The 72,089-nt window shown below is 34.9% G+C and overlaps 1 protein-coding gene across 1 annotated transcript; it reads left to right on the top strand.

Moving 5' to 3' along the window:
* The first annotated feature begins 50,609 nt into the window (after nucleotides 1-50,609).
* On the top strand, nucleotides 50,610-52,464 carry LOC131161765 (WUSCHEL-related homeobox 4). Its single transcript, XM_058117723.1, has 3 exons — nucleotides 50,610-51,129; nucleotides 51,443-51,730; nucleotides 51,852-52,464. The coding sequence occupies exons 1-3, from the start codon at nucleotides 50,878-50,880 to the stop codon at nucleotides 52,092-52,094; spliced, it is 783 nt and encodes a 260-aa protein (XP_057973706.1). The 5' UTR covers nucleotides 50,610-50,877; the 3' UTR covers nucleotides 52,095-52,464.
* Nucleotides 52,465-72,089: the final 19,625 nt, after the last annotated feature.

Below are 72,089 nucleotides of genomic sequence, written 5' to 3'. Positions count from 1 at the left end.
GCCATATTATATATATATATATTATATAAATCAACTTTTCGATTTTTTTTGGTTCGATTTCAACATAAAACCGAAACCGAAACCGAAACCGATTTTTTTATTTTTGAAAACCACAACCAAAACCGAAAATCAAAAAAGCAAACCGTTTATGGTTTCAATTCGGTTTCGGTCCGATTTTGGGTTTTTCGGTAATTTTTGTACACCCCTAATACCTAGGATGAATAGCTAGCTAGTGTTATGTATTACCTCCCATGAAGGGCTGTGTAGCCAAAAGCCGGGACCCAACAGTGGCTGGCCGACCATTGCCGAGTCAAAATGTCTGTAAATACGATGGGCTCGCCACTCCCTGGTCCGGACTACCAGGTGGATGTCTACAACTCTACACTGAAAGCCACATCGACTATCCATCTCCCACCCCCTTTACTGGTAAGGGTGGTTAGCACAAGTTTGGACTGAACTGAACTGAACTGTATAGCTAAGGTACCGTGCTCCTGAAAAACTAATCTGAACTATCATCTGGGTTCTAATAACATAAAGTACATAACCATATACTGTTTTAACATAAATAGATTGATAGCATTTTATAAATTCTGTCATAACATAAATAATCATGGCCTTGCGTTGGATAACATATATAACTTCGGGCTCGCACCGACTATCAATCATGGCCTTGCGTCGAACATATCGTAGATACTAGACTAAGCATATGGACTCTTTATCATATATTCTGAAACCACAATTTCCTGCATTATCCATGTTATTACTGAAAATAGCTGTAAACATGTCTTTTCTGTAAATCTGACTTAACATAATACAATATACGTGAAATAATATTCATGCCACACAAACTGAATAAAAACATAAAATCTGTTCTAGAATTACATTTTCTGACATTTTACAATATATATATATATATATATATATTTCCAAATATACTCATACATAATACCTACTTTCTGAAAATCAATCTGCTATTAATTAATAATAATTTTTATGGAAAATTATTGCTTTAGTTTACTCCCTTACCTCACTATTGGAAAGCCCCTAAAATGACTAGTCCTGCACCCGTAGGGCTCCCCGCTCAATACCCTGAAAACAACATTGCCCCAAACAAAACTTCAGTATTTCTTTAAATGCTACCTTTTCTACAATTGTAGGAATGCCAAGTACTCAATAAAAAGTCTTACCCTGAACTTGGGATGGAGTCAAAGTTAGCCCCACCAACAATCTACTCTAGCAGACTTGAAGAGACCTTCCCCAGAAGTAGCGTGGCGGCTTCAAATCGTCAATCCAGCAAAGAATAGACCCAAAATCTTAGAGTGAAGGAACAGGAATCGGAGAGGAGAGAGAGAGAGGTTCTTCGCGTGAATTCTGCGGTGAAAATCGAGTTTAGGCTATTTATACACTTGCACTCATCGACGAGACACGTCACCTCATTGATGAGGCAACAAAGGGAGTTCGTCGATGAATGCTTATTCCTTGTTGACGAAATTCAGAACTGAAAATAGCCCCTCAAAAACTTCTCACTGACGAGACACGTGTCCACGTCGACGATCCCATCAAGCGTGTTCATCGACGAGACCCTGTTGAATTCCAAATTTACAATTTCTTTTTCTCTTCTCCTCCCATTATTTAATTAATATAATTCACTGGGTCTCTACATTTAAGATACATATGGTTGCTTTTTCTAGTCATTTTATAAGCCACTCTTAAATGCTAAACTAAAAAAACTTGCTTCCTTGAGTTTTGTATTAAAGTTTCTTTTTCAGCAAGCATTGTCCCCAATACTCTTTAATGATATCGAAAGGGGGAATATTTTTTATTTGTTTTATGGCAATAAGTATTTTTAAACTAAAATTCTGTTTCTTTTGCCTCAAGTTTAAAGGATTCATGACATGTAGTATTTTATGAAAATTTTTGTCATGAAATTTGAATTTTTTTTTCTTTTTCCTTTTAAAGGGGGGCATAGCATGACAAGTTCATTCACATATGAAAATACATGCGAACTAATTAGACTTATTTTATGCTCAAACCTAAACTTGCTATCATATGTCGTATGCTTTGAACTCAAATCCTTTACGAGTCTTATGAAATGGTTATACTGCAATGGTTTTTGTATATCTCTGGTCTGACCATGTTTAACATGTCATTTTAATCTTAAATGGCTAATTACATCATTGTTGTGCGTTATGCCCAAGTTTTATACAAAAAAGGGGGGATATTCTCTTCTAAGCTAACTTTTTGATGCTTAAATTGTTTTTATACTTAGCTTAACTCTTTTGCTGAGGCCAAAAAGGAGAGAATTTTATGAGCAAAATGTTAAATGACTTTATGCCAAAAAGGGAGAATTTTTTATAGGGTAATTTTTTTTTTTTTTTTATAAAAAAAATGGGGTAAACATTTGAGCTGCAAGCATCTGTGTTTCAAATGCCATAACTAAATGCATGATTATTTGAAATGTCTTCTTTAGTAAATATGCCTGAGCGACAATGTCTATGTTTTAAGATTATGCATATTGTAAAGGGGGGGGGGGCTTTTCAGGCTGAACCCATTTTGTTCGTGTGTGTTCGTCATCATAAAACATGGGGAGATTGTTAACTTTTTTAAGTCTAATCCTTGTTTTGATGCTGACAAAATACTAGTATCTTATATGTGTACTTAGCATGTGAACGTGTTTATATTTCAACACACACATAAGGAGACTGAAAATGGAAGCCTATAAGGGCTCAAAGCTTATACTCCTGGCATATTTCATGGGAAAATTAAGAGCAAAAGAAGAAAAAGACATGTATTTTATTTATAATTGCATTTAGATCTATCTGTAATAAAGCATGTCTTGCATGCTGTGATCGAAAGCTTAAATGACTATAGACATACCTTAGGGACCAACACTTTCATCAAAAACCTTTTTCATAAAAATTAAAATCATATAAAGGTTTTTGGAATAACTTTAGGGTCAAAATTGGGCTAAAACTCATTCCTAGAAAGAGCTTAATCAATCGGCCCCTGACTACTTTATTTGGCTTAGTCGAATGACCATGCCTTGGGCCAGAAGTCAAAGTTTTACAAAGCTCAGTCAACCAGACATTTCTTCAATTAAGTTTCCTTAGTTGACTGAACCGTGTGAAATTTGAATTATGCTATAAAGCAAGTCGACTGACACATTCACTAATAGACCGGACCTCATTTTTTGGCCATATTTAAAAGCTCAATCGACCGGCCATGGAAGAACAAAACATGCTCAGTTGACCGGCCTTCAAGGCTCAGCTAACTGAACCTTTAGGCCAGTCGAATGAACCTACGAAGGTTTGGAAAATCACCTGAGGTCAATCGATCGACACCTAGCTTAGTCGACTGAACTTCTCGATTTTGACTATTTCTCAGCTCTAAAATATGTTTAATTTTTCAATTAAACAATTTTAAAATACCCTTCGTGTTCCTAACATTCTTTTATCTTGGGAACTCTATACATACTCATTTCATAACCATAATTAGCAACAAGATTAGCCCAAAAATTCTCTCAAATATTTTGTACCTTATTTTTCATACCCTCTTTGTTTTTCCTTTGAAAAAACATTTCTAGGAGAGCTTTACTATTTTCCTTCACTTCTTTCATTTGCACATTGATTGCATTTAAGGGTTGATTGAAAGTAATATTCATATGGGCTTTCATTTATTGATTTTAAAGTGTTTACTCTCACTTATGCTTATATTTTTGAAAATCATTTTGAGAGTAATCTTTGAGTTTCTCCCATATTATCTTCTTGATAAATATTTTTGGGGAAACTCTTTATTGCTTGTAGATCTTTTGCACATTCATTGCAAGACTCCAAAAGCTCACTTGTGTTTATTTGCAAAAATCTTTTTGAGCTAAAACCCCAACTTCCCTTAACCTATATTTTTTTAACTATCATTATTTGGGAAATTTCTTGAGGGTTTAAGATCTTTGAAGTATCTATTGCATACTCCATTTTAAATCAAAGATCATTTATTTTCATTTGTGCAAAAATCCATTTGAAAGCAAACCCTAGGTTCTTTGCACGTTTGTTTAAAAATATTTTTGGAGAAATATTTGTTTGGGTTTAAATCTTTGAAGAGCTTATTATATATATTTTATTCAAAGATTGCAAAAATTATTTTGAGAAAAACACCCATACTCTACTGAGCATAAATCATATCATTTGAGAGTGCATTTTAGAGTTTCAATTTGTACATCATCTGCTTTTGTAGAAGCATTCATATTTGTATGCAAAATTTCATATCTTTGTATTCCAGGTGTGGCCTGAAGAGGAATACACCATCTGGTAAGGTGTACTCATTTGGTTCTAACCCAGTTAGGTGAGCTGAGGAGACTCCGTCTCGCAAGAAGAATTGGTTTGGTTCCACCCTATAAGTGAAATGAGGAGACTCCGCCTCGTAAGGAGAACCTGTTTGGCTCAGCCTAGTGAATTGAGCTGAGGAGTCTCTGCCTTGTAAGGAGAACTGGTTTGTCTTTGCCTGTAAGTGAGCCGAGGAGGCTCCACCTCATAAGGAGTATTGTAAATTGTGTCGCTCTGCCGGGTTAAGTAAGCAATTAGTGGAATCCTTCGGTTGTTAGCCTATGGCGAGGATGTAGGCAGGATTGACTGAACCTTAATAAAAATTACCGTGTCATTATCTTTCCTTATTCTCTTTAATTTCTGCACTTGTATCCTTATTCTTAAATTGTTATGAATGATTTATTTGTTTTAAATATATGCATACATTAATTTTTGTGGAAACTGAGATTGCTTAGAAATACCCTAGGTTGTGTTATACTGATTGTGGTTTTAAAAAATTGAATACACTTAACCTAGGAAGAAAATTTTTAAATATCCAATTCATCTCCCCCTCCTCCCCCTCTTGGGAATACACCATTCACATCATATTTGTTAGTTGGCACATTTCCCTCACATTCACTTTGGACAAAAACTTGAGGCAAAAAGCAATCAAAAGATCTTGCACGTGAATTCAAGAGGGTAGAACATAGAAGATGGTTGCAAGTCGGAAATTCCTCAGTGAAATAAAGAAAAATAACTAGAACCAGGGAGGATTTTTTTTTTTCCATCACAGCAAGAGGACGTGGATTCGCAAGATTTTTTACTATTCCACCTTGAAATCCTTTACTGGCTTCTCTCAAGCCTTGAATCAATTGCCCGCCAAAAAAAAAAAAAAAGATGGGGGCAATGAAGTAGCCCAAGTAAGCTGGAGAAACTTAGAATACCAATGCCATTTCATAAGGAAAGACGGAATACCTTTCATAAGACTCACAAAAAGGGTGATCAACAAAGGGGATTTTTAAATAGACTTCAAGATGGACTGTCACATGGATGAATGTACAAGACTCAAGGATGAAATTAAGAGGATGAAAAACCACAACACACCTCTTCATCTATCCATAGGCTTCAAATTTAACAGGGGTCAAGGTAGCTGCAAGATTATAGTAGCCAATGGAAAAACCTATGTGCAAGTTACATTTTAATTTCCCAATTGCAATATTTATATTGCAGATTTTACATTGCAATATTCTCATTTTTAATATTCACATTTCAAAATTCATTTCATAATAATACATATATATATATATATATATATATATATATATATATATATCTCATTTCACGTGAGTCAACATTTCCTAGTAAAAAATTTCTATACTACATATTTAATCATTTTTTAGAAAATACTCTTCAATATATATATATATCCTCGTTTCAATGTTTCTTAATAAAACATATCTTCATTTCATTCACATACTACCATATATCATAATTCACGTGTTTCAATATTTCTTAATAAAACATATCTTCATTTCATAATCATTTTCCCAAAAACATATCAATGTTTCACATATCAGTATTTCTCAAAAAATACTCATTAATATTTATCACTTTTCATCACCTCTTGTATTTCTAAAAAACAAAAACACCATAATTCAATATAAATCATATGCCACACAACTTTATTTGATATTCATATCATAATAATTTCAGGCAAAATATCACATATTCATTTTCACGTATTAACTAAATCAGTAGTTCTCAAAATAACTGTAATAATTCATTTCTCTTACCTGGTTTCCTGAACTATGCCAGCAGGGATCCTGAAACATACCCGCGGTGTTAACCCAAACCCTGAATTCAATAACCTTAGTGCAATCCCAAAATGCCCAATATTTTAACATTTCCAAATTTACAATAATTAAATAAAAATTAATCTCTAAATAACCCCCTTATCCTAATTTTGGGGCCATGCCTACGACGACCCCACGAGAAATCGGCTCTGCTAGACTTGTAGAGAATCATTCATAGATTCTCGTGGTGGTGTCTAATCGTCCATTTGACTTAAGTTTTAAGAAAAATTGAGGTAAAAGTGAAAATTTACCTTACCCCAGGAGATATGCCTACGTCACTCATACGACAAATCCGTTCTTGTGGAAATGTCGGTGGCGGAGAATGAAGCTCAGTGGTATCTTTCGATTTCCGATCCGTGCTCGTTAGGCCGACGAAATCGTGGAGAGTGAGATAGAGAACGAGGAGAGAGAGAGAGACCTCATGGGAAAACACATTTCCTTTCTGAAATTCAGATGCTTCCTGAAGGAAAGATCTTTCAGGAAGATTAATGTAACTATAATATATTATATTATAATAATATTATATTATATATGTGTATATATATATATATATATATATATATATATATATAAAACCACCATATTACTTAATTTAATTAATTCAATTTAATAATAATAATTAATTAATAATTAATCCTAAATATTTATTTGTTTGTTTGTTTATTTATTTATTTATTTTTAAATCACTACATCCTCCTATAATAATTATTTTTGGGGCATTACATTCTCTTCTCCTCATAGAAATTTTGTCCTCGAAATTTGCTAACCACCCCAAGTAAAATCCATTGTTAACCTAATAAGCTTTAAGTTAATCTTTATAAACAACCCTATTAGAACTAGTAACTAACATAAATCAATGGATTATACATTTTGTTCTAAGACACCTTACTTCAGCACCAACATACAACAACTTCAATTTTTATCTCAAGTCTTCCAAAAATTTAACACTCACATTACCTTAGAAGAATCAATAGATAACTATCCTTTGATTATGACATGAACCAAAGATTTCAGATTAGTTGTCTAGAACTCACATTTCCTGTTTAGCATATAAATGATGCTCTCATAGTGTTTAAAAAATTAATCACCAATATTGTTCATGCTCTTCTTGAGTCTTCGAATACCCCAAAAGTCATCTATAAAAATTATAATGAATTGATCCAAGTATGGTTGAATAAATTGATCCATTATATCCATGAAAATGCAATGTGCGTAGGTAACCCCAATCGGTAACACCAGAAACTTATAGTGATCTTACTGTGTACTCAATTCTATTTTTGGGACGTGTAATTCCCAAATCTTAATTAGTGGTAATTTAGTTGCAAATCATTCTTCAAAAATTTTGGGATTTTACCAATTAATCAAATAATTCACCAATCCCTGGAAGTCGATACCAGTTCTTAATGTAACGTGATTCAAATTCCAATGATTAATGCATAACCTCAAGATCCCATTATATTTCTTAGTGAATAACACAGGTGCAATCTATAATAATATACTAGGTCAAACAAATTTCTTGTTGAGAAAATTTTCTAGTTACACCCTAACTGCCTTAGTTTAGTTAATGTCATTCCATATGAGGCAGTCAACATAGGCTATGTTCCTAGCACCAAATCAATATTAAATTCAATCTCCTCTTGGAGGTAGCCCTGATAAATCATCTGGGAAAAATATCTAAAAATTCATCACCTATTGGTAAAGAAGTTTGGATTCGTTAACGCGTATATTTCTTTCATTGCTACTACAAACCCCAAACATGTGCCCAAATTCTATCCTTTCACAAGCACTCAAGATGTCAAATATGAGAGCTTGTTAGTTGGAAAGAAAACTCTCACTCCATTTAGATCTCTGAGTACTATTTTCTTTTAAAAATAAACAACTAGGTATATGAATAGATAACCACCAATGGTTAGCCTCATCGTTAAACAAAGAACTTACAATAGTGACTCATACTCATCAAGAACCATACCTGCTGGGACATCTTAGACCAGAATGTGTAATCATTTACTTGTTAAATCAATTGTATAGAAGGGACTTCAAAACTCTTACTATAACTTTATAATTCTTTTGAGTAAAAATTATATGAACTCCCAAACATTCCCTGGAATTCTAATAAGCCAATTGCTTTTCAATGCCAAATTAATGCACATGCTTACTTTAAATCAAGGCAAGGAATCATTTTCCTACCAAATTGGTTCCTAGATTTTTTTTTTCTTGCTTCAAATAGTTTTTAAGACTCAACTTCTAACCTATGGTGGCACACATTGAATATCAAAAAATAGTCAAAAAATATCCTCAATGAAAAAGATGGACTGCGATTATGGCAAGTCTTAGTTCTGCTATATTCACTTAAGCTAACCTTGATCTTGCTTCAATGGCTCGAAAAATATGCAATGCACAAGTGTCTTGGTTTTTAGGTATAAAATACAATACAGATGAAGTTGTTTAGTCAGCTGTGATGAGTAATTGGACATTATCTGGCGGCATAAATCTTGTGTAAAATGGACCAAGAAGGAAAGGGTGACATTTATTTGTACTAGAGAGTTGCTAATGGTAGAAGAATTAGATTCTTAAAATAGCTTCAAAAGCCACAATCAGCTGCAGATAACCATAGAAGATTTCACATTAAACTGTATACGAATCAAATTCCAACTGAGCCAATGCCTAAGCAGTTACATTGGTATTCCATTACCAAGTAGGATTCGCATAGGATAGAGCGAAAAGATAAAGCTCCAGGTCCTAGCATGTATGGTTTTCCTTCTAGATAGCAGATTGCTAAAGGTCCGAGTATCATTATGATTTTTCTTCTAGGTAAGTTGATAAAGATGATTCTGTTAGGTGTTATTTAGTTCACAGGATCTTTTAGAAGACTTGGCAATGTGATGCCCATGACATCTTATTCTTATGTTTTTTTCAGGCTATGATGATAACATCACTTCCCAGGGAATAAAGAATTTCCACAGAACATAGGAGTCCAATTGTTGCCCATTTAGTATCTTACATTCTTATGGGCATCCTAACTTTAAGATTACACTGTCCCCACTATTTTGCTGACTTATGGAAACATGGAAATATTTAATCGATGTACATTCTCATCGACCCATCATCCTTCCGCACAAACAATACCAGTGATCCCTAGGTGACACGCTGGCCGAATAAACTCCTTATCCAATAGTTCCTGCAGCTGTTCCTTCAACTCTTTTAGTGCTTTCGGTGCCATTCTATACGATGCTTTAGAAATTGGTGCTATCCCCGGAACTAGATCAATAACAAATTCTACCTCAAGATCAGGGGGTAGTCCCAACAAACCTTCGGGAAATACATTTGAAAAACTCATCACTACTAGGATATCCTTAATCCTCAACTCCCCTTCTAATACCTCCTTCACACAATCCAAATATCCCTAGTAACCCTCTAGCAACAACCCCCTCACTTGAATGATGAGTAATAACAGTTGTGGGGTGTGCACACATGACTTCATCAATCTATACTTCTGTCCTCCTAGAGGTCTGAATACTACCTCTCTTTGATAACAGTCTATATTGGCGTAGTTCGTAGCTAGCCAGTCCGTCACCAAGATTACCTCAAACTCATGCATCTCTAAAATCCCCATATTAGCTGACAAAGACCTCCCCTGAATACACTGGACAGTCTTTGAGTACTTTTCTGCATATCCCTATAGCCCTTGTCAGCGTAGCGACAAACAAGCTAACATCTAAGTACTGAGGTTCAAACCCACACCACGAAACATATTCCCAGGCAATAAAAGAATGAGTTGTCCTAGCATCAAACAAAGTGGTAGCTTTAAATGACAGTATTGAAATAGTACCTATCACCACATCTCCTATTACCTCAGCATCTCCCGACGTCAGTGCATAAAATTGCGCCAAAGCAATATTCCTCTGATGTCCATCTCGAGGTGCTTGATAGCCTCCTCTTTATGGTCATGGAGCAACCGCTATTGCTGTCGATGCTTGGCAGTTTCTTGCTATATGTCCAGGATGATGGCACCGATCACAGACCACCTTCCTCACCTAACACCCTCCCGGGTGTCTCTTATAGCGTCTAGAACAAAGAGGGGGCTTTGGCCTACCCTGTACCACTTGGTCTCCCATTCCCTGGCTCTGACCTACACTACCACCATGTCTACTCCAAGTCCCCTGACTAGTACTTGCCTGAAATTTATGAGGCGTAAATCTCTTCATTTGGTTCAGATTCATAAACTCGTGCGCTTGGGCATCTCTAGTAGAAGAGTGAATGTATTGATCATATAAAATTTCCTTAAAATGGTTCCATGTCAAGGTTGCTGGTTCTAACCTTTGTTCGTCAAGTAGTTTTACCAACATCCACCAACACTTGGCCTCCTCAGTCATTTTCAAAAAAGCATACATAACTTTCTGCTCGTCTGCACAGCGGAGACTTACTAATATATCTTCTATCTCTTAGATTCATTCCTTCAGAACGATTTGATTGGCTCTCCCTATAAAAATCGGGGGATTCATGCGGATAAATTGCTCGATAGTGCATCCTAGGTCAGCTGGTGGGCAATTCTATCCCCCATAGTTCCGCACAATCCTTGCCATGACCTACTAGCCTGCACTACACAAAACCTATTCAAGGTCACTGCCACCTATGCTGGAAGTCCCCTTGTTACCATTACTTTCAGTATTTTCGTTGTTATTCTTGGGGTCTATCCGGAAAAGGGAACAACCAGTCTCAGAACTCAATTACTATCACGCAACCAATACACTTATCAAACTAGAACTCATGAAACATTCTTCTATTACCATTCATCATAACATGCTCAATCCCCATTTAAGATCCAGTCCTACCACTCACACTACAAAAAAACAGGTTTTTAGTGACACAATTATTAGTGACTGATTCAATTTCATCACTAAAAGCGGGTATTAGTGATGGTTTTAGTAACCATTCCTAATACGACACTATTAGTGACGAAATTGAATCTGTCACTAATAGTTTCGTCACTAAAATTTGAAAAATATCACGCGAAAACATTTTTCGTGCACAAATTATCCAAGGAAAATATTAGCGATGATTTCTGTGGTATTAGTGACGAATTAAATCTGTCACTAAAAGATAAACATTAGTGATGATTAAATGACCGTCACTACTGTTATTTTAAAAAAATAAAAAAATTTAAGTTCAGAATATTAGTGACAAATTTACAAATTTGTCACTATTGATCCATTATTAATGATGGATTTGAGAACTGTTACTAATACTTCTCTTTAAAAAAAAAAATTAGTTCAGAGTATTAATGATGATTTTACAAATTCGTCACTATTGAGTCATTATTAGTGACGAATCTGAGAATCTTCACTAATACTTCCTTTTGTAAAAAATAAAATAAAATTTTAGTTCAGAATTTTAGTGACGAACTTTCAAATTCATCACTATTGACCCATTATTAGTGAGGAATTTTAGAACTCTCAGTAGTACATCCCTTTTAAAAAAAAAAAATTGTTTCAGAGTATTAGTGACGAGTTTAGAAATTCGTCGCTATTGACTCATTATTAGTGAGGGATTTGAGAACTGTCACTAATACTTTCCTTTTTAAAATAAAAACAAAAATTTTTAGTTCACAGTATTAGTGACGAATTTACAAATTCGTTACTATTGGCTCATTATTAGTGACGGATTTGAGAACTGTCACTAATACTTCACTTTTAAAAATAAAAAATAAAAAATTTTAGTTCAGAGTATTAGTGACGAATTTACAAATTCGTCACTATTGGACCAGTATTAGTGACGGATTTAAGAATTGTCACTAATACTAGCCTTTTTAAAAATAAAAAATAAAAAAAATTTTAGTTCAGAGTATTAGTAACGAATTTACAAATTCGTTATTATTGGCTCATTATTAGTGACGGATCTAAGAATCGTCACTAATACTTCCTTTTTAAAAAAAAAATAAAAATATTTAGTTAAGAGTATTGGTGACGAACTTACAAATTCGTCACTATTGGCCCATTATTAGTGATGAATTTGAGAATCGTCAATAATACTTCCCTTTTTAAATAAAAAAATAAAAAATTTTTTGTTTCATAGTATTTGTGACAAATTTACAAATTCGTCACTATTGGACCATTATTAGTAACGGATTTGACAACCGTCACTAATACTTCCTTTTTTTTTTAAAATAAAAAATAAAAATTTTTAATTCACAGCATTAGTGACGAATTTACAAATTTGTCACTATTGACCCATTATTAGTGACGAATTTGTGAACTGTTATTAATACTTCCCTTTTTAAAAAAAATTAAAAATTTTTAGTTCACAATATTAGTGACGAATTCGCTATTGGCCTATTGTTAATAACGGATTTGAGAACCGTCACTAGTACTTCCCTTTTAAAAAAAAAATTTAAAAATTTTGTTTCAGAGTATCAGTAAGGAATTTACAAATTTGTCACTATTGGCCACTTATTAGTGAGGAATTTGAGAACCATCAATGATACTTCCTTTTAAAAATAAAAATAAAAATTTTTTATCTGAAACTACTAGTGACGAATTTACAAATTCGTCACTATTGGCGCCTTCCCCCCAATCTCTTACTTCCTTGTTTTTTCCCCTAAAATTTCCCTCCATTCTCTCGTAGCCCCTCCCTCCTGATCCTCCTCTCTCTGTCGCCATTCGTCGTTGCCTTGCCCGTCGCCATCGCCCGTTGCCGTTGGCTCGCCATCGCCATTGGCTTGCCGTCGCCATTGGCTTGGCATCACCATCGCAGCTTAGCTTTCGCTCGTCGTCATTCGCTACTTCGACTGCCGCCGCCGGTGCTCCTCGCGAGGTTCTAAGTTTGCTTCTTCTTCTTCTTCTTCTTCTTCTTTTTGTTCTTCTTCTTCTCCTTCTCATCACCATTGCTGCTCCTTGTAAGGAGATCCTATTTCTCCTTTTTTGTTTTTTTCTTGTGGTAGATGTTTGGGTAGATTGGTTTTTAGAGCTGTAGATAGAGATTTTGTGGAAGAGCAAAGCCATTGTATATTCGGATTTGTAGAACCATTTTTGTTAGTTTTTGTTGACACCCATCTGCGTATGGATTCTGCTTTGTGTTCATTTGAATGGTTTCTAGACATGTTCGTGGATTTTAGTTTGGCATTTCAACTTCTGGGTGTGATTGATTTTTGCTTTTCATTTCAGGTTCCTTCTTGTTATGCCATTTGTGTTGATTATTGATATGGGTCTTGTTGATCAGGTGGTTTTGATGCATAATCCTTTGTGGGCTTTAGGAGATTGTGGTAACGTATATGGGGTGTTTGTGCTTTGCATCGCAGCACTTTTACCTATTGTGATATGTTCTATACAGAGAAGACAAAATTCCTTCCGCATTTTAGTTAGCCTTTTTTATGCCTTCTTCTTTAAAACTTGAAGATCTGGTTTTTGATACGAAAGTCATCAATGATCTGCCCTCCTTTTACTGGAATCGTCATCCCAAGAAAAACACGAAATACTGTCGACAATTCCTAGTCTAGTAACCAAATAAGCCCCAACCAACTCTACCCATATCCATAATCCTATACTCCGGTATGTACTCACAGCTAAGCTTAACCAAGTTTACAAGACCTAACAACCTGATTAACTATGATACTAAGCTGTCACGCCCCGAACCTGAAAATAGGACCCAGGGGTGAAAATGTAATCTAACCTGTCCCGGTATCATACAAATCATCCAAAGATACAGTACAAAAGATGAGGGTCCGACCCCGTGGGGTTCCCAAGCACCCTTACAACATCTAAACACAATAGATCATACGTAGCGGAAAAGGTCTTACCATATACAAATATGCAATACCATACCAGAGTCTATACAAGAGCAGAAATAGGCTCTATCATGCAATGTACAACTGGGTGCCCAACACATCCCAAAATGGCAACCTATCAAAACACAGTCCTCACACTTACCAAGCGCTAACCGCAGTACACCGGCCACTACGCTCCCTACACTAGGACGCTACTTCCGGTTGCTCGAAGGACCTTTAAAAATGTACGTACAGTAGGGGTTAGACACCTCTCAGTAAGGAAGAACATAGGTTATATCGGTGTGTGATATTTAAGTGTTATCATGATACAACATATGCGCAGTTAAATGCAGTTCCAGTACTAATTTTACACAGTGCATACAAGCACACAAACACATGATCAGCAATCCTAGTGTCTTCGCACCCTTCCTCCCGAAGCCAGCTCACAACATACGGCCTTGGCCCATAGCCAACCAGCATAACACGGCGCCATCAGCACATGGATAGTCCTCGACTCCCATGGCATTGTTCCGACACTAAACTAGTGGATCCACAACCCTCGGCCTGATCTGTTAGAATAGGCTCATGCCTTCGGATATAGAGCCGGACACTCTGCCAATCTATGGCCAGCGATTTTATACACCCTCAAATATGGAGTCGGAACCACGTTCCTACTAGCATTTAAACAATCACACACACACATGCATGCTCATATAACCAAACAAACCATAGCCATTTGGTAATCTAAAATCATGGTTTTCCAAACGAATACAATTTAAACAAGTCAAGGCACGACCATCCTTATAAAAAAGTATAAATCAACATATATGCTCATTTTTCAACAAAACTAGGGATGCAACCCGTCGCCCACCTTTCTCTCAAAACTGTAAATCATGAAAAACCTATAGTTTTCCCCATTAGATTCCCCCCAAATGAGTAGCCAAAACACACATAGGACCGTGAACCACAGTTCCACTGAGTCCGATTTCAAAAATAACCGATACAAACACAATTCCCCTTACCTTTCCCCAAATGGCAAATCCCGAACTCTCAGGCCCCTAAACAGTAAACCGAATTCCAAAACCTTTAATCAACAGTATAGAATATACTCACAAGACTGTTCCCTACAAAACTACCAGATCAGAATTGAAAACCGAACCTTACCTTGATTTTGTGCCAAAACCCTAAAATCTCCGAAACGAGATTTTAATCCGTAGAACTTTTAGAGAATCCTTCCACGATCCTCGTGGTAACTTCATATTCATGATTACAGTGATGAACAACGTAGAAATCTAGAGAGATAGTGAGTAGGGAGAGTTCTAGAGAGAGAGAGAGAGAGAGAGAGAGAGATAGGATTTAGTTTTCTTAGCTTGGAAGTAATGAGAATTGATATTTATAGCCCTTTGGCTTGGACGTCCTCGTCGGAGAAATGGTGTACTCGTCGAAGAGTCTGCCATTGCCTTCATCGACGAAGCGGTGGCCTTGTCGATGAGCTTGAGATCCCTGATTTTCCAAAATCTCTCGGCTTCTCCTCGTCGACGAGCCTCTAAACTTCATCGACGAGACTCACATAGACTTCGTCGACGAAGCCTGTTCAAATACCAATTTTACCCTTCTCTTATTTATTTAAACCAATTTATCACGACTCAGGTTCTTACACACATGCATGCATATACTCAACACATAATGCCACACACTTAAACACACACTCATGCACGACTCTATGCATGTATACGTGCATCACACATATGTTTCACTTATGCATTCATGCATATGCACATGCATACCTACTCATTCTGATGCCTGCATGCACCCATACAATCATATATGGATGCATTAATGCATCACATGAACATAAATGCATGCATATACACACATACACACCATGCATTCACATAAACACACACTGATACGTGGATACTCGCACATGGGTTTGTGCATCACATGAACATCTAGGCATGTTGAACACTCATTCACTTACACATATGCACTCACATAAATCACACGCCATCACATACACACACTTAGCAGTACATAGAACACACACATCGTCACATGTTGAGGACGGAAGAGGGACTCTGGATTTCAAATGTGAGAGAGAGAGAGAGAGAGAGAGAGAGAGAGAGAGAGAGAGAGAGAGAGGAAAGAGAGGTGGTAAAGGTTAGTTTTGGTTGGAGTAATGGCTGGTAAGGAGTAGTTAGGTTCAATTTTTAGGGTTTAGGAGGCTTGTTGCGCTTGAGTGGATGAGGGAAGGTGAGGGAAAGATAGAGGAGGTGACAAAAGGGGGTGTTGACCTGAAAAATGGGGGAAAAGGGGTGGACACCGACGATAACGAGGTCGCCAAATTTTCGAGGATGAAGATATGTGGACGGTGCAAAATGATGTCATTTTTCCCCCATTTTTGCTTTTTTTTTAAAAATAAAATAAAATAAAGTAGAACACTTAAAATGATGCCATTTAACTTAACACAAGCATGTGCAAGCTTACTTTTTATTTTTCAAAAATGTATTTTAATTTTCTATTTTTCAAATTTTAAATACTTTAATATATTTATTTATTTTAATTATTAATATTATAATACTCAAATTTTTTTCATTTATAAAAATAAAGAAAAGATACATGAGGTCCATTGAATGTAATGCCCCCGAACCCAGAAGTGGGGTCCAGGGTATTATTTCTCTATATTATAGTCTCTGATACCACAATTATCATATAAGCAGCGTAAATAGTTCATACACCTCAGATGCATTACCAGAGTTCTAAACCATCATAATATAAGTGTCTCCAAATAGTGTTATTACAGTCCAAAGATTTAAAAGTAAAACATAAAAAGGTTCCATATCTTACAACCACTCATAGTAGCTACCAAAAACTAAACCCTTCCCAAGCTTTCTAAGTCCAGTATCCTACAGGTCCTAAAAAATTTTAATCATTCATTGGGGTGTGACACCTCTTAGTAAGAAGGAATAGATTATCATCAATGTGTGGCTAACATGAGTTTTCGTGTAGACAAAATATAACCTTTAGTTTAAATTTAAGAAAACTACAGTTAAAATTGTAACTCACGCTTGTATAAATAGGTAATCATACTTTCCATTTCATTCATGATATAATGCTATCATACACTTTCAATCCATTCATATCATAGTTCTATCATATACTTTCATTCCATTTATAATATAGTTCTATCATATACCTTCGTAGAAGAACCTTTCTATCTGACAATCATGTAACATCATGTATTCACCCCGCATGATCAAGTTGTGCAGCCCGAAGGCTAGATTTAGTCAGGGTGATCAACCTAAAGCTAAGTTAATTAAGTCCTATTTGTAGGTATGACTTGCCAACCTTATGCTGACCCGTATACAAGAGGAATAATCCCATGCAAACTTGTATATGAGAGGGTACATCCTCATGCTGACCAGTATACAAGAGGATAAAATCCCATGCTGACCCTTGTACATGGAGGGAACACTACTCTTCTCTAGCCAAGTCAACTATCCCATACCACACTTTCACCCTACAATGTGGCTGCACTATACTTCTTCTAGTAGCTTCTGTACTAAGCTTTCACGTGATCCATGCATTATCGTAGTCATTTATCATTTCCGTAGTCCGTACACCACCGTACCATTTATCGTTTCATTATTCGTGAATTATTTTTAACAATTCTAGTAATATTAGTAGAACACTACACATTTTTAATACAACATCATAAAAATCACCATAGATTTCATAACATAAATTAATATCATACCACATAATTTGGATATTGATTCATACTTTCATACATTAATCGGAGAAAGGGATATTATAATATACTCGTATATTCTACTAAAAATATGAGAATGATAATCTCCACAATTTAATTTAAAGATCTATTTTCGAATGAATACAGAGATAATCAACCCTACTCACTTAAATCTTTCACAAATATATGTATAATAACTCAAAACCCTTATTTCATATACCCAATTCATTCAAAAAGTCATGTATAGTATTTCTGTAATCAGATACCCCGTTTTAAACGGTTCACCTTTCGAAAATAACTAATACAATCTCATTTCTTTACTTATACTCAACTTTAACCGGTTGAATTTCACAAATACAACTATCATAATATTCATATATCCATATATTGCAGTTTAAATGGTTCAATTTAGAAAACAAGCTGGCATAATATATTCCCCTTACCTGTTCCTCAAAATATGCCTATTTCACTCGGAAGATGGAAACCTTAGCTTCCTGAACTTGCCACGGAAGGTGAGCCAACAAACCAAAAGAGGAGAGAAAGACGATGGGGGAGCGAGAGCGGACTACGAACAACCTTAGGAGAGAGAAAGACACATGCGGTATAAGAAAGAAAGAGAGAGAAACTCAAAATTCTAGCTTTAGAGAGAGAGAGAGAGAGAGAGGAAATAAAATTTATAAAAAAAATAACCTAAGTTCTATTTAAAGGTAAGTTGCCCCGCACAAAATCTTCGACGGTTTTCCTAAAACCATCAACAATTTGGCCATGTGATTCCTTTATAAAAGCTCTCGGTAGTTGAAATTGTCCGTGGTTTTCCTGAGACTTTTGAAACCTTTGACGTTTTTGTCTTGTCAAACCGTGCCTTGCTAAAACCTTTGACAGTTTTTCTATGACTCCTTAAACCGTCGACAATTTGGCCTGATCCAAACCCATTTCCTTCTTTCCGTTTTATTTTCTTTCCTTTTCTTTCTTTTTCTCTTTTCTTTTATTTATCTTTCTTTTATTTTCTGGGTTCAGGTCCCTACAATCTCCCCTCCTTACAAAAATGTCGTCCTCAAAATTTGCTAAAGATGACTCCAAATAAAGTTCATCGTGAATGCGATAGGTTTAAGTCAAACTCATAAACCTCGTAAATCGAAATCTAATAACTAACACAAACCAATGGATTGAACATCTTGCTTTAATATCCCTTGCTACAATCTCAATGTTGAACAACTTTACTTCTCATTTCCAGTCCCCTAAAGCCTAAACACAAGTTGTTAGATAATTCACAGTAGTCTAGGTTTAACTGCAAAATATCACTTAACCAGGACCTTATCATTGATTTAAAATTCAACTTCAAAACTAAGGTATCCTAAGCTTTCGTTATACTACATTACCACCTTACTTCCCATCTACAATACCTTTAACCTAATATATATGACCTTCATAAACTTATGCTTGTAAAATGAGGAAACCCAATTAAGAACCTAATTACGCAAAAATATCATCTCCTTTAACACCCTAAAATTTTTGCTTCCTATGCAATAGTATCCTAAAACTCTATAGATTTGCTCACCATAGAAATCACATACATATACAACAAAATATCATTCATTGCAATTTTTGAAAATATAAAAGTATTACCTATCCCCTCATCACCAACATTTCCTGCACCACCTGGAGTAAACATGTAAACCTATGCCTAACGGTGTTCCTCTAATAACCGCCTCGGGGTGCCGGATTGTTTCCCTGGTACCGATTAGGAGTGGGTACGTTATTTGGTAGCCCACGACAGTCCCATGCCAAGTGACCAGGCCTACCACACCAGTAGAGTTAGTACTTCCATCTTGGCACTCACCCTGATGCCACTTATTAAATTTAGGACACTGAGGGCGTATCAACTCACCCTCATAGGCTCGAATCTCCACCTCTTGCCTCTGGTCCAAATTATTATTATGTCTCTTCCACAGGCCCTGACTGGTATTAGCTTGAAAATATGGAGGCATGCGCCTCCTCCTTTGGTCTGACATCTTTGCACCTCTCTACCAGCTCCTTTCCATCACAGTGGCTTTATCCACCAACTCCGAGAAGTGCTGAACCTGAAAACCCGCCACCTATTTATAGACCCCATAACTCAGACCCCTCTCAAATCTCCGCCCCTTCCTTGCCTCATCTGGGACCTTGTATAGGGTGAAGCATGATAGCTCCATGAACTTGGCCACATACTGTTGCACGGTCAAATTCCCCTGACTAGAGCTAAGGAATTCCTCCGCCTTTGCATCTCTGGTGGACGTAGGGAAGTACCAATCAAAGAAAATTCCTTTAAAGTTGGTCCAAGTCAGTGTTGCAGGTACTGCCCTCTACTCCTCCAATAGCTTCGCATCTAACCACCATCGCTTAGCCTTTCCCGTCATCTTAAAGGTGGCATAGAGTACTTTCTACTCATCAATGCAACGTAGCACTGCCAGTATCTTCTCCATCTCCTGAATCTAGTTTTTTGCCACATTCAGATCAACTCTGCCTGCCAACGCCAGGGGATTCATTTGGATAAACTGCTTGATAGAGTAGCCCTAGTCTGCGGGTGGCCCATCCTAACCTTTAGAGTCCCGCCTCATCTCCGCCCTAACCTGTCAGGCTAAACCTCACAGCAATGTAGAGGTATCAATGGCATCCTCGCTAGAAGCCCCTAAGTTATTATCTCCTCTAGCGTCCACGTCCTTACCTCTAGGATCCATCCTGAAGATAGGATAAAAATTCATTTAAAATCCGAACATCATAACACAATCAGAACAATTATCACATTAGGAATTTTGAAGATATTCAATACACTATACAGGATTACGTAGACTCTCTTTCAGAGACTTCTCCCTCACAAATCATTCCTTTTATCATTCAAGTGCAACTTTTCAACTTTCCATCTCACCACTTAGAAACAAAACGATCTATGGTTTGCTATGGTTTTTCTGAAACTATTGACTGCTTTAGAAAAATCATAGAAATTGTCGATAGATTTATGCTTCCAAGCTGTGAAACAAAAACCAAAACCTTTCAATTTAACCTACTCATTCCTACCCTCTTCATCATTTTATGCCTATGCTCTAGTAATGATCATTCCTAAAGTCTACACAACAAAACAACTTAAAGCTCTGATACCACCTTGTAATGCCCCTGAACCCAGAAGTGGGGTCTAGGGTGTTATTTCTCTATACTATAGTCTCTAATACAACAATTATCATACAAATAGCAGAAATTGTTCATACACCTCAAATGCATTACGAGATTTCTAAACCATCATAATATAAGTATCTCCAAATAGTGTTATTATAGTTCGAAGATTTAAAAGTAAAATATAAAAAGTTCCCACATCTGACAACCACTCACAGTAGCTACCAAAAACTAAACCCTTCCCAAGCTTTCTAAGCCCGGTCTCCTGCAGGTCCTAAAAAATTTTAATCATTCATTGGGGTGAGAAACCTCTCAATAAGAAGGAAAAGATTATCATCAGTGTGTGGCTAACATTAATTTTCGTGTAGATAGACTATAACTTTTACTTTAACTTTAAGAAAACTGCATTTAAAACTGTAACTCACGCTTATATAAATAGGTAATCATACTTTCCATTTCATTCATAACATAATTCTATCAAACACTTTCAATCCATTCATATTATAGTTCTATCATATACTTTCATTCCATTTATAACATAGTTCTATCATATACTTTCATAGAATAACCTTTCTGTCTGACAATCATGTAACATCATGTATTCACCCTACATGATCGGGTTGTGCGGCCCGAAGGCTAGACTTAGTCAGGGTGATCAACCCAAAGCGAAGTCAATTAAGTCTTGTACGTAAGTACGACTGGCCAACCCCATGCTGATCCATATAAGAGAGGAATAATCCTATGCAAGCCCGTATACAAAAGGGTACATCCTCATGCTGACCAGTATACGAGAGGATAAAATCCCATGCTGACCCTTATACACGGAGGGAACACTACTCTTCTCTGGCCAAGTCGACTATCCCATACCACACTTTCACCCTACAGTGTGGTTGCACTATACTTCTTCTAGTAGCTTCGATACCGAGCTTTCACGTGATCCATGCATTACCGTAGTCATTTATCATTTTTGTGGCCCGTACACCGTCCTACAGTTTATCATTTCATTATTCATGGAACACTGCACATTTCTAGTACAACATCATAAAAATCACCATAGACTTCATAACATAAATTAATCTCATGCCACACAATTTGGATATTGATTCATACTTTCATAAATTAACCGGAGAAAGGGATATTATAATAGACTCGTATATTCTGCTGAAAATATGAAAATTATCATCTCCACAATTTAATTTAACAAAGATCTATTTCGAATGAAAACGGAAATAATCAACCCTACTCACTTTAATCTTTCACATATATTTGTATAATAACTTAAAACCCTTATTTCATATACCAAATTCATTCAAAAAATCATGTATTGAATTTTATAAACAGTTCACCTTTCGAAAATAACTAATACAATCTAATTTCTTTACTTATACTCAACTTTAACCGGTTGAATTTGACAAATACAACTATCATAATATTCATAATCCATATACGGCAATTTAATCGGTTCAATTTAGAAAACAAGCTGACATAATATATTCCCCTTACCTGTTCCTAAAAATATGTCTATTTCACTCGGAAGATAGAAACCCTAGCTTCCTGGACTCACTACGGAAAGTGAGCTTACAAGCCAAGAGAGGAGAGAGAGACAATGGGAGAGCGAGAACGAACTTCGAACGGCCTTAGGAGAGAGAAAGAAACGTGAGGTATGAGAAAGAAAGAGAGAGAAACTCAGAACCCTAGCTTTAAAGAGAGAGAGGAAATAAATTTTCTAAAAAATATAACCTAACTTCTATTTATAGGTAAGCCGCCCCACACAAAACCATTGAAGGTTTGGCCCTGTGATTTCTTTATAAAAGCTCTCGTAGTTGAAACCGTCGATGGTTTTCCTGAGATTTTTGAAACCATCGACAGTTTGGCCTTGCCAAACTGTGCCCTGCTAAAACCATCAATGGTTTTTTTGAGACTCCTCAAACCGTCGACGGTTTGGCCTGATCCAAACCCATTTCCTTCTTTCCTTTTTTTTTTTCTTTCCTTTTCTTTCTTTTTCTCTTCTCTTTTATTTATTTTTATTTTATTTTTTGGGTTCAGGTCTGTTGGCCTTACAAGGTTTAACATCTTATTTTGATGCTAACAAACAAGTAGAACTTAACATGCTTTGTTTAAGTGATGTATTTTCAAGACTCAATGATGAATGCAAGGTTAAAGAATTCATGAAAACTTATATTTCAAAGAAGGATGATTTATATCAAGCTTGAAGCATGGATTCAAAAATCAATTTAAAGATAAAAGCTTGAAGATCATGAGAGTATGAGGATTAATGAGAACTTGATGAAAACTCAAAGAAAGATGACGCAAGCATAAAGACCACAAGGAATTCAAGAATTAGAAATTTGAAGGAGTTTATAGGAAATTTCATGTAAGTATTTCAAATAATTTCAATATGGAAATAGAAAGCTCTTAGATTAATTTATTGGACCTAGATACCTTTTAACATACTTGGAAAATATTTTTATAAGGTCAAAAATTATTTCAAAAAGGTTAGAATTATTTTTGGAATGAAAAGCATCAAAGAGGATTTTCAAAATGCTGATAATTTTTCTACATCTGCATTGAGGTGTATTTTTCTCTATGAAAACCCCTTTATTTTAAAAAGTGTTAAACATGAAAGTTGTAGGATTTTCTCTTAGATCATAAAATTCAGAGTTATACAGAAAAAGTTATTACCAAAAAACTGAAGTGTGCTCGAAGCTGACAGCAGCATGTGTGCATGCCAGGCGACTACCTGAACATGCCAGGCGCCTTGGGGGCTATGTCAGGCGACTGACTTAGTTCTAGCAAGTGACTGCTAGGCTACTGCCCCTGCAGTTCCTTTTAAAAATAACATGGCATGCGACTAGAGCATTGGGGCAGGCGACTACCACACGGCTGTTTTGATTTTTATCATAACGGTCAAATTTTTAAATGGGGTTGTTTGTGGCTCAAAATTTATGGAAACTTGGGGGATATTTCAATACACTTGGGGACCAAGTTACTTACCTTTTAAAGTCTATAAATATTCCTCAAAGATTATTGAATCATACACCAAGAATTCAAATTTGGCAAAAATTCAAAATCTCTCTCAAATTCTCAAGGTTCTCTCTTGCTCTCAACTTGCACGAAGATTACTGAGTTCTTGTTGATTTTACTCACCAAGTTTGTGCTGCAATTCTGAAATCTTTCGTCCATTGAAAGAATTAAATTGGTGATACACTTCCTTGAGCTTCAAGTTAATTTCCATATTGTTCTTTACTTTGAAGTATATTAGTTGTGCTGTAATTGTTGTACTAATCAACTCTTTGAGGAGCAAAATTTTTGTACACATATTGTGGTTGTATTTCTTGTAGATTGACAATTCCAAGGGTTGTTTGGATCGTTGGCTAAGCAAGGAAATATTGCTTAAAGAGGTGGGCTCTAGCCTATGTAAGGAGTGACCGAACGAGGAGATATCGTTTGGAGAAGGCGGGCTCTAGCCTTAACCAAGGAGTGTTGTAATCGATATTGTTCCACCCGTCAACAGAACTGAACTAGTGAATCCTTTGGTGGTTTGCCAAAGACGAGAACGTAGGCTGGGTATAAGCCGAACCTCATAAAAATCTCCGTCTCACTCTCTCTTTCCTTTACACTTTATTTTCAGCATATTTAAATTGCGTGGATGGTTTATTTGATAATCATATATACTACGTAATATAGAATTCAAGTAAACTTAAAGTTTAATTTTGATTTGGGTTGCGAAAACCGAAAGGGAGTACGTTGGTTATACCATATCTTGCGGAAACCATACGGGAGTACGTTACTTGGTTAACAGCCCAAGGATAAATTAACCGAGAGTTTAGTTGAGTTCTGAATATTGAGAAGAGTGTGAATGTGTTGTTGAAAAACATATTGAAGAAGCAAATCTATATCAGCAAAGTATAAATTATAATTCAACTACAGGGCTTACAATTTCATATCCAAGGTTGACAACAAAAGATATATTGTGATTGAATGGTATGAAGCTTGAGATTGATTGGATAGTGTTTGTATTCCAAAAGTGCTAAATCTTGAATTTTACATCAATCTTATTGTGCTGAAGTGAATTTATATTTGGCAATCAAATTCGGTGTACTGGTTTGGAAATTGTGATTAATTGTTTGATTGTTTCTACTTTCAAAGTGTGGTTGAAGATTGAATGTTTGATTGTGTTATTGATTGGATAAAAGAACTAAGTTCTCGATTGATTAAAGAATTAAACAAACAAGTCAAGAATTGATTAAAAGAAATAAAAGAAGTTTAAGGTAACTTAAAAGGAATTAAAAGAAATTTTTAGAATCCAATTCACTCCCCACCCCTTTTTGGGAAGCTATTCCTAATTTCAGGGTCCCTACACTAAAAATGATCATGTTGGCATAATAAGGTTTACAATTCTTATTTTGATGATAACAAATTACGATAAGTTTGATATTGTTTTCAAGTTAAACTATTTTAGGAAGCAGGCAAAGCCCAAGTATTTCAAAGCCAAACTCAAAGGTCAATAAAGCTTATGATGGACATACTTTACAAAAGTTTGAAGAATGAAAGATGATTGAAAGCTCAAAAGATGTTATATGATCAAGGAAAGATTTCAAAGCAAGGATTTACATGAAGATCAAAAGTTTAGAGTTTTAAGGATGACTCTATGTAAGTACTTCATGTAAAACTCAATATAAATTGAATTGTAGCTCTTACAAATAAAAAGAAACTAAGAAACATATTTTTGAAAGACTTAAAATATGTTTTAAATCAAAATGATAAAGGTATCAAGAAAGGAAGAAAATTTTCAAAGTGAAAAATGAATTTTCTAAGAGCCAGGCGACTGCCTAATATAGGTAGTAGACTGCCAAAATTAAAAGAATTAAATCTAGGAGATAGAAGGGTCCTAGGCAACTGTCTGAGCCCTGTCAGGCACCTTAGTGGTCAAGGCAGGCAATTGCCAATTTTCTGGTTGTTTAGTTTTCACTATGGCAGGCGACTGCCACTCGAACAGAATTTTAAAAACTCAATGGGAAAATTTTTTAAATGGATTTCTTGGGCTTTACTTTTTTTTGAAAACTTGATGTTTACTCCAAGAAAACTAGGGGGGGCAAGGAATTATCTTTTAAACATCTATAAATAGCCCCAACTATAATGATTTTATACACCAAGAAATTTTCTAGCAAATCAAAAACTCTCAAAGCTCCCAATCTCTCTTGTGCTTATCTTACTTTCACTACTGAATTGCTGCTGATCCTAACTATAAAATTGAGCCTTCAAAGTCTAAATCTTTCAATACATGGAAAGTATATTCGGTGATCTAAATTCAATTAAGTTTCAATCTCTTTATATTGATTTACATTAAAGTATATTTGTGCTAAATATTGTACTAACCAGCTCTGTTGTGAGAGTGTCTCTTTGTACACAAAATTCTCTCTACTTGTTTCTTGTCTCTAGATGATTTAAGGTTTATGGATTGTTGTGCCAAGTGAGGGGATATCGTTTGGAGAGGCGGGCTCTAGCCTAATCGAAGGAGTGTTGTAAATGGTGTTTTTCTACCCAGCAAAGGAAGTGACTTAGTGAATCCTTTGGTGGTTTGCCAAAGGCGAGGAGATAGGGTGGGTATAAGCCGAACCTCGTAAAACTCTGTATTCCTCTCTCTCTTCCCTACTTTTTACCTTTCAACATACTTTACAAACTGCGTGAATGCTTTATAATTTCTGAATTTTAAGAGTTTGGTTATTAAATAGATTAGAAGATAATTTGTTTTGGTTTGATCAGCATTGATTGTGGAAACAGCAAGGAATTACGTTGGCTGATCATCCTAAACTTATTAAACTAAAGGTTTATTTAAAATATGAACTTTGGGAAGAAGTGTGATTGTAAATTTCAACACAAAGCTTATACAAATCCAACAAGCATTGCATATTACTACAGGGTTATTGTCACAAGAATCAAGTGCTTAGTTATTTTGTATTGATTGCGGTAGATTTGGATTGATTATTTTACAAGTACTTTGTAATTGTCTTTGGGTTGTGTTTATTGTTACTTTGTGATTGTGTTTGGGTTTTGTTTATTGTTATACAAAATCTTTTAAAAAGAACATAAATTAAAAAAAAAAAAAAAACCAATTCACCCCCCTCTTAGGAACTATATCCTATTGTCAAATCAAAAATCTCATAAGTGTCTAGAAATACCAGAAAATTATAGAAAAATCAGTTTTCTATTTCAATTTTCATGCAAAAGACTAAAATTACAATCTAACCCCTCCTTAATAGTTTAGACTATTTTGGATCACTTGATCCAGTCAGAACTGGCAAAAAAAGAGGTGAAAGGAAGAAGTGACAGGAGATTTGCCTCGATTTTCATGTCTAAGGTCAAAATTATTGTCATAACTCTTTTTTACTATTTCATATTGCTCAAAATCACCTCATATAATCAAAACTGACAAAAAGGGAGTAGAAAATCTAAAATGATAGGGGTTTTGTGTTGATTTGCGTGTCTAATGTGAAAATTACTATTAGACCTTATCTTACTATTTTAAACTACTCCGGATGATTTGATGTAGTTAAAATTGGCAAAAAGAGAGTAGAGCAATTCAAAATGATATAGATTTTGCCTTTATTTTCATGTCTGAGATCAAAACTACTATTAGAAATCTTCTTCCCATTTCAAACTACTCTAAAACATTTGGTATGGTCAAAATTGAGAAAAGGTTATCAAAAAGTGAGAAATGACTCAACATTTTCCTCGATTTGCATGCATGTGGGTAAAATCACTGTCAGACACCTTCTTACCATTTTGGACTACTTTAAATCACTCGATGCAATTAGAAATGACAAAAAAGAAGCAAAAAAGTTAGAAATAAAAGGCAAAAAGCCAAAGCTAGAACTTGACAACTCTCTTTTTTGGTAATTCAATTAAAATGACCATTGACATCCCTTTATGAACACAAGTCTCCCTTGAATGCCTTATCAACATGTGTTCCTTCTCCCTATATTGAACATGTACTCCCCTTTTTGAGCGTTCTCCCTCTCTTCTCTTGAGAGTTGTAGCTCCCTTTTTATAAAGCGAAAAAAGCTAAGGTGTTGTCCTAGTATTTCTTTTACAAATATACCTTCTAGATCAGAAAAAAACTTTCCTCCTTGTTTGAACAAAGGTGTTTGGGCAACCCCTAATTCCTATTCTCAATTTAAAACTTCAAAAATCAAGGATTAAACCCAATTCCTATGAATAGTTTGGCTAAAAAGTCTTAAGGCATGAAGTTGAAGCTTTAAAGTGCTCCAGATCCACAATTTGCACGTCAAAACATGAGAAAGGATTGACGAACCCTAATTGATTGCTCTTAGTTCAAATTTTTTTTCCTTGATTGTCCAATTAATTGTGAATTAGCCCAAATATTAGTTAAATTGACTTTATATAAAATAGGGTGTTAGCAGTAGTTACATAGGTTGCAACCACACAAGCCACATGTTTTTTTTTGGTTAAAAGGTAACTTTATGCTACCAAGTTGCCCCTAGTAATCATAAAAGTTTCTATTTCCTTGTTGGGATTAGATTAAGTATTGTCAAGACCAACAAAAATGTGTAGTTAAGTTAAATATCAATTTTGACCCCATAACTTGGAAAGAAACTCTAAATGAAATATTAAGATTTGAGAATTAGGTCATTAATTGTGAAGTTTAATGGATTCCATGAATGATCCATTCATCTAACACAATTATTCTTTTTAATCTTCTTCTTGGCACATTGGTAGCTAAGTGATCCTCATTCTTTGCACCATCGATGCGCGACAAATTTTTTTTTAAAAAAATAGAGATGTCTTTTAATATGAACAAATGAAGAACACAATATTCAATTAGTGCACATGCTTTAGATCAAATTATATGTAGAATTAAATGTCTAGGCCTATATAAAAGGCCTAAGTAAAGAAAGCCATGTGGGTGAAAGTAAGAAAATAATCAATGTATCAACATAGAGAGAAAAATATATAAAAATATTTGCACCCTAGGTAAATTTTCAAGTTGTCTATTCATCTCTTTTTAAAAAGAGGATCAAGTCCTTAATTTGTTCACATCTTATGAAGGGAACTATTAAGGGTCATGCGCTTGCATACATGTGTTCCACATATCCAAGATCTAGTATAAACATTCAAAATGTTAACAAATTTTAGTGATCTTTTTAACACATGCTTTTCATTAAAAATATTAATCCAAAACATAAGATTTTTGTTGATGTGAGATTATATGTTCAGGGCATCAACGAAAGGAAACGGCAATACCCACACAAAAGGAGTTTGAATGGGTGGGGGAATAGTTATAAGATTATAGCACAAAGTTGCCACCTTATTTTTTTGAAAATACAACGGGAAAAAAAAATCCTGACAAAAAGGTCTGTGAAACTAGATTTTGAATTTGGTAGTACTTTTATGCATAGGAAAGGTGATTAATTAATCATACTTAGTAATGATTAGTCAACCAGTACCTCTATCGACAGTTCGACACTCATTCACTGAACGGTTGTTGCAATTATGTATGTGTTCCCTTCAAAAAGGAAAAATAAAAAACAAAAGAGAAAAGACCCATTTTGGTCCTCTAGTATTATGGGTTGGTCTCAAAACTCTAATTATGATAAATAAATAAATAAAAACATGATAATGATGATGATGGATGGTGAAAACAATTGGTTTTAAAGTGTCAAATTTATATTACTAAATAAAAAAACAAAGTTTGAGAAAAAGGGCACTCGACTTAAATTACCGATCTTTGAAAATGGTGAGTGAAAACAGTGAGTTTGAAAATAGAGTTTAAGCTTAAAAGTGTGACGAAATATATGAATCTTAGAAAAGTTAGTACTTCATCATCAGTCTTTCAAAATGAAGAAAAAAAGAAAAAACTAGGATAACTTTTTCTGTTTTTGTTTTGTTTTGTGGGAAGCATATTTATAATTAAAAAAAAAAAAACTTTGACACCTAATGGACATTCTAATTCCGTTGGTGGGAGTCATACTCCTCCTCGAATCATCCGATTCTCAAAGATTAAAAACTCCTACCATGCATAAGGATAAGGAGAAGAGGACAATATATAGTAAAATCCTCTCCTTTATCCTATCATAAGCTGGATTTAAACTTTGGGAACTTAAAGACAAAATTCATATATATATTTTTTTAGATTTTTCAATTTTTTGAAATTTCTAATAATGATAAGATTAAATAATAATAATAATAATAATAATAAAACACATACTAACATACGAACACATATATAAACATGCATAACTACATCTCCAAATATAAACTCATATGCACAATTAATTATATACATACACGCATAACCTATATAAACACATACACATACACACATGTATTAGCAAATACATATAATATACACATGCATTTATACACATACACACACACACATATTATAATATACACATATATATTATTAACACATAATAATAATAATAATAGACATATATATATAGACATACACATAATAATGGTTTGATATATGTACCTACTTATATCTTAACAAATACAAATACCTATATATACTATGATACAAATACACTAACACACATATATACATATAACCTTACATACGTCCATACTTCCACACACATACACACACACATACCAATACACATATATTAATATATATAAATTCATATAAATGTAATAGTACGTAAATTACATATACATACTAAATATATACACATATATACATACATATATTATAGGTATACAACATATACTAGTGCATAGACACATGCATACTAATATATATATATATGTGTGTGTGTGTGTGTGTGTGTGTGTGTATGTGTGTGCGTGTGTGTGTATATATATAGACACACACACACACATAAGCACATCTATATACACAAGCATACGTGTATATATATATATATATATATATATATATATATATATATATATATAAATTCACACACACACACACACAAACATATGCATAAGCATCTAAATGAATACATATCCATATACTAAAATACCTAAATACATACATACATATATATATATATATATATGTACATATTTATATTACATACATACATACAATAATATATACAAATATATATATATATATATATTATATTAAATATATACATACATATATGTATTTACACATATGTACCCATGCCTATTTATGTTATTGCACCATGTACATGCATCACTCTGTGCATCTATGTACATCCATATGCCCATCCATGCAAGCATATATGCATCCTGTACATCCATCATTTATGCATATGCACATGCATACATAAACATGCATCCCCATGCATTCACACTTCTCCATGCATACATGCATCATGCACATATATGTACATCCGAACACGTGCTCACATGCATATACATACATATATATATACACACACACATATATATTAACATCATGCATCATCATACACATCCATGCATGTATCTAACATACCATCACACATACTCACATTCATTATGTCTACATACATGCAAGTCTACCCATCCATGCATGCAATCATACACACATGCATCCAATATGCATTTCATGGCCATGCATCATCCAACACACATGCATGCATAGCTACACACAAGTTCACCCCCTATTTAGCACACATATATATTAGTGCATCAATACATCCACGCATCATGCATTTACACACACACACACACACACACACACACACTCTCTCTCTCTCTCTCTCTCTCTCTCTCTCTCTCTCTCTCTCTCTCTCTATCTCTCTCTCTCTCTCTCACACACACACACACGCACACATTCACATGTCAATTTGCAGAGGAGAAGAAAAGAGGGGAGGAGAGAGAGAGATGAGAGAGTCCAAACTATGAGAACTTCGAGCCTCCAAAAATCACCCCTCAAGAACCCCCTCTAACAAGTTTAAATAGAGAGGAGGCAAAACGGGGAAGGAAAGAAAAAAAAGGGAGGAAATAAAGAGAAAATAAGGGGTGGCCCGCCGCAACCGTCGGAGGTGCATTGGAGGTGGTAGGGTAGCATAATGGGTGAGGTTTAGGAGGGATTAAGGGTGGGCTAGGGAGAGTAGGGGAAGTGTAGGTGAGTTGTTAGTGTGTAGTAAACGTAAAAGGGTAAAAAAATGGCGGCTCTAACACCCCCCGTTAGTTAGATCTTGCGGGAACAAGAAAGGAGGGGATGAAACGTCATAGTTTTGGTCCCTAATTATATATTTTTTAAAAATTAGATTGGCCAAAATAATGCTACTCCAATTAAGTGGTTGGTGCATGCATTTTTAGGAAGTCAAAACGACATTGTTTCAAAAGGAACGTGTGTAGTGACCCGAAGAATAATATTATTTTGGGGATAATCATAATTTCAGAAAAATTGCCAAGCTTCTTCGACGAACACAGGGTTTCGTCGACGAAGGACTTCAGGATTTCGTCGATGAACACAAGGTTTCGTCTAAAAGAAAATACCGAGAGACGATTTTGGCTACTCTGAATTTCGTCGACGAATATAGAGTTTCGTCGACAAATTTACTAAAGGATTCGTCGACGAAGTGATGTGTCTCGTCGACGAATCTAGGCCTATAAATAGCTAAAAATCGGATTTTTATCCATTTTCAATGCCGCTCTCTGTCTCTCTCTCTCTCTCTCTCTCTCTCTACGTCTCTCTCTCACTTGTCTCTTCGTTTCTGGGCCTATTCCTCACCGGATCGAAGATCTGAGGTTACCACGACGCTTTTGGCAGAGTTCTCTACAAGTCTGCCGGAGCGGATCATCAAGAAAACAAAGTTGGAATTCATCCCAAATTCAGGTAAGGCCTTTTAGTCCATTTTTGGCCTTATGACAGTTATAGGAAATGATGTAGGCGAAGAAATACTAATATTCTATTCTGACAAATATTGTTTTCAGGGTGTTGTGTAGGAGGCCCTGCGGATGTTAGGCCAGTAAACCATAGAAACTTTTTAGTAGTCAGGTAAGGGAAATATGCTATGCTAGCAAATTTTAAAATATTATACAGTTTATTTAATTATGAAAATTATGTATTAAAGTATAGTGTGGTTTGAGAATATGAATATAATACGGGGGTATATTTTATGAATTTCAGTACCATGATTATACGAATTTTACTACCATGATTTTATGAATTTCAGAATCATGATTTTACGAATTTTAGTACCATGATTATACGAAGTTCAATACCATGATTATACGAATTTTAGTATTATGATTATGCAGCTTTCAGTATTATGATTATGCAGTTTTCAGTATTATGATTGTGCAATTCTCGGTATCATGACGTATGACTTACAATTACAGTTTATTCAGCATCATGGTTATTATGGTTATTTCAGAATCATGGTAAATCAGATAGTTGTATATAGAGATATAATATATAGTATCAAATCCTGTTGAACTATGCAATTACAGAGCACGGTACCGTTAGTATAGATCTCATGTTATGTTATGAGAGCAACCACCTATTTAGATAATATGTGGTAGTAGGTCGATCACCTAGGCCCTTGACGTGGATAGGCTCCCCATCAGATATAAGTTAAGGTAAGCAGATCAGACCAATGGAGTATAGTGATTTATTCTTGGTTGGCCAGCCAGGGTAAATCCCACCTATGAGCTGCACAACCCTATCATGAGGAGTTAAATCATGACACAGTTATCCACAGGGAAAGTTTTCAGCTACTATTACGTATGTATAGATTTACAGAAATAGGGAACATACTTATGTATAATAGAATTATTGTGAATAGTAACCTAAAATACTGTTATGTTAAGCAACATGGAAAGGGGGTGAATTTTATGATTTTTACTGTAATTACATATTTAGTTATACATGTTTATATGAAAATAAATTTTCATAATACTGCAACTCATTTGCCACACACTAGTAATAGCATATTTCGTCTTACTGAGCGTTGACTCATTCCAGTGTTGAATCATTTTTGAGGTGATCCAGGTAGGCGAGCAGTCCAGGCTCGCAGATAGAGGGGCTTCGATAGTGCCCTGTTAGTGAAGTGAGTATTGTGGAGAATTTTTGTATATCCCAGCATAGTTGAGGGTATTCTGGGAACAGATATATGTGTATATTTTGGGAAACATGTTAGTACTCTGGTATTGTCTAGTATTGTATGGTGTTATATATATATATACATATATTTACTTATGGTTATGTTTGTGTGATTTCTGCTTCTCGCTGCTTAGGTTAATGTTTGGGTTTACCCCCAGTATGGTATCAAAGCATGTTAAATATTATGGTATAAAAAAACAGTTTATTAAGCAGGTCGTTACAACGTGTGTGTGTGTGTGCTGGCACATGCATGCATATATCCTTTCATGGTTTTTGAAGCTATCATTAAAACCATTAGTCAAAAAATGCACTTTATCCTTACTTTCTTTGAGTTAATTTCTCCAAATTCGATCCTGACTCGCTTGAAAATCCTCCCCTTCCCTCTCCCAGCTCACTCGCCCTCCTCCCTCCTCCCTATCCTCCCTACACAATCAAAGTCCACCATCACCACTCTACTGCCAAACACACCATCGCTGCCACACCACAGCCATATATACCTGCGCCGTCGCTACCACCTGCAAGAAGGTATGCCTCCTTCGTGCCTCAATATTGTTGCATTTTGAATATTGGCTTGAATTTGGGACTATGTTATTGGTTGGATGAATATTGCAGTATCAAAAGTACTTGTTTGAAATCATGATTAATATTACTGCATATTGAGCGTAATGGTATGATTCTAGGATTGTGTTGTCAATTAAATAATGAATGTTGTAATATGCTTAGATGAGATTGTGATTATTGATTACATGGATGGGTATTATGACAAGTTGAACACATTTGAATGGTTTTAGTTGATTGCATGATTAAATGATGTTGACCTATCTAGATGAATCATTAATTGAATGTTTGATTGGGTGGATGAATGAGGTAATTGATTGAATCTGGTTTACTAAATTTGTGATTTATTCCCTATCCTCAAGTTCACTTGAATGATCCACCTGTGGATTTGAGTTATTTTAACTTAGTTTATCTTGTACCAATTTATACCCAAATTTCATTCAAGTAAACCTGATACCTAGACCCAAATACTATTTGAATCAACCTAAAGGCTAAGACCCGATTGCTATTTAGGTGACCCTAAACCTAGACTGCACTACTATTTGAATCAAATTGAGACCCATATCTAATGGCTATTTGGGGTAAACCCAAGACTCATATATGAACCCAATCAAACCTTGACTAATCCCCGGCCAAACCCCAATCCAAGTTTGATCAAACCACTCCTAAACCTAGCCCTAACCTTGATCCAAGCCTAACTCAACCCTAGTTAGATCAAACTTGAACCCAAATCTCACTTATTTGGTGAGAAAGGAAAGAAAAAAATAAAGAAAAGAAAAGAAAAGAAATAATAGAAAATGAACAAGGGAGGTTACGAAAGGCATAGAATAAAAGACAAGAAAAGCAACTTGGGGCTAGTGTGTTAATTGGTTTTAAAGAAGACAAAAGAAACAAGAGATACTAGAGAAACGAAAATGGAGATGATATATAAATAAAAATAAAAATAAAAATAAAAAGCAAGAGGGCATAGAGAGTGCAACAAGATGTCTCTTGGTCATTGCTTCTTTTAAGGGTTGGCATTTACATCAGTTTGATGTAAAACTGTCTTTTTACATGGGGACTTAAATGAGGACACTTACATGAGGGAACCCCCTGGCTACACGAAAGGGCCCATAATGATCATTTAATCATTCAAAACTAGTCACAATAGTCTATCCTTTCAAAATAAAGCCCATTGTGGGCCTCAAATCACCAAATGACCATAATTGGGTTACACTAACAGCAGTTGACCCACAATAGGCCTAAATCATAACATAGCCCAAACAAATGTTTTTCTTTTAATTAGTTTGTGATGGAATTTGTATAACTGGGGCAAGTACGAGCCGGTATCTTTTGTTAGATAGAGCCAAAAAAATCATATTGTGTTTATGCTTTCATTAATTATTTGCATGTGTTCATTGAAGCTTAGACTCGTTGAAGAATCGTTACTATACATTCATGTCTTATCATAAATGTGAGACAAATCAATTAATATTCAATTGATTATTAGGCATACTATGTAGATTAATAATCAATTGAACATATTAATTATTTGTTTCATTTACAATTAGTGATGTTTGTATTTCAACCATTCTTGAATTGTCCAATGTAGACAGTTTAGGAAGTTGTATTTACATTATTGTCATCATTCACGTTTTGTTCATTGTAATTACATATTTCGAGAGCATCTTTACTTATATTCTATAGGTGCATAATGGTGTGTGGTCACTATTTGTTAGTGATGAAAAACTAGCAACATGTTCACTTCCCCCATCTCGTGTACTTGGAGAGTCATGGGGAGATGCTGCCGAAATTTAGAATGACTATGAGGAAGGAATTTAAGTAATTGACTATAGTGTAAATGCAATGCATCATAATGCATACCCTTTAGACTAAAGGTGGTTGATTTTAGGATTCACAATGCATGCGTCATAAACATTATGAGAATATAATTAACACCATTTACTTATGCATGTTATAAGATAATTAATGAACATAGATAAGAGTTGGATGAAGACTCGGGGTAGGTTTTTGCCAGAATACGTGAAAGGCGTACATGATTTCATAGAGTTCGCGCATCCTCGTGCAAACAAAGCTAGTAGAATAAGGTGTCCTTGTAAGAAATGTCAAAACATAACATTTCGACACATTGAATTGGTTCATGCACATTTATTAGACTTTGGAATGGAGAAAAGGTACACAACATGAGTGTTCCATGGTGAAGAATACGTAGTTCAGAGCGATGATGATGAAGATGAAGATGAAGATGAAGGGGATAATATAGTAGGTGGTGATGCACGTTCGGAAGGGTTAATCAAAATGCTTGGTGACTTGCAGAGGGGGATTGCAGTGGACACGGACAATGTCAGTGTGTCGCGTACTGGTGAGAAATCTACTTTAGTAGGTACTATACCTTGCAATCCTAGTACATTAAATCAACTCAGTAAACCATTTGCTAATCTTGTGTGGGATGCACGGGTGCCCCTATATCTAAACTATAAAAAGTTCTCAAAATTGGAGTTCCTGATAAAGTTTTTTCATGCATGGACAATGCATGGGCTATCTCAAAGTGCATTCAACATGCATTTAAGGCTAATTAAGGTGGCATTGCCTAATGGTGAAACACTTCCAAAATCTTTTTGAGAGGCGAAGACATACATGCGTGATTTGGGGCTTGGTTACACTCCAATACATGCGTGTAGGTATAATTGTGCACTTTTTTATGCTGAATTCAAAAATGCAAACGAGTGTCCAGAATATGGTGAGCCAAGGTATAAAACTAATTAGAAGAAGGGTAAAAAGATCCCCAAAAAGTTTTGCGATATTGTCCAATAATATCGAGGCTTCACAGATTACATATGTCCAAAAAGATTACTGCAAATATGAGATAGCATAAAGAGAAACGTCTTTAAGAGGAAAACACTCTTAGCCATCCAGCGAACTCAAAAGCTTGGGCTGAGTTTGATAAAATGCATCTGTGGTTTGCTAGTGATCCTCGCAACATCAAACTTGGCCTTGCTTCAGATTGCCTCAATCCTTTTAGTAACATGAACAACCCGTATAGCATGTGGCCAGTTATGATGATGCCATAAAATTTGTCATCATGGCAACATATCAAAGAACTATTCATTTACATGCCTTTCCTTATTCCTGGACTGAGGGCACCTGGTAATGATATTGATGTTTACTTAAGGTCATTAATTGATGAGTTGAAAGAACTATTGGAAAAAGGAGTGGAGGCATTTGATGTGGAAACTAGGAAAATATTTCAGTTGTATGTTGCACTGTTGTGAACAATTAATGATTTTCCCGCTTATGGCAATGTATCGAGGTGGAACACAAAAGGATACTTAGCATGCCCAGTGTATAATAAGGATGTTAGGTCCTTATCTTTGAAGTATAGACAGAAGTTATACTTTATGTGTCATCATCATTTTCTACCACCTAGACATCCTTGGAGGACTCGTGGTGTCAGATGCTTTAATGGAAAATCTGAACGAAGGCTGTAGCCAAATCGACTAAGTGGGGAAGAGATATTAAACCAGTTAAAGTTGATAAGAAATGTGAAATTTGGCGAAGCTTCTTGTGTCATCAGCATGCCACAACTTGGATGTCATGTCTTTGGTACATTATTGGATATAAATGGGAAGACAAAGGATGAAAAAAATATTTCTTTGTGTTAGCTTTATTGTGATCCTAAGAGGGGGGCTGAATTGGTATTTTTAAAATTTAACCCCTAGGTATTCCTCCTAACAGCAGTATGTTCACAACCCTATGGTAAATCTAGTGCAAGTAATATAAATACATCATAAATTAAATGAATCGATTTAATTAAAAACACATGCACCAGAAAAACAATAAAGTAAGAGTGACACAGAAATGTTATCGAGGTTCGGCCAATTGCCAACGTCCCTGTCTTAGTTAACAAGCACAAGGATTACCACTATAGTTGCTCACTTAAACGGGTGGAGCGGCACCTATAAAAACTAGGTCAATTAGCACAGGGTTGACCTCAACCTTTTCAATAATCCTTACCAAGTTGGATTACCGCCCCCCAGGCCACGCTTGGAATCACTTAGATTTACAATCAAATGGTACAATAGAGAAGTGCTTTCACGTAAAGCAGATTTGTACCCAAATGCGTTCAATCACATGCACCACAAATGATTTAATATGTAAGCTCAGTGTGGTCTAGTATTTCAACTCTCAGATATATTTTCTATCAGTGTAATGCGTACGTGAGAGTGTCAACAAGTAATCTTTGTATTTTAGGATGTTCTCAATCAAGGTGCTCAAATAAAGATATCATGCAAGTTTCATATATTCCAAATAGCAAAATATGTCAATCACTTCAAATAGTGTATATGCTTGATTTGCAAGGGATATACAATATTTGTATTCAGCGCATGATGTATACTTGAATAAATATTGCCACAAAGATTAATATCACAAACACAAATATCTTTTCACAAATATATCAATATAGATCCCACAAGATATTTGAGTAAATTTAAAAATATTTTTGCAAGCCAAAAACAAATACAAGTTTTCTAAGATATTGCAATACAAATGCAACACTCAGAAACTTATGAAATTCTTCTTAGGATAGGCTTATGAGAAAAACCCCCTAAGAACACTTAGGTTTAGCTTTCAATGAAAATCAAATCAATCTCACAACAATGAGAGAGCAAACCTCTTTTCACAAACACTAAACACACTTACAGAGGATATGGAAACTTGAAGAAGGTAAGTTTAAGTGGTATGAGTGAGAATATGAGCAGTAGAAATAGAAGAGAGTATTTTTGCTCGAGAGAAAATTTTTATTTTTGTTTGCTAATCGAGTTCCTAATTTTCCCAAATGAAGGGGTATATATAGACATCCCATAAATTATGAGCGTTGGGGACCTATTAGGAATTATTAGGAAAGTTTAATGACATTTTAATTATTTTAACCCTATTTAAAAAATTAACCACAGTGTTGCGACGTCCAGGGAGCGCGTGTGCCCCGGGCGGCGAAATAAAAAATCAATTTAATATTTTCATGGAAAAACATGGATATCGGAGTCGCCACTAACCTTTAGTACGGTTAGAACACATGATTACTACCCCGTTAGGGGTAGAATCGGTCTACATTACCAGAGTTGGGGCCGGGAGTTCGGTTACGCGAGGGGAAGGTACGAGCATCCCCTACGCGCCCGTTCTTAAGAACGGTACCTAATTAATTTGAAATTATCCCTAAGTTAATCTAATAATTCTTTAAATTACTCCCTTTTATGAATTTATAAATACATGTAAAATAAATAAATAAATAAATATATACATATATATATATATATATATATTTTTTTCCCTCAGAACTTAGGGTACGTGATGCCCGAAGGCTCATACCCCCGCAATAAAATCATAGGGATTAAAAATCAAAAATACTTTATCAAATGCACTCCCAAATTTTAGAAATTTTATGGGCTTTCCTAAGTATGAAAATACTAGTTTGGGAGGTTTTGGATAATAGATATAATAATTTAAACTTAATAAAAAAATAGTAATACTAGAATATTAAGATACTACAATACGAAATATAAACATAAGATATAGTTGAAAATTCCAGAAATATGTGATAATAATAGCCCTAATATATTATAATGATAATACATTACCTATAATAACAATACTACTATAATAATAACACATGTATATCTCACAATATTAATAACACATAAATACCAATACAATATTATAATACCACTTTAATATTTAAATATACCATAACACATAAATATTATACCATAATAATACTACTAGACTAATAATACATATACATCATAATTTAAATAACTATACAATATAATAATAACATATCCTAACAAATACAGGCAAGAGCCTTAATTATAAATAATCAAGATTTTGACATAACACTAACAACACTCTAATATTAACAATAAAAGAAATATGACAATAGGTCAAACCCTAAAAGTTGAATATAAACAAACATGGAAACAGATAAGACGAAATTATAGCATTTAGACAAACCTAAAAATAAATATACAATGACCTGGAAATAATCAAACCCTAAAAAGTAAAACGTGCAATAAAATGGAAATAAATCAAAAATCCTAAAAGATATGTACTAATAATTTGAAAACGTAACAATTCCTAAAGTTACAATGTGATAATAATATGGAAACGTATCTATCCTAAAACTAATACACAAGTTATATGGAAACAATTAATCCCTAAAATTAATAGACAATAACAATATAGAGACCGATAAAACCACTCAAAACCCTAATAACGTACAATAGTCAAAACCCTAACATGAAACAATAACCAAAACCTTAAATGATAATATCGTGAAAATAATATAAATAATCAAGAATCGTGAACATACGTAAATATTACAATCCTAAATAATAAACAATAATACACAAAATCCTTAAATATCCCATAAACAATAATCATGATAAATATCCTAAATACATCAAAAAGCCTAAATAATGTCTACACAATAAAACAAACACCCTAAATAATATGTAACCATAAAAATAAGTATATTACAATGATTACAAAAAAAAAAAATACAACGATAATATAAGTACTTTAAACAAATATACAACAATAGCTATGAAAAAAAATAAATAAAAAATAAAAATTAAATGATATAATCCAAAACCTACGACAATAATATTAAGTAATATACACAATAAAGGCAATGAAACTTTAAACCTAAATTTTAAATATTAAAGCACTACCAATAACAACCAAAACCCAAATATGTGATGATAAATCAATTAATATTTACAGTTAACACTTACTACCTATCTCTTCACTGCCAACATTATTATTATTATTAAAAGAAACAAAATTGGAAACTTGCATCTCTCATGGCCTATCTAACATAACTGTATATTCTCGTTTACAAATTTTTCAACAAAATAAAATAAAGAAAAAAAAAAACACAAAAGATCAGGCCGTGCATATGTGTGTGCTGTGGCCGGCATGCAGAAAGAAGTACTTACAGTGGGGGCTAAGGTCGTGATGGAGGAACGCCGGAACTGGTGGGGAGTTGCTGGCAGGAGCCGAAGAGAGGCCCGGTGGTCTGCTGGTGTCGCTGTGCATGGGTGTGAAGGAAGGCCGAGGAGCTGCTGTGCGGAGACCGCTGCAGAGGTTCTGGTGTAGTGCTCGGCCGTAAGGGGGCTCGAAGGTGTTGCCTGGTGTGGTCGGAGGTTGCTTCGACGTCAACGGTGGCCGGAGCAGTGAGGATGGAGTTGCAGCAACGGGATGGTTGCCGGAGATCTGCTGGTGCGTGTGTAGCGGTAGTACCAGCCTTCCTTGCAGGAGGCAAAGGAGACGGAGAGGGGGAGGAGAGATTCTCCGACGACTATTGAAAGAGACAGCGCAGATTGGGGTCGCACGGTCGCTTCCGAACCAGAAGAGGCGAGCATGCAATTACTTAAGATTTCCACCATTCACAACGTGGTGGGGCTTCGATGGTTGATTCGATCGAGGGAGGAGACTTAGATGGCAGCAGGGCCATTGAAGATCAACGGAGAAGAGAGAAGGGTTCGCCCCCAGCGCTGGCCTGTGCTTCGAGGGTGGCGCGGCTGTGCCTGGAGAAGAGAGGCGGTTGTGCGCTGTGCAGCACCCCCCCCCCCCCTTTGGCTGGGCTGAAAGAGCCTATAAATAGGCTCTCCCACTTAAAACCCTAATACCCACATTCCATAATAATAATAATAATAACAATAATGAATTAAATATAATAATAATAATAATAATAATAATAATAATAATAATGATAACAGTGGTAGAATAATAATAATAATAATAATAATAATAATAATAATAATAAAGTAAGATAATAAAAATAATTATAATAATAGTAAAAATAATAATAAGGATAATAGAAATAATAATAATAATAATAAATATAATAATAATAATAATAATAATAATAATAATAATAATGATAATAAAAATACTAAAGATAATAATGATAGCAAAATAATAATAATAATAATAGTAAATAGAATAATAATGCTACTAATAATAATAATAATAATAGTAAAAGTAATAATGATAATAAAGTAATAACAATATTTAATAATAATTTTATTAATAATAATAATAATAATAATAATAATAATAATAATAATAATAATCAATGAAATAAAGAAAATAAAATACTAATAATAATAATAATAATACTAATAATAATAGTAATAAAAATAATAATAATGGAAAAATAATAATAATATTATAAAAAATAATAATAATAATAATAATAATAATAATAATAATAATAATAATAATAATAATATGGGGTCTGGGTAAAAATGGGGTGTCTACACACGGTTAAAAAATCAGGGCAACCCGAGAGGTTTGGTTGACTAGAAACATTTTCGATCAACCAGAGTTCATATGGTCCGATCGACTAGGACATTTTTGAACTTGGGACTTGGTCGATCGAAAGTGCATGTCCGAGGTGATTTTTCAATTTTACCGAGATTTGGTCAATCAAGCTATTTTGAACTAGGTGATTCGATTGACCAGACAATTGGGATTTTTCCCGATGACCCTCAGTCGACTAGACAGTTGCAATACAAATTGGCTCGATCAACCAGGTGGTCAAAATGTTGACCCAAGGAGGTTTCGGTCGACTGGGGAGTTTGAACTACAATGATTCGGTCGACCAGGCTGAGGTCAAATAGTTGACCTAGACCAGATTTGGTCGATCGGGGCAAAATGAACTACATGGCTAGTTGACCGAAAGTGCACAAAGTGTGCATTTCAGTCCTGATTTGAATCACAAACACCCTAATCAAGTGTCTAATATTTATGAGTGCAAAGGTGAGTGTCCTAGGGTCATTTTTGGGTCCTTTTGAGAACATTGAAAAAATTCGGTGTAAACCCTAAGATCATTTGTATTATGAGCTTACGTATTATACCATGCATGTGGGGTGTGTGATTATTACAAGTAAACACAATAATTTACTATTACAGACCCTTTACAAAAATGAATTATATATTACAACATGAAATTATTGGGTCTTGACTCTTCACTATCTTCCATGTGCATTAAGATATTTTAATCTGAGTTCATGCACATAACCTCGAACACTCATTAGATAAAATGAGTATTTATCATAATCAAAATCGAGCGTAACCTATAAGGTCAACACTTTGAATGGTTGAAATCAGTGAAGTTCCCTTATGAATATTTTTGGAATTAGTGTGATCCTAAGAGGGGGGTAAAATGGGTTTCAAAAATATTTCGGCTAATTTAAACATTTACACCAATTCAGCATAGTTTATATCTCATTCAATATAATAACGTGTATGAAAAAAAAATGATGAAGCTATACGTTCAAAGATACACGTGTGGCATATCTCATTTAACTCAAATGTGTGCATGCAAATAATTATAACAATAAATAAACAAGCATACAAATATGGAAATTAAAGTGTAGAAAGTAAATGAGAGAGAGAGAGAGAGAGAGAGAGAGAGAGAGAGAGAGAGACGATATTTGTTCTCGAGATTCGACTAAACTAGCCTACGTCTCCACCTTGGGCATACCCCCAAGGATTACACTATCCATGCTCACTTAAACAGGCAGAACAGAAGCCATTACAACCTCTCCTTACAGGGCGAGGTAAACCCCAACTCAATTATAAGGTTAAGCCCAACTTGTCTCCCTTACAGGGCAAAGACTCCCCAATTCAATTTTCGGGCTAAACCAAACCGATCTCTCTTATGGGGTAGAGACTCATCAGTTCAATTTATGGGATGAACCGAACCGATACATGAAAAATCATTTTTGTTCATATTAAAACGCTTCTAAATACAAGAATGGATGTACACATTAAAAGTTCAAATACATGCACTCTCTTATGCTTAGTAGAGAAAGGGTTTTTTCTCAAAAAAATATTTTGAATCTTTGAGAAATGTTGTGTATGATAAAATACTTAAAGATATAACCCTAATAAAATTTTCTCCCAAAAATTATTTTTCAAAGAATAACACGAGAACCTAGGATTTTGCATTCAGCTAATTTTTGCACAAATAATATATATGGAAATAAAATGATTATTATGTTCTCCAACAAAGATTTTAGAAAATAAAAGTATTTGGAGAATCTGAAGAAAAATTACACCAATTTAGCTTAATCAATTACCTACAATCAAGGCAAATCAATCAATAATATCAATTTCAACAAATTAGTCCTTATTTGATTTTTTGACCAATTTCAAGAATGATTCTCTCTCATCAATCTTTAATGCCAAATCTCCTATATCCTTAACAAGGAGAGCCATAATATGTTTTCTTTTTAACCTAAGATGTATAAACTTTTGTGGATAAGTCCTAAACACTGGCTAAATTGTTTTTGTAAGATTGAGTGAACTAAATAAAAATATTTTATTTGGCTATTTTTCTTTTTGTGGCCTCACCTGGTTGACTAGGCAGTTTGCCAATTATTAGGGTTATATTTGCTTTAAGTCATTCCTCACCTTAACTAGAATATTGCCTTAAGTTATTTATTCTGGGGATCTCATCTTTACTCTAACTGCTTCACCTTCAGCAACCTACCTGGTAATTCTCGAATGGTTGGGTGATGAATGATTTGCCTTATGCCTAGGCAGTGTTCACTTGTTCGAGATTGATTTATGCCAAGACAATGTTCATCATGTACCACACTTGGGCAATCTCTATGTAATTCCTTAAGCAAAATCTTCGATTGGATGATTATCACCATGCTCCAAGGGGATGTGCAATCTTTGCACAGAAACATAGGCATCAAACATGCTCTAATTTAAAAGCAATTCATACATAATTTCGTTCAAATTTTAAAACAACACATAATCATAAGCTAGTTTCATTTTGATTCATGAACCATGCATTCATATTTTCAATCTAAATTTCTAGTAGAACATGTATTCATCTTATTTACATCTTGATTTACCAAATGGAACATGCATCGCTAATGAATTTCAATTCATTTACTTGTAGAACATGCTCACATTTATATTCTACTTTATCAAATCAAACATACATCGGTCTTGATTTTCGTTCCAATTTACTTGTAGAACGCATATTCATCATATTTACATTCTAATTTACCAAATGAAAAATGCATTAATCATTCTTTCACTCAAATTTACTTGCAAAACATGTAGTCACCATATTATCAATCTAATTTATCAACAAAATGCGCATTGATCACACTCTAAATAATGCACATCAAACTATTTCGGCTTTCTAAATAATGCACATCAAACTATTTCGGCTTTTAATATATGAAGAAGAATAAATGTGAATAACAAGAATAGAAACTTGGCCTTATGCGAATCTAATCATGCTTGATCATGCCTTCTTCTATTCTTAGCTTCTTCTTCTTTTTTTAATTCTCTAGTGTTCTTAAACCTTTCTCTATCTATAATCTTCCCTCCACTAACTGTCTTTTGTTTATACAGTCTACATTATCAGCTAGAAATGGTTGAATGGCCTTATTTATAGGTAAGTGCATCTACACTTAACACGCACACAAACTATTCTCTCCTAACCAACTCTTTAGTGCTACTAGTAACTCTAAGGAAATTCCAAATTTGCCACTTAAACTAGGTTACTTGTTCTTCCATTCGCGTCATCACTAACTCCAAGGCAAAACCCAAATTGCCTCTATAGGCCAGCTCACCTACAACCCTATGTTTAGTGTGTCCACTTACTTTATGAAAATTCCTAATCTACCTTTAACTCCCATTATTCCACTAAATGTCCCTAAGGCTAGTTTACCTTATTTGTGCCTTGTTATATTTTGTAATTCCCTATTTACCCTTGATGTTTGTAGCATTTTTTGAGAGAGAGAGAGAGAGAGAGAGAGAGAGATAATGCCCTAGCCACCATGTGGCAATCCCTATGGTTGCTCGTGGTGACCAATGGTCGGGGTATACATTCCCTGAATGAAGGAATGCCACCTCAGAATGTTAAAGAAGACTGTGAATGATTTATTTATCATTTCTAATAGTTTTTACAAATTTTTTTGTATAATTTGAACAAAAATTCGTAATAAATGCACCATTCTAGACATTATATGAGGGTAATATAATTTAACATTCAATTCTTATTTCATTTTTTATGTATGTATGTGTAATTGAATGTACATGTGAGTACAAGGGATGAGGGCATTCAAAAAAGTGAGAGAGGAAAAGGTCAAACCAAGATCCTATAGGAAAGATTATAGATAACCATAAAAGAAAATCTTTACTAATTAACCTCCAAAACAAACTTCTTAAAAAGGAAAAAAAAAACCTTTAAACTCCATATTGCAATTTCGAAGATAAAAAGGAAGCAAAATTTTACAAGATGACCCCTTGGACAAATGGGTTGTTAATTTCTGAAATATAGAAAATGCTTGATGTAATTCTTTATGTTCTCGATCTCTCCTCTCTCTTCCTTATGTCCATCCTCCTCTCGAATTATTTTGCCCTAAAAGGAGCACTCTAAGAGATTATTTATGAGCTTCTTTCTAGATGAAAATGGTTTCCTTTGAACTCATGGCAATCTAGAAACTCATAGGATCCTTTTAAATATAATCAAGAATCTTGAATTCCATAAAATTACCAAAAATAGAGGTATTGCACTTGGTGCCACAATAGGGATTAAAATTTTTGCATTTGAAGCCTAAATTTCTTTTTTTAATTTACAAAAAAGACCTATGGATTTCAAAATGAGGTCTCTATACCGAGTAACTCAAAACCAACCTATTACTCATCACCAAGCTACTATTAATGAGAAAAATAACACACAAAGAAAATGAAAGGCATCATCTTCCATTACCTACTTTTCCCTTAATTTCTAAGAATTCCATTACCAACTTTTAAAGCATTTTCTTAAAAAATAAATAAATAAATAAATAAATAAATAAAGTATGATAAAGTTCTTTTACATGTAGTCAGGTGCTAGTCACTCTTTTTCTCTTTGTTTTGAAAGCATCAAAATTAATGTGAATTCGCGCAATACTTGAAAATCAAAAATTGTGCCAATAGATATTATAGATGTTGGAAGGATGAATCGTTTTTGAATATTTTTTAAATTTATTTATTTCTTAATCTTATAAAATAATATTTCTAATGCATTGATTTTTCTTGAATGTTGTAATTTTGTCTAGTTAATGAATATTTTTTTTCTTTTAGAATCTCCCAAATTCTGCCTACTAGATTCATTGCATTCTAGCCTCTGCATCGGAAAAAACTCATTTATTTTTGAAGAAGTCACCTGGGGTTAATTGGTGGGCCCGGATTTCTTATGGATATGATCCAATCCCATTTTCTAAGGTTAATTTGCTAGATTTTATTGACCCAACATTGAATGTCTCTCCTTTTTTTTTTTCTCTATTTTTTAGTGAGGTAATAACTGTTCAATCATGCACAAATCAAAATCAGATGGGCACAGTCAATCAATTAGTCAAAGATCAATTACATATTTTATTTCAAAAAAAAAAAAAGATAAAGCATATATTAGAGAGAAGAATAAGATTAAAGTTCAAATTAAAGTAAAAAAAAAATTCAAATAATTATTTCTAGAATAAAGCACTCATAGAATTTGAGCGAGTTGAAGGAATATAGAATTAAGCTCGAATCATCACAAAGCAGTAATAGATAGGCAACCGTTTGTGTAGACATGACCAGCCTGAATCCATGTTTGATGGTCATGATTTTTATCATTTGCAACATAATTTCTTCAGTAATTAATTAATTAACTAAGAGTCAAAAGAAAATAAAAAGAAAGAGCGGCAAACTATTCCCCCATTAAGACTTCACCAAAAGATAGAAAAATAAAAACATTTTTATTATTTTTTTTTTCTCCGTAACTAGTGGCATTGAAAGTCCACTTTCAAGGTCCACAAGGTGGAGGCTTTCTTTAATTCCCACATTTATCTAGATAAATAGCTAGGTATGAGATTCATTCGAACCGTAACTAGCAGTAGAGATTGTCCATATGCCAACTCGTGGGGGTTATATATTCACTGTTCTTGTTTGACTTAAAATATAGATGAAAACCATTTGCTCAAATGGGATGACTCCCCACAACCAAGACATCCTTCCGAGGTCAAGCTACGAGTCTTCTTTTGTTGTATTTTAATATGAGCATAAAGAGGTTTTTTGCACATCTACCATGTAAATTCCACAGTTCCCCGAGACAAGTAAAGAAGAAAAAGGGATAAAATTAGGCTGGCAATGAAATCTTTACACATGAATTAATCCTTATTTTCCGGAAATGACAAACATTTCTCACAATTAACTCTGTGTATTGTAGTTTCATTAGCACATGTATTTTAGCATATATTTGTTGCTTTCACATTTAAAAGTGCCTTTAATTCAGCGCTACTTCAAGCAAAGCATGACTTTTTGTTGCTAATAGAATGAATGAATGAACGAATAATGATGTACATTAGTCCAATTTTGTTCATTTTTTTATTGAGGGGAGAAAGAAAGAAGTTGAATTTTAGCACCACCTCACTTCTATAGACGCGGGTTTTGGCATGTGATCAGTAGCAAAAAAATGCAAAGCAAGAATATATACATGAGCACCAAATAATTTTTTTAAAAAAAGAAAGACAAGGTGAAAGCTAGCTAATTAAGCATCGTAGCATGATAGTAGGTCTCGATATCTAAGTACCTTTTTATTTTTTAACCTGTAATTTTCTCTTTCTAACTAATTTCCTGTAGAATTAAGTAAGATAATTAACGAGGCAAGTGCTACTGCTCCTAATTAAGAGACTAAATTTTGAATCCATCGGGTGTTTGCCCCAACGGCACACTCCTAAGGGACACCCTGCCGGCTTAAACCCCACCAAATCCCTTCAAAAATGGAAGACCTACGGACCACAGTGAAAAAACCCATTGAGACCATTTTTAAAATTGTCAAAAATGGAGCACAAGCTGAAAACGTGAAGCAAGTAGTGGCATGTTCTGTGAGCAAATCGTGCTGGGGTGTGTCTCCACTGTGGAGAACTAGGGTAGTGCAGAATGCCCTTCTTTTTTGAAATTAGAGGGATACTAACATGCACATGTTTTAATTTTGAAAGGGAAGGAGGGTAAAAGTGCCCTACGGGGAGTCCTACAGATCTCACAGTGCATGCACATTTACAAGCACTGTTCCTTAAATCACTTGCCTTACGTGTAGGGACGTAGCGGGAATGAAGCCGCTGGGGCGTGCACCCATCATGTGCAGTACGTGTTGGTATTTTAGTAAAGCAACTGCAGAAGAAGTAGTACTACTGGCTGCCTGCCTGCCCGCATTAGCGCCATGATTGGCACAGAAAGATGACATATTAATTAAAGAAAGACTAATTAAGGCTAATGCCTCGGGTGTAAAGCTATACATGATCGAATATATTTATATATATATGACTTGAGAGGATTAATTAGTATAATATTAATAGTTTAATTAATTAATGATGCCACTAATTATCTAAAGCGTTCGTGATAATTACAGCCATCAAAATATATAGCAGCTAGGTCGATCATCTCTTCCCCCTTACCTGTATGATATTACGTATGCCTTAATCATTACTTTATTTCAAATTAAAAATTAGGCGTGGGTGATGATAAGTGGTGGATCGGTTCTCAAAAGAGAGAGATATATATATATTATTATATAGTGGGCATTAATTAAAAATGGGGGGCGGTAATTAAAATTGATAGGGGAAGTTTGGTGGGATTGGTACTGTTTGGGAAATTGAAGCAACGGTGACGGGGGGGTTGAAAATGAGGGAGGGGGAGGCTCTGAGAGTGAGATGGGAGGGAGGGATGATGGGAAATGGGGTTTGAGCGTGTTGGTTTTTCCACATTCTATACCACTTAAAGACGGCATTCACTTCTGTCTTCACTCACGATATTCGTATCTTGAAAAGCAGAGCTAGCTAGAGTTCCATTTTCAAGTATTGGGATTGGAGGAATCTTTTATCTATTTTTATTTTAATTTACTTAAATTTTTTTTTCTATTTGATTAATATATATAATTTTCCACTCATTCCCTCCTCCCTCGTTAACTTTATACAGAAAAAGTTGAGAGAGAGCCAAGGAGGCCACCGAAAAGCATGGACACCTTATCATGAAAGCAAGAAAAAAACGACCCGATTTGACGGGCCAACACACACACCCATCCACACCCACACACTCACACACCCATCTCTCTCTTTCTCTCTCTCCTGTGTGAGTTCTTCCATCTCTCTCTTTCCTTCTTTAAGGAAAAAATAAATGGAAATCACCAAGTCAACCTCGCCTCATCATTTGGTCTTGGTTCTTCCAAGCACCACCTCATTTCCCACTTTCCAATCTTTATTTCTCTTCCACCCTTCTTCTATATATAATTACTCCACATCCCCTCCTCGATCCATCATCAAATCAAATCAAATCCTCCCCTCCTCTTCCCATTCATCCCTTGGATCGAAGCAGCAGCAGCAGCCGCAGCAGTAGTGTAGTTGGAGCTTGCTAGCATGAAGGTGCACCAGGTCGCACGTGGGTTTTGGGAGCACGAACCCTCTCTCTCCCTCGGCTGCAAGCGCCTCCGTCCCCTCGCCCCCAAGCTGTCGCCCGCAGCCGCCCCCACCACCACCTCCGCCGCCGCCGACTCCTCCCCCCATCTCCCCTCCTCTTTCGATCTCAAGAGCTTCATCAGACCCGACTGTGGCCCCCGAAAGCAGCTCGGCTCCTCCCCAGACGACAAGAGATCAGACAATTCCCCTCAGGTGTATATATAGTATATATTATTTCATACAAGTAGACATAAACAAACTCATGTATATATAATAAATATATGGATTTGGCCGAGTCCAAATTTAATAATGGATCCAAGAGAATAAGACAGAATTGAAGAAGCTGAACATATGATAATAACACAATGATCATATATATAGATATGTACGTATAATTTATATGATCATCCTCGTACCAATATTATATTTAATTAATTTCTTTCTCTTGTTTTTTTTTTTTTTTTTCTATTTTTGGAATTAATGCGTTTGGATTATATTAATATTTTGGTGACGCATGGGGGCGCAGGTGGAGACGCACCCGGGAGGGACGCGGTGGAACCCGACGCAGGAGCAGATAGGGATACTGGAGATGCTATACAGAGGGGGAATGCGCACTCCCAACGCACACCAGATAGAGCAAATCACGGCGCAGCTGGGGAAGTACGGGAAGATTGAAGGCAAGAATGTGTTCTACTGGTTCCAAAACCACAAAGCCCGCGAGAGGCAGAAGCAGAAGCGCAACAGCCTCGGCCTCACCCACTCCCCTCGAACCCCCCCGCCCCCGCCCCTCGCCGCTTTAAACTTCGAAATCAGGGTATGCTAATTTCATCCCAAAATTTTGAAACTGGCGTTAATTGTGTGAATTTGGGTTAAGCAATAGTTGAAATTAATATCATAAGCTGATTTGATGTTGATGTGGGCGGTGGTGGGTGCAGGGAGAAGTGGAAAGAGATCAGGAAGACAGCCCGTACAAGAGGAAGTGCAGGAGCTGGGGGTTAATGGAAGGCATGGAAGGGGATCACGATCAACATCAACATCAACATCATCATCATCAGCAGCAGCAGCAGCAGCATCAGCAGGATGGAAGCAGATCGTCATGTATTAGTAGAATAGATCAGGATGATGAGGAGGGAGATAGAACTCTGGAGCTCTTCCCCTTGCACCCGGAAGGCAGATGAAGGAGTACACTACATCTACGGTCTAATTTGGTGATCATGATCAGATGCTGAGAAACATTGAACATGTTTAATTTATTGACTTGAATTTGGGGATGGAAGCAAGGGATCCAATTAATTAATATTGTGAGATTTGCCATGCATAATGTGCTTTCCTTCTCTTTCTTTCTCTTTCTTTCAATTTCTTCCCTTCTTATTCCCTAGCTAGCTAGCTTTTTCATGAGCTCAATTCCTTATGAGAGAGAGAGAGAGAGAGAGAGAGAGAGAGAGAGAGAGAGAGAGAGAGAGTGAATGTTTCTTTTTGTAATTGTACCATCCGATCTGCAGACTTCCATGTTATTCCTGACTTGCAGCCAAAGCGCGCTTTGTCAAATTTGTCGCTCTTTATTCCCTCTCTTTCTCTCTCTCTCTTTTGGCAGTGTTGTAGTCAGTAATCGGTACTGATTGATCTAACCCTTTTAACTACAGGAACTTGTTGCCACCATATATTTATGTATAAGATATGCTTTTTGCACTTTGTTTATTAAAAAGAAGAAGAAGAAGAAGAAGAAGAAGAAAAACAGCGAGCAATGGACACTGAAGTCCACGCACCGACTGACCAGCAGCTCCGCGATGCCTTTCCCCTTCTTCAATTCTTTCTTATTCTTGTTTAATTTCCAATCCTCCACCACCTCGAACCGTCCTCATTTACTTTTTTTTTTTTTTTTTTAAAGTAATGAAGAAGGGTATGAATTGATTATTTATTCACAGAAAGAAGATTTAAAGCGCGATAATTCAATTACATATATTTTTTGTTCATTAATGAAAGTTCATGAGACTCCAGTACTATTTGAGTGCATTTAAAAAAAATAAATACTAGACCAAATTAATTAAAAAATCTAAAAATAATACACTACTATAATGTTAATGAATTTTAAAATTAATAAATTCAAAGAAATAATATGTGTGTGTATATATATATATATATATATATATATATATATATATATAAAGAGAGATGAGACTGACTTTTGATTTATATATTTTTTTCTCATTCTTTCTAAAATATTTGTATTTTTCAAGTTTAAAATTAAAACAAAATATTAATTAATAAATTTAATAATTTTATTTTTCTTAAGAAAGATGGGTTTGTTGCAATTTTTTCTTTGCTTATATTTGGTGGGGCCAGCATTGACTACAAAATGGATGATAAGCGTTGCTGGTTAAAAAAAAAAAAAAAAGGCTGTGCCACTGTTCTTCTGTAGATCGAAAGTCGTCCGAGGGGCGTGAGCAACACCAACGGGTGACGCAACCCTTTTGCCCACGACAGCTATGACCATTTCATTGTTCCTTTGGTTAATTCTCCTCTCCCAAAAATAAGTACTCTATTTACGATGCTGTAGGAGGGTGGGTGCTCTATTTACAAATACTTTTAGATTATTTAAAATGTTAACACGTGCTCATTTGATTATTTCTCAATATTTTAGGTAATTTTTCAATAAAATTAATTAAAGTTCATAAAAATGATGATCGATATCCCAAAAATTTAGCATAATAATATAAGAGCGACTTGTGACTTTGGTGACCTAAAGGTCACGAGTTTGATTCCCCCTTAGAGTTTATCCTGGTGAATTATCAGAGGTACGTTAATAGACGAACTGCTTTCACCCTTCGGATTTTATGTCATGCCATAGTGTCCAAAGTGGCGCGATGGTGACCGAAGCTCTTGGATTATCAAAAAAAAAAACAACAACAACAACAACAATAATAATAATAATAATAATAATAATAATAATAATAATATAAGGGAGACCTCCTTCATATCATATCTTATTTGAATGATGCCTTCGGACTGTTAGCACCAGAGGAGCATGTGGGTGGGCTTGATACACATGGGTGAACACCAACTTGACCTAAAATCTTAAACCTATTGGGTCTTGAACTCAACCATGTATATAAGCACCCATCATCCACTCAAATTTTTCAATGTAGGAAAAACTCACAAGTGGAATTCTCAACAATCTTCCCCTCACTTGTGAGTTCCAACTGCTCCCCCTTGAATGGAAATCACCTCGCTTATGGGAGTAAACCAAATTCCCCAACAGTTGCTCAAGTGGGCCTTAGCACTGGCACCTTACGTGCCACGAATTGCATTCCACGTGCCTCCAAACCAATCCTACCTCACTTCTTGACCTTATTCGAATCCATCCCAGGCCTAGAGATCCTTATTGACCTTGGTCACACACTAGTCCTCCAATTGTTAGCACGTCAGAAGAATTAGCTTCACGTCTAGACCTTTTACGATGTCGTTAACCCAGAGTTACGAACTGTCGGTTCTGATACCACTTGTTAGGACCACATAAGCCTATGGGTAGGTTTGATACGCATAGGTAAACACCAACTTAATCCAAAAGCTTATGCCTATTAGGTCTTGGGCCCAACCATGTATATAAGCACATATCATCCACTCAAATTTTTCAATGTGAGATAAGCTCACAAGTGGAATTCTCAACACGAACAACAAGTTGTAAAACAAAAATGTGTTAGATGGGGATCTCATGGTGGTTATGGATGCCTTAGTCTGTAAAAAGACTTTAAAAATTTCCTAGATATGTTTGATTGAGATTTTGTTTGAAACAAATATATATATATATATATATATATATATATATATGGAGAAAATTTATCATTTTTCATTATATTTTTTCTCTATATCAAATATTAGTAATAAATTTATTTTAATATGAACACAAATTTAGGAAAATTAAATAATTAATATATGTGAAATCAAATTATTGTCTATTGATTCAATATTTTTTAAAAATTTCTTTACTTGTCTTGATAACTAAATATAAAAAAAGTGGGATCGATTGTATTTTCTTTCCTTTTCTCAACATTTTCTAAGCTTTAAATAAGGCCTTAGTATTCAGAGAGTTAATTAGAATAATTTACTTACCACTTATGAACCCTTTTTGATCCTTCTTTTTGTTTGGATGTTTATTACAATAATGTTTCTTGGTTTCGTATTTCTCTTATGGATTATTGTATCGAATGATAAGTTTAATATAAGGCACATAACTCACCTGACCTCAATGACATGACACTTTAATATGCCAATCCGAGTGACATAAAATTTTAGATAACAAACCTAAATGTATTGATACCTCAATCGATTATCAAATCTTTACTCTCTATAAGATGCTCGTAAGACATTTGTTTTTCAAATTTTACTATATAGCACTTTGAGATATTATCAATAAATGAAATAATGAAATAAAATTGTTGATCAAACCAACTTTAATCAATATTAAAAAATGTTTCAACTATAAATCTAACAAAAACTATTCAATTCAGTTTATTTCATTATATTTCTAAATAATGTAAAACTAATATTTTCATTTCTTTCGTTTAGTTTTCTTGTTACTCACAACTTGGCTTCATTTGAAAATTTCATACCATCAAAAGTCTGATTTAATATAAAAAATATTCTTCAAACCAATTAAACAAGATTGTTGATATTGAGTGTTGTCTCGCAACACATGAGAGTTAGGTATTGGTTTCTACTGCCAAGCATCTAAATCAGGTTTTCCATAAACACATTGAAATTCTTCTAGGCAATAAAGAATGCCAAAACCAATCATTCCACTCAAAATTATCAATTTTACTCCTCACTACCTCCCATGCCGTTTTTGTAGAGAAATTGTCATCAGGGGTAGGCTTCCAGATGAAAATATTGTGACCACTTTTACCAGCTGGCTTATTATGCAAGATTTCCATTGTTTTGTCGGCCCCAACCAATTCCATTAATAAATCAGAGTTCCAGTTGTTATTCAATCAACAATCCTTAATACACAGTTTCTTGTTCGAAATATCCTCAATGCGCACTACTAACGGGCCTCATGTAAGCCACCTATCGAACCAAAAAAAAGAATTCACACCTCTCACCAAAATTTTAACATTATCCATAACTTCCGGAATAGTGGCCATCACTAATTTCCAGAATCGAGAATCATTTGGTCTCCCCTTCCTTGTTAATAAATTATCATTTTTGCAATATTTAGCCCTAAAAAAATTAGACCATAGATTGTTAAAAATGAGCAGTCTGAAGACAAATTTCATGAGAAGCGATTTATGGACTTCTTTAAGATCTCTCAAGCTCATACCCCCTTCCGATGTGAGTTTACAAATTTTCTCCCAAGAGCATCAATGAATCTTCCTTTTACCTTTCACCTCTCCCCATAAAAAGTTAGCAAGAAGAGAGTTGATGCGAAAAAATGTGACCTGTGAAACATTATAACCGGCATCAAATGTATCGACATGCTAGACAACACATGTCTTAATAAAATCAACTTCCACCATGCGAGAGCAATTTAAATTTTCACCCTACAATTTTGTTCCTAATCTTCTCCACAAGAGGCTCCAAGATCCTGGAATATAATTTTCCAGAAACCAAAGGCGCACCTAAATACGTAATTGGGAATTTGCCTTCCATGAAACTCGTGATTCTCAATAACTCACATTTTCAAGTAAGAGTAATGTATTTCGAAAGAAATAACGCAGACTTTGTCTTGCTGACTTTTTGATCCGACCACTTCTCATACATCTCCAGAGTGTAAACCAAATTTCCAATAGACATTTTCCCACCATTTGCAAAAATAAGAATATCATCCACAGAAAAGCAAATGTGAAACTAAAGGGGCCCCAATTGGATGATTAAATTGTCCAATACGACCTATCTCATAGTTTTCCTAAGCAACCTTGTCAAAACCTCCTCCATTATGATGAATAAATAAGGAGAAAGTGAATCTCCTTGCCTCAAGCCTCTAGTCAATTGGAAAAAAATCCTCTAAAAGTTTCGTTCATCATAACGAAAAACCACGGGAACTCCACACAATTTTTTATGAGCTTGCAAAACCTCTCAAAAAAGTCAAAAGTCTTAAGAACCTCCAGAAGAAAATTTCAATTCACTTTGTCATAAGCCTTAGCCACATCCAATTTTACCATCACATTGCCGCCAACCATTTTTTTGTGCAAAGAATGAACCATTTCTTGTGCAAGCGTAATATTCTCAAAAATACTACACCCAGGAATAAAAGTACCTTACTCATGTGAGACCAACTTATCAACAATCTCAATTAGCCTAAAAACAATAATCTTGGAAAAAATTTTCTAAGCCACAGAGCACAAACTAATAGGCCAGAATTTATCAAAGCTAGAAGGATTGTCCACCTTCAGAATTAAAACAATAAATGAAGAGGAAAAGAACTTGGAAAGAGGAGTGCCCTGAAAAAAATTCTTTGATGCATCCAATACATCTTTTTTATAATCCCAGCAAAAAATATAAAATTCAGAGCCAAACCCATCTAATCCCGAACTGCTTTCTTTAAGAATAGAGAACACCGCTTTTTTAACTTCTTCTTCCATTGAATCGGCGTAGAGAAAATTATTATCAGCATCTGAAATTTGCCTTTGAATTAACTCAGAGAGATCATAAGGTTCAACCACTGAAGCCTCTGAGAGAAAATTTAGAAAAAAAAAAAAAAAAAGCAGCAGTTTCATTATGTATTCCTTCCACACCATCCAAAATCCTCCCGTCATTCAGAACCATACAATCTATACGGCCCTTATTCCGCCTCTAATTGATAACTGAATGGAAGAATTAAGAGTTTTGATCCCCCTCAATCAACCATTTTTTTTTCGCAATTTGTCCTAGGCGAGATGCTTCCCTATTCTCCCACATCTGAATCTCCAACTTAGTAGTCAAGTAATCAGCTTCAACCTCCTTAGAAAAACCTAATTGCAGCTGATTTTCTAGAGATTTCATCCTTTCCTCGAGAGCTTGTAAGTTTTCTCCCACTCTCCAAAAGACATTTGTATTCCATGCACGCAACGCAACTTTAGTTCTCTTAAGAAGAATAGCAAGTTTCAAAAGACCCGAGGCCGAGTCATTCTTGATCCAAGCATCTTTAATGCACAACAAAAACAAATCTTGCGAACTCCACATATTAAGGAACCGAAATGGGGTAGGGTCATACAAAGAGAATGGCGTATTTGCATACACCACCATAGGACTTTGATCTGAGAACTTCTGACTTAGATATTTGAATTTAGATTATCCATATAGGTTGGAAAAAGAATTATTAATAAGAACTCGATCAAGCTTAGCCCAACTACGAGCCACCCCTTCATGGCTATTGCACCATGACATACGAGAGCCCGTGTTTGATAAATCAAAGAGGCCACAATAAAAAAGTGGAGATACCTGCGTTCAAAATTCCTATGAGATTGCCAATTAATATCAATAGTGAATTGCAATTTATTTTCTCAGAAGTGGAGATGATTAAGGTTGAGGAAGAGTTTCGTTTTGCATTAGTGATGAAATTTTGAGGAATCGGCCATCTATTTATAAAATTCGTTTATCGATTGTGAAAATGTAAGGCTTGACAGAAATTCCAATGATCAGTGTTATGGATAATTACCATGTGCTTATACACATGAAAAATGAACGTGATTTTGTGCATGGGTGGGCAAGGGAAGGTAGAATGATGGAAGGTAATTCATTTCGGCTATTTAAGTGGACAAAGGATTTTGATGTCAAAAAAGAATCTTCATTGGCTCCTCAATGGATTTTCTTACCGGGATTACCAATGTATCTTTACTGAACAAATTTTCTTCAAATTATAGCGACTCATTTTGGTCGTTATCTCGGACTCGATAATGCAACAATTAACCATACGAGAGCCTCGAGGGCACGTATTTGTGTGGAAGTTGACCTAACCATGGAGCCAATTAAGGGATTTTCTCTTGTTTTATCTCTGAAACAATGTATTTGGCAAGAGGCCAGATATAAAAAGATGAGTTTTTTTCTGCCTGAGGTGTGGAGGCTGCAATTGTGATGATGACAGCGGTTTTTTCCGGCGAAAGAGGTGCCAAAGATGAGGAGCTGGTGTGGCCGAATATGTGGGGAGAAGAGCAGCTGTAGATGGTGCCGTGAGAGAGAAACAAGATGGAGGCCGTGTGCGTGGAGACCACTCTGCGGCCGTGTGTGGTGCCTGCGACTTCGAGAGTCAAATGTGAGGCAGGTGGTGCTGTTCAGGGTGAGGATGTGCGGAGTTGCGAATGGAGCAAGGGGGTTGTCTCAATTAATGGAGAGGTGGCTAGGCATGGAGATGGTTACGGCGGTGGCGAACGGTGCTGGGGCTGCCGAGGGTTTCCAACTGTTAACCTTGATCGTTCAACCATAAACTCTACAAAGCAAAGCAAGGGCATGGGGCGAGCCCCAACCTTATAAGTCAAAGTTTTCCTCGCCTGTTAATCAATGTGAGATTTATATACTCTCTATATTGCATAATCGTAGTTTTTCAATTGGGGGAGAGAGTGCATGTGCATGGTTAATTTGGTTCATATCATCGATGATTAATGCAACTTCACATTATATATATACAATTTTAGTTTATGTACTTTTGTTTTTTCGCTGTGGATAGATTGATTGATGTAATAGTTAATTGCTTGGTTTCATTTCATGTGAATTGAGGGTGCCAAAAATAAAATTCTAGAGTATTATGACAACATTGACATATCTTTATGGGTTTTACATCTAAACTTCATAGTGAATTGCACAAAAATACGGGTTTTACATCTAAACTTCATAGTGAATTGCACAAAAATTCAGACTCTTGACATTGTATTCACAATTTTTTTTTTGAAAAAAACAATTCTTACCATGCATATCTAGTGCATTTCCGTAAATGCTCTTTTCTTGTGTAATCATTTTCGTATTGAAATTTTTAATCTATCTTACACATTATTTCCTTTGGTTTTATTCAAGGAGGATCATCCACATGCATTTCAAACTCGATTAATATTTGGATGGACCATATATATTTTCTCAATAACAACAACTTAATTTTCGTTGTCTAATTTCATGAGATATTGTCTCAAGATTAATGTGAAGTATAATTTTAATATAGTTTCGTTTGTTTCATACTCATAATTGCAAATGATGTCTAAATTAAACTACTGAACTTGGAAGACTTTTCTTATAATGATTTACAATCGTCTAGCTAATGTAACCATGTCTTTTATTTCATGCGTTCATCTCTTCAATTAACGGTCATATTCTACAGTATAAAAGATGTTAGCACAACTACTCCTTTAGCTCAAATAACTCACAATTAGAATCTGTAATAAATTTATTAGAATCAAAATGTACATTTGTGTTCTCTTTGTTCCTTACAATATTTTGGCTTATCCTTGGGCGAGAAAAATTATCCTTTATCAACTTCAATCACTTTCATGTACATTATTTATTATTTTTAGTGACATGACTAGATTAAATTCATCGTCTCAATTGATATGGTGTGTAAAACATACCCATATGCTCACTTCATTAAGTATATCTAATGTCATGTAAAAAATTGTTCCAACAAAAACTTGGACTCAATATTTAAATCTAACGCCATAAACTCGTATAAGTTATTCGTTTTCTCAAATCTCCAATTCTTATTTCATTTAACCACATAAACATAATATTTATTGTTAATCCGTCCCAGCTGGGAGTTTATAGAGTTAGAGGGGGGTGAATGGACTCTTTTTGCGAAATTAAAATTTTCTCTACAAAACAAAATATTTGGCAAGATTCAAGTAAGGAATGTAAATCATGCACAAGACAAATGATAAAGAGTGTAAGGAGAGAAAACTTAACACCGGAGATTTAATGTGGTTCAGCACCAAGCCTATGTCCATGCCTTAGCACCAAACCAAGGATTCCACAATCCACTAAAATATCCGATTTAACGGTTTCCGCAATTTGTATTGATCAACCAATGTATTTCCTTTCGGCTTCTTCAAATCCCAAAATCAAATTAATCTTTAATTTATTTAATATCCAATCCACGCAGTGTAAATGTTCAAAAATTAAATTCAACCACGCAGTTAATATATGTTGAAAAGTAAATAGAGTAAGGAAAAAGAGTGAGAAAGGAGAGTGACACCACGCTTTTTACGATGTTCAGCTTACCCCTAACCTACGTCCTCGCCTTAGGTCAATACCACCTAAGGATTCTACTATACCGTTCCTTTCCAGGTGGAACAAACCATTACAAGCAATACCCCACGCTCAGACACTCCTTCATTGGCTAGAGCAACGCCTCTCCAAGCGATAGCCCATGTTCGGTCACTCTTTCAAAAGGTTAGAACAATACCTCTCCAAGAGATACCCCACACTTGGTCCAACGATCCAACAACCTGGAATCGTCAATCACTATAAGAAACAATAGATAATCTATGCGTAGAATAACACTCTCACATAGAGCAGATTAGTACAATTTCAAACACTAGATATTTCAATATTTAAATATCAAATAGAAATAAGATTGAAGCTCAAGTAAGATTTCACCAATATCCTTCTCTAGATGAGAATCCGCAGAAGAAATCAGAGTAGGATGGATCAGCACTTCAATATCCTCAGCAAATCGGATTTTGCAATGAATGAGCATGAGAGAGCTTTAAAAGAGCAAGTGTGCTTTTAGCTTTGAAATAGATTTTTCAATTCTGGGTGTAATTTGATTCGCAAAACCATGTATTTATAGGCTTAGAAAAGTAATTTCGTGTTGCCCAAGATTACTTGGAGTATCCCCCAAGTTTTCATAAATTTAGGGCACAAGAAACCTTTATTTGAAATTTAAAACATTTAAAAAATTTATCAGTTAACAATGTTCAAACGACTAAAGTATCGGGTTCAACCTTCTGATTCCTTAACACACTAAAAAATTTGAACTAGACGAAGGGTCAAACGACTAAACTGAGGGTTCAGTGTTCTGAGGGTGTGCTGCCTCTTCTACATTCCTTTAGAAAAAAATCTTTAGTAGACTAAACTAATTCTTCAATCTTCTGAAGAAATTGTTCAGTAGACTAAAGTAAAACTTCAGTCTTCTAAGGTACATTTTCAGTCTTCTGAGGGTGCACCTCAGTTATCTAGGAAGACCAAATTCAAAATTTTCATTTTAGTTTTCAAAAATTATTTTTGCTCTCTTACTTTGATTTCTTATAAAACATTTTCCAAGGTTTTAAATATGGTTTCTAAGTCAATGAATAACCCTATAAGAGCTTTCAGCATATTTCCATAAGATATTTGAGCCATGAAGTACTTATATCATATCTCTTAAAGCCTAAGATTCTAAGCTTTGAAGTCTTCCATGATATTTTTGCTTTGACTCCATCTTGTATTCAAGCTTCAATATACTTTAGCAAGTTCTCATTCATACTCTCATGATCTTCAAGTTTTATTAGATCATCTTTGAATCCATGTCTTAATATTCTTTAAGCTTCATTTGATTATCTTTCTTTGGAGTATAAGCTTTCATTGATTTTTGTGAGCACTTGACCTTGTATTCTCATACTTGAGTCCTAAAATGTCATCACTTAACCAAATATGTTAAGCTCCTTTGATTTGTTATCATCAAAACAAGATTTTAAGCCTTGTAAAGTCAACAATCTCCTCCTTTTTTATGATGACAAATAAGGAGTAAAAAATTGAGTAAGTCTTAAAAAGACTCCCCCTTACAATAAGCATTAACTTAACAATATTTGCAATATCAAGATCAAGTTCAATATTAATTTCAATATCATGGTCATATATCAAAATCACATCATTCAAGATCAAGTTATTTCATAGTTGAGCCAATATATCAACTTAAGTATGCAGTATCATACTCAATTTTTGTCCAAAATTTCTCCCCCTTTTGACATCAATAAAAAAGAGTAAGATATCAAGAAAAAAATGTATAAATACTAAAGTAATGAGCAACCATAAGCAAAAGTATAGATCTAGTGAAGGCTTAAAACAGAAGCTTTGCATTTATTATGCATAATAAGATTTAAAAAAAAATTCCAAAGTAGTATGAGAAAATACACAAGATTTATCATAATTTCAATGATTTTCAGTAATGAACATAAATCATGATATCATTACTTATTAAGTCTAACTCCCCCTGAATGAAATGTATTTCATATTCAATAAATTTAGACTTTCATTTGAAGTAAAAACTATGTATTATGAAGATACCAATTATGCTTTTAAATTTTATCATGTCATGCTTCAAATATTAATTTATTTTATGTAAGTGCTCATGGATACCAATATCAAGAATAATACCAATATCATATCAATAACATGCTCATAGATACAAATATGTTTTCATGCTCAATTATCAATTAACATACTCATGGGTACCAATATTTTTCATGTCATAGACGGATTTATGCTTCATAATCATGCTCAATAATTTCATGCTCAAATTTGCAATATATAGTGAGCCATAAATCATCAATATAAGTCATCTTTGGCAATATTAAGATATCATACATGTCAGTATTTTAGCATGGACATAAGTCAGTATTTAATTCATATTATTATATCATTAGTATCTCACCACATATGCATATCAGAAAATCAGCATTTAGCATGTAAATATGTAGCATATCAGCATATTTTATAAGCATGGAGCATATTATTATTATTTGTGCATTGTGCTATCTCTCATTCTCAAATATCTCTCATTTTGCTCAAATTGTTCTTATGTTGCTCAAGTATCTCTTATTCTCAAATATCTCTCATTTTGCTCAAATATCTTTTCTTAATCAAAAATACTCATGCAATAAGCTCCATTTGCTTCAGATTTTCTTTCTTTTGATTTCATATGAATTCCAAAATTCACATTGCTTTCCAAATCCTTATATTTTCTAAGTTAAGCCTTGTACACATCATCCTATGATTTTGACCAACAATACCATTTTTGTTTTTGTTTGTCTCAATGTTATAGTCGTCAATAGTTCTCATGACCTCAAAAGACTGCAAAATTAGTTTAGTCTTCTGAAGATTTTCAAAATCAAGAAACTGAACAGGCAGTCACACCTCAGTCATCTGAGGTGTAGGCTCTGTCGTCTGCGCCTTCAGTGCTATAGTGTTCAGTCATCTGAGCTTACAAGTTCAGTTGTCTGAAGCCTGTAAATTTTCAAAAATCTTTCTATTCTTAACCTGAAACCTTCCTAATTTACTTCCCTGCTATGCTTTATCAAATTATTAAGCTTCAAGCATCTTTTTAGCATTTCCTTTTGAAACATATAGCTTCCTTGTTCTTTGAAGATAAGCCATGTTCAATTAAGGTTCTCTTGATTTGAGGCTATCAATGACATTTTGTGATTTGTCAATTATTTCATAAGCTTTTCTTTATTTCAACTAGTTCATTATCCTTGTATTGAATTGGATTACGTAGCTTTCTTTATTTCCAAATGGGAATACCTAAAATCTATGAAGTCATTGGTTTATGATCTATTCTTTTATCTTGGTACCCATACTTTTTTTGGGTTCGGATGGTTTAACAAGAGATGTTTTTTTTACATTCCAAACTTGTCTAATTTTCACATCTTTCTTCTTTAATGGACATTCAAACTTTATATGTCTATTCTTCTTACATAGAAAGCATGTAGTGTGAGTATAAGCATTAAAGGAGGTGCTAGCATAGTCTTTGGAGGCTTCTATTAAGTACCCTATATGGAGGTTCTTTTTCTTTGTATTTTCAACTCCATTGAACCCCATGTCTTCTTTATTCAAAGACATTCTTTGTGCACCAATCATTCCATCAAAATTTTCTTTTCCTTTAGTGAAGTTGTAGATGATTTTGTTTTGATCCTCAATTTTTTCTCTTAAGATCATAGATTTCTGAATTTTGTATATTTTTACCCTTTTCTTGATTTTGAGACATTTTTCTGATTCTATTTTCTAGTTCATAAATATGTAAGTCTTTTTCATCATCCATAGAAGTTTTGGACTTTAGATCTTCTAGTTCTTTTATCACCTTCTTATTCTTGCTTTCTAGTTTATTAATTTTTAAATCTTTTTCTCTTTCAGCAAGTCTTAGAGATTCCAACTCTTTCATTACACCTTCATTCTTATATTTCAATGATGTATATCTTTTAGTCACATTAACTAAAATCTTATGCACCTTGAATAGTTCATTTTGAAGTTCTTTATAAGAAGGTATACTTTCATCATTGGATTCGTCAGATGAATCATTGCAAGAATCATTTATTGATTCAGATGAGGAGCTTTCCTCATCGTCCCATGTCATATAGCAAGCAACCTCTTGGTCACTTTATTCATTATCTGAACTACTAGTACTCATATTATCCCAAGTAGTTGCTTTCATTGCCTTTTTCCTTTTCTTTTTGGAATCTTTCATAAGTTGTGGACAATCTGATTTTATATATCCAACTTTTTTACAATTATAGCATGTTGGAGTTTCAACTTTTGCTTTCTTTTTACTGATTTCGTTTTCTTCTTCTTCATCTAATTTTGAGTTCCAAATTTTTCTAGTAAATTTATTCTTCCTTCTAAGAATTTTTGCAAATTTCTTAGATATGAAGACTATTTCATTTTCATCTATCTCTTTTCATCTTCATCACTAGAGTTTTCGTTAGATGCTTTAAAATCAATGGATTCTTGAGCTTTAGTTTACCACTTCTTTCATTCATAGTCATCTCATATGTGAGAACGGATCCTATGAGTTCATCTAGAAATGTATTTTTTAGATTTCTTCCTTCCGTAATTGTTGTAGCTTTAGGTTCCAATATTGGAGGAAGTCCTCTAAGGATTTTATGGATCATCTCATAAGTGGAGTATGTTTTTCCTAAAGTGGTTAAAGAATTTATGATATGTGTAAACCTAGTATACATATTTGTTATGGTTTCATTCGGGTTCATCTTGAAAGCCTCATATTCGCTTGTGAGCATGTCGATTCTACTATCTCTAACATCTATAGTTCCTTCATAGGTCACTTCTAATTTGTCCCAAATTTCTTTGGCCGACTTACATGCCATGACCCTACTAAACTCATTAACATCTAAGGCACAATATAGTGCATTCATGGCACTAGAGTTTACTTGCATCATTTTGTAATCAATGTCAGTCAAGTCTTTTTCTTGTTTAGGAACTTCTTTGCCATCCACGGTTTTCATAGGAATGTAGTCACCATGTGTGACAACCTTCCATGCTTTCCAATCTATGGTTTGAATATATATCCTCATTCTTTGTTTCCAAAAAGTGTAATTTAAACCACAAAAGATTGGAGACCTAGTTGAGGATTGACCCTTTCCAAAGGGAGCTACTCCTAGGTATGCCATATAGATCTTTATGTAGCTTCTAGTTAGGATTTCCTACAAAACCCCGCTCTGATACCAATTGAAAGTTGAGGTGTAGTCCCAAGAGGGGGGGTGAATTGGGTTATTTAAAATTTTCTTTTAATTCTTTTCAAGAATTCTTAATCACTTGTTACTTTAATAAACACACAGCAAAGCTTTTAAATCACTTAATCAATCCACAAACCAATACTTAACACACCACTAGTAAACATAACTTAAACATTCAACCAACCAATTTTCAATTAAAGTAATCAACCATAAAATACCCAATTAAGATATAGCATGCAGCTTCTTGATAAGTTTCATCTTTAATAGCCCTGTGAATATATGTGTTTGTTTCAAGCCTTGTATTAAATGAAATTATTATTTCTTAATACGATGCACAATACGAAATCCAACACTCATTCCAAGAACTTTGGACTTTAAATAAACTTTCATGTAATGAGTCTTGGGTATTAACCAATCAACGCACTCCCTTACGATTTCCGCAATTTGTATTGATCAACCAACGCATTTCCTTTCGGTTTCTTCAAATCCCAAAATCAAATTAATCTTTAATTTATTTAATATCCAATCCACGCAGTGTATATGTTCAAAAAATTAAATTCAACCATACAGTTAATATATGCTGAAAAGTAAAGAGAGTAAGGAAAGAGACTAAGGAAGGAGAGTGACACCACGTTATTTTTACAAGGTTCGGCTTATCCCTAGCCTACGTCCTTGCCTTAGGCCAATATCACCTAAGGATTCCACTATACCATTCCTTTTTGGGTGGAACAAACCGTTACAAGCAATACCCCACACTTAGACACTCATTTAGTAGGCTAGAGCAATGCCTCTCCAAGCGATACCCCACACTCAGTCATTCCTTCAATAGGCTAGAGCAATACCTCTCCAAGCGATACCCCACACTTGGTCTAATGATCCAACAACTTGGAATCGTCAATCACTACAAGAAACAATAGATAATCTCTGTGTACAATAACACTCTCACATAGAGCAGATTAGTACAATTTCAAATACTAGATACTTCAATATTTAAATATCAAATAGAAATAAGATTGAAACTCAAGTAAGATTTCACCAATATCCTTCTCTAGATGAGAATCAGCAGTAGAAATCAGAGTAGGATGGATCAGGGCTTCAGTATTCCCAGAAAATCAAATTTTGTAATGAATAAGCATAAAAGAGCTTTGAAAGAGCAAATGTCCTTTCAACTTTGAAACATATTTTTCAATTCTTGGTGTAATTTGATTTGCAAAACTGTGTAATTATAGGTTTATAAAAGTAATTTCGTGTTGCCCAAGATTACTTGGAGTAACCCCCAAGTTTTCATAAATTTTGGGGCACAAGAAACCTTTATTTGAAATTTAAAACATTTAAAAAATTTAGTCGTTAACAGTATTCAAAAGACTAAAGTATCAAGTTCAGTTTTCTGATGTTCCTTAACACACTGAAAAATTTGAACTAGACACAAGGTTAGATGACTAAACTGAGGGTTTAGTCTTTTGAGGGTGTGTTGCCTTTTCTATATTCCTTTAGAAAAAATTTTCAATAGACTAAACTAATTCTTCAGTCTTCTGAAGAAATTCTTCAGTCTTCTGAAGAAATTTTTCAGTAGACTAAAGTAAAATTTTAGTCTTCTGAGGTATATTTTCAGTCTTCTGAGGGTGCACCACAGTCATCTGGGTAGACCAAATTCAAAATTTTCATTTTAGTTTTCAAAAATCATTTTTGCTCTCTTACTTTGATTTCTTATAAAACATTTTCCAAGGTTTTAAATACGGTCTCTAAATCAATGAATAACCCTAGAAGAGCTTTCAACACATATTTCCATAAGATATTTGAGTCATGAAGTACTTATATCATATCTCTTAAAGCCTAAGACTCTAAGCTTTGAAGTCTTCCATGATATTTTTGCTTTGACTCCATCTTGTCTTCAAGCTTCAATATACTTTAGCAAGTTCTCATTCATACTCTCATGATCTTCAAGTTTTATTAGATCATCTTTGAATCCATGCCTTAATATTCTTCAAGCTTCATTTAATCATCTTTCTTTGGAGTATAAGCTTTCATTGATCTTTGTGAGCACTTAACCTTGTATTCTCATACTTGAGTTATGAAATGTCATCACTTAACCAAATATGTTAAGTTTCTCTGATTTGTTATCATTAAAACAAGATTTTAAGTCTTGTAAGACCAACAGTCTCGTCAACTAGTCTACCCCCACTCCTCGACTAGTGGCACTCTGCCAACAACCATAAACCTTCTACTTGGACTCGTCAACGATTTGCACCCAATTATAGAGAACTGCCCTGAATTAGAAAAAATCATCAACATGAAAGTTGTGATATTTTTTCTTAGCTTTCCAAGGACACCAAGTTCGTCCTTTTTGGACTTTTTTAGCAAAATATATGCTCAAAATACCAAAGGGTGTTCAAAAAATTTGATAGGTGCATAACTGAGATTTTACACCTAACCAGAACCAAGTTTGTAAAAGATTATGTAGCGCCCCGACCCTCTAGTTGGGCCTGGATTGCCACTAAACATACATAACATGCATTTCTTTGATACCATACATATACAACTTGCCCAAACAAGGGAAAAACAGGTGTTCCATACTAATCTAAATAAACATGCACAGTGGAAATACATACATCATCTAATGCTTACCAGAGTCTCTAGATGTTTCCCATATACATCCATACATAACTAAAACATACTCTATTATTACAATCCCCAAAAGGAACATAGCTACCATCTATGACTCACCGGCTCTAAGAAAAACAACCGACGATCAACAACCAACCTCGTGATATGCTAAACTCGATCCCTCGGAGGACCTGAAACAACATTTGTATGTTAGGGTGAGAAACCTCTTAGTAAGACGGATTATATTATCATCAATGTGTTGCTAGCATGAGATTTCGTGAGTACATATACTTCTAACATTTAAATACATTTAATTGACATTTTAAAATTTGTATTGCTCTATAAATCTGAAAATACATACTGCTGGCTCAATATAGCCCTTTCTATAGTAAATATGTCCATATATGCCTAGAAGATACAACTTGGACTATAGGACTAGCGTCGTCACGCCATCACATACACGTGCAATATGCTTTCCCCCATGACAAGTTGTGCGGCCCGAGGCTGGACCTAGCAAATTGTCGGCCGACTAATGTTAAGTCAAACATAAAGTAGTACGATGGTGCCTACTTAATCTGTACCCGAAGGCCGCCCAAAGGATGATTCATCCAGAATTACTCCATTGGATGGAGCCCCAGAATTTCTGCATCAGGGAGTACTTTACCCAGGTCACCAATCGCCTTTCCCATCCACACTCAATCTGAGACGTGTGGTTGCACCCCTACATACATATAGCTACAATATTGTGCTCTTACCATTAGATCATCATAACAGGGCTCTACTATCATATATTGCAATTTACATCATATAAAATTGAAACATTATTCATTTCATAAAACTGTATACAACATAATCTGTACGTATCTCTGTAAAATATATGCCACTATCTCGGTAAAAACTAGCATATCATAAACTCGGCATTTAGCCGTTGTATCTCATCCCTTGGCATATAGCCATCATATCTCATATCTCGGCATATAGCCATCATATCTCATATCTCGACATATAGCCTCCATATCTCATATCGACATATAGCCATCATATCTCAAATATTGGCATATTGCCGTTTCATTTCAGTATTACACAAAACCTGCTCATTTAATGCCAATTAAAAACTATACTCATGCCACACAATTTTCATCTGGTAACTTATAAATAAATCATCTGCTTGAGAATGTAAATACTACTGCTAAAACTGGGGTATAAATATCTCTAGGTTGTTATTTTACTAGATATGGATATATAGCTAAATGCGGGAAAAATGGAGATAATCAACCCTACCGTATTTCGTTGATTTTAAAACAAGTCTATGGTTTAAAATAACAACTTTCCAACCAATGAAAACATTCATAAAAACCAATACTATACTTTAAAAGTATCATACTTAAATTTAAACGGTTGGTTTTGAAAATAACATAGGTTAACCAAACCCTAGGACCGGAAACCCTAGAAAAGTCATAATTGTTTATCTAAAAACCGTTTTAACATTTCATTCCATAAGAACCCATAAATATAGCTGACATAATGTAATCCCTTTACCTATTCCCTTACAACAACCTGAGACGCTCCAAAACCGAACCCTAACTTTTTCCTGAGATCAAGAATCCACTCCGCTAGACTTGTAGATATTCACTCCTTGATCCTCGTGGTAACTTCCGATTGTCGAAATGGGCAATGATCGGCAAAGGATCAAAGAGAGAGAGAGAGAGAGAGAGAGAGAGAGAGAGAGAGAGAGAGAGAGAGAGAGAGAGAGAGAGGGAGGGAGGGAGGGAGGGAGATACTTTGATTTCTTAACAATGAAGCAATTGAAAATCTATTTATAAACCCCTTGACCCGGTCAAATTCGTCAATGAAATGGCACCTTCGTCTACGAACTACAAAAGGTTGTTCGTACGACAAAAGAAGGGCTTCATCGACAAACCCTAAACCTGATATTTTCAGATGTTCTGGATCTCTTCGTTGACGATGCTTTGAATTTTGGCAATGAACTACATAAGGGCCTTCGTCGACGAGAACATGGACCTCGTCAACGAAGCCTGCTGAAATCCCCTTTTTCCTTTTCTTATTTAATTTCCTTATTTTCATAGTTTGGGTCTCTATAATCTCTCCTCGTTATAAAAATTTCGTCCTTGAAATTTGCTAACTCTTTTCTATCACATCATCTAAACCATCACTGCTCTGACTCTAGGAAGATTCGGCGGCCACCCACATAGCAGTCTCATCCCAAATTTATTACCTACCCTCACTTATGGCAGAGGAATACCGTGGTTACACATAATGTCTCGGGAGATTACAATATTCAAACACAAGTCTCTCGAAGACCAAATATACTCTAAACTATAAACAAACTTACTCTAACTATAATACATACATACCACTTACTTAGTGTTTTGTCTACCTATCTAGCTCTGAGCATCTCTGAATAACTGTGGGTACTTCTGACATATCTCTGACTCTAATTCCCATGAAGTCTCCTCTACTACATGATTATGCCACAGTACCCTGACTAGTGGAATCATCTTCGTACGTAGTTCTTGCTCTCTATAGTCTAGGATCTAAATTGGTATCTCCTCATATGCTAACGTGTCCCCAAGCTCCAACAACTCATAACTGATCACATACGAAGGATCTGGAACATACCTCTTAAGCATGGACACGTGGAACACATCGTGAATCCTAGACAATGCGGGAGGTAATGTTATCCTGTATGCCACCGAACCGACTCTCTCCAGAATTTCGAACGATTCGACGTACCTAGGGCTCAACTTACCCTTCCTAACAAACCTCATTACTCCTTTCATCTGAGCAATCCTAAAAAATATAGCATCACCTACCTCGAACTCTAGCTCCCATCGGCGTGTATCTATGTAGCTCTGCTGCCAACTCTGAGCTGCTTTAATTTGTTCCCTGATGAGCTTGACCTTCTCTAAGGTCTACTGGACCAACTCTAGCCCCAATATCTTTCGCTCACCAACCTCATCCCAGTACAACAGAGATCGGCACCTCCGACCATACAGTGCCCCATACAATGCTATCCCGATACTGGCCTGCTAACTACTATTGTAGACGAACTCAACCAACGGCAAATATCTGATCCAACTGCCTCCGAAATCTAGTACACGTGCCCTCAGCATATTCTCTAGAATCTGGATGGTCCTCTTTGACTGA

The sequence above is a fragment of the Malania oleifera genome, chromosome 8, assembly GCF_029873635.1.
Source record: "Malania oleifera isolate guangnan ecotype guangnan chromosome 8, ASM2987363v1, whole genome shotgun sequence".
In the NCBI taxonomy this organism is placed as follows: domain Eukaryota; kingdom Viridiplantae; phylum Streptophyta; class Magnoliopsida; order Santalales; family Ximeniaceae; genus Malania; species Malania oleifera.
Note: the sequence above shows the minus strand (reverse complement) of the source record. Positions and strands in the feature narration are given on the sequence as shown.

Excerpts from the sequence above, each read along its gene's own strand:
- LOC131161765 (XM_058117723.1), top strand. The coding sequence starts at position 50,878 with ATGAAGGTGCACCAGGTCGCACGTGGGTTTTGGGAGCACGAACCCTCT. Across the intron at positions 51,130-51,442 it reads GATCAGACAATTCCCCTCAG|GTGGAGACGCACCCGGGAGG; the intron begins GTGTATATATAG and ends ATGGGGGCGCAG. Across the intron at positions 51,731-51,851 it reads CTTTAAACTTCGAAATCAGG|GGAGAAGTGGAAAGAGATCA; the intron begins GTATGCTAATTT and ends TGGTGGGTGCAG.